Genomic DNA, 72089 nt, shown 5'->3' with positions numbered 1-72089 from the left:
TCTTGGCCGCTAAACTATGGAACGCACTCCCGGCCCACATTCGCTCCCTGGAGGACCTTTTTTGCCTTTAGGAAAGCTGTTAAAACTCACCTCTTTCCTCTGCCTTGTTAATCTTTTCCTACCTATTCTGTGTCATTAGTTGTGTTATCTGTTCTAGATATAGCGCCGGGACGCCCCTTGGCTGGGGCAGCTGTGCGCTCAAAAATCCGAATAACATAACATAACAGCACAAGTTCTGACCTGGTGTGTGTGAGTGGGCAGTACCAGCCAGGTTGCATTGCTACACATCATTTGTGAAGCGCTCTTGATCAATCTACTTTTCTAGTACTAAATGCACACTAAAAATTAAAACACGTTCCTAAAAGTATTTCTGTTTTTAGTGAGTGTCATACAATAAATGTCAGAGAATAAATGGCCCTGCAGCCCCATTTTTGTTAGTGCTGAAATGTGATAATTATTTGGAGTTGTTGCTGGTATGGAAGAACCCATATCATTTAGTTGCAACATGAAGGTCCAACTTGGAGAATTGATACACTTGCTGAGACCTCAATCTGATCCGGTCCCTCTTGCAACTTACTTCATCAAAGGAATTCATACATCTGCTAAGGCTCCTAGACTGTAGCTGGGCTAGGGCTTGAGTGAATGAATATTTGTGGTGCAGTTTTACACACAAGAGCTTGGATGTCGCATGGTAGGCCAGTGGAGAGGACTAGTGTCTTAAACTGTGGTTAATCTACTCAGCATCTGTCATGGGCAGGTGATGAACTTGAGCCTTCAAGAAGGAGACAGCAGGGAGAAGCAAAAAGTCGAAGCACTTCACGCTTTTATCAAAGACTAGCAGCCCGTCCCGACGTTGTCCGGGTATGAATTGCTGCCGGCCAGTAGTATATTGTTTTGTAGGATTTCGTTTTGATAGCATTTCTTATCTGTGACTGGCCTGTGAAACGCTCCGATTCACAGTGCACTGCTGATGCACTTAAGAGTGCACGTTCAGTAGTGTGTGAACTCGAGTTTCCCTACTTTATTTTTCCTTGCAATATTGAATAGCGCGAACTCGACAACATGGCATGAGCACAATTTACATTACAGAAGAACACATTCATTTGTGGTAGGCACGGGGAACAAAGCGATTTGCCTGGAATCACAGGATGTTGAGCTGATGCCGAGATTCGAACGTAGCTCCCCAGCTCTAAAGTTCGCAATTCTAGAACTTGTGGCTGGAGGTGTGTCTAAAAGTGTATGTCGGTGCTGGCCATCAATGAGATAGACCTGCGCATTTTTTAAATGGGTGGTGAAAAAATATGAGTATGTTCCTGGAGATGTGGGCCGCAATGCCACCAATGTACTTACCGGGGAAGGGTAAACACTCATTATTCCGCAACTTTCTTTCCGCATACCATCACTCCCCATACTTTCATTACGAAAGTACCATAACTCCGCAATGCCATTAGAACGCATGGCATTACATTTTATATGCATTTACCACGCATACATTTACAACGAAATTATTTGTAAATGCATGAATGGTAAAAGCATGTTATTTTTATGTTTGGATAAGGTAAGTATGGGTATAGGGGTATATGTTTTCGGGTACTGAGGTATATGTTTTGGGGTGTTTGGGTATTTTAAGGGTTCAGGTATAGTTTTGGGTTATTTTGGGCACAACGCTCGCTTTTTTTTTCTGCAATCCCGCGCCCCGCACATGCCCATGCCCCCAGCACACGCCCACAGCACACGATATGAGACATGGCATGAAGGGCGGAACGTACCACACGCCCCCAGCATTTGTCACGCCCCCAGCACATGCCCACAGCACAACGCAGACATGCCCACAAGGGACTACTTTGCTGGCATGGTTCTTTTACCTTTTAAATGTATATGGTGGGCGTCTGCATAGCCTATGTCCATCTGCTGCAACTGCCCTTTTCAACGCTGTATTGGGTGTTGTGATTGGTGCTGTGGTTCCTGAGATTACCCGCCTCAAAGGTTTGGGCTCTCTCTTTATTATATTAGTATAGATTACATGAGGTCAGATTAAGAGTGTAGAAGAAATTAAAACCAGCCCTGGCTGGGAAGCTCGCCCTGCAAAATATTCTTCACCTGGTCCCTTTTTATTAATGTGATAATTACAAGGCAGTAGAGGTTTGGCATCGCTTGTGGTTCCACAGGGACCGAAATCCAAAGTAAGACATGAATATTTCAGCAGAAATAAGCTATTGGAGACATATATTGCTAGTTAACCCGTGTTCCTGTACTGCGTTTCTGTCTTCAGTCACAAAGGTCCTGATTACGTGTTCGACACTCCCACCTCTGCCATTGCGTCAGAATCAATGTCCCGCAGTTAGCGGTCCAACCACCGTATTACGATGTTGTCAGTTTTCAAAAGGAAAGACCACTGAAGTATCACCAACAGAGACAACCATTCACAGACTGCCATGGCCTCAGTCGAGGGGAAATCAGCTGTCATATGGCGGTACAGTGAGGTTTCACAGCCGTCCGAATTATGAGTTGGCATTCCGATGAGCCCACTGGGGCAGTGGAAACACCTGCTTTGAGAAGGCATTATCTAAGGATTTGGGATGAATACTCAACCATTTACTTTAGTCTTCCAAGTGGGTCCCTTTCTCCATTGCCCTCTTCACAGCAGCATCATGACCTTGAAGAAAAAGACCCTGTTAGTGCCGAAATACAGGTAAGTCTATGTTGTACCATGTACCAGTTGACTGAACTAGGCACATATAATCCAGACACCAGCAATGGGTAATAGATATTTTTTCACGTGCCATGCATATGTTTGCATTCAACACATTCACCACCATCGGAAAGACCACTGCCGGTCGATCGGGAACATTACAATAAGGGGGACGGGAGATCGCCTCCACATTGGTCGTCTTGGGACCGCCACATCATTGATACGGTGGTAAAATTGCCAAACTTGTAATCAGGCCCCAAATTTTGAAGAGTTTCATCAGCTAAAGGTTTTACGAGGTAACTGAATGAATGTGGCATGACAAGACCAATCCATTAAGCGAAACTGGTTACTTTAGCTCATTAGATTGTTTTTAGAGCACACGATCGCCAGAGCTTTTTGGCGCTAGATAATCTTATCAACTGCAGATGAGCTTTCTAAAATAATTGCAGTAAACATGGGTAGTTCTAGAAGTGTCCATACCTATTTGTGCCATGGGAGAGGAAGGCAACATTTGGATGGCAAGCACCCTCCAAGCACACAACACTGGTCGTTCTACCACCTACCACCTTGCGTCATCGAAGAACAGCGAAAATCCATTCACCTGCCACAACTGCACCTTCTCCTGACTCTACACACCAGACTCACTGACCACAAGGCCCACAGCAACGCACGCGACCAACTCAGCTGCATCCTACTCAACACACTCTCTCTAAACAGACAGGCCATCTTGGTCTGAGACCTACTTGACTCCATCTATCCCTAAGTTGAGTTCTTCACGGAAACCTGGTTGAACCCCACCTCAGCCCCTGACATCTCAACCAAAATCCCAGATGGCTACAAAATCATCCGCAAGAACAGCACCAACCAGCTGGGAGGAGGCATCCCCATCATACCAAAAACATCATCTGCCACACAACTAGCTCTGACAACCACTCACCCAACATGGAGAATCTCCACTTCCAGATCCATACCAGCCCAAATGCCACTCTCTAGATACTTTCCTGACCCCATCTCCCCTTCAGCAAATCCATAGCCAACTTCATCGCTCACCACGCTCTGGCTTCAATGGACTGCATCCTACTTAGCAATCTTAATTTCCACATTGACAACTTTGATGACCACAACACCTCATCCGTACTGAAGAACATTTCCCCATCAGACTGAAACAACTAGTCTCCTCCCCAACCCACTCAGCAGGACACATGTTTGACTCCACCATCTCCATCATTCACACCTCTGAACAACATTGAACAGACCACCCTCATCCACTTTTTCTTTACCAAACCCATTGAACACCACCGTGCCCACCGTGACCCACACAGAAGCTGGAACTAGGTCTCCAAAGACCAACACGCCACCTCTCATAGCAAAACACCACCACCAACCACCATGAATCCAAAGACCTCAGCACACAACCTCTAATGATGAATCTCTACCTGCACCAACACACTGGCTCCCCTTAGGATACCCTCTGGCAAGCAGACCTACAGGAAAAACAGCTGGTTCTCCTCTATTCTCCAAAAAACCCAGCCACACCTGCAGATGGCTCAAAAAATTGATCCTTTAGCTCATCGAAGGGCCGTACCCCGGTCGGAGTCACTCATTCCCCCAATTTAGTTATTCCTGATCTATACCATTTCTGTAGGTATGACTGTCCAAAATTTATGGCAAATTTGGGTTGTTGTTTATGGGGGTATAATAATGTAAGTTACCCAGGCTGAACATTCTCTGAATATTGGTAAATACCCTATATGCACTTATTAAAGTCTTAAACTGGACACGTTTATAATATCCAAAATCAAGCTGTCTCCTTAGACATCCCATAGCACTTTCCCCCAGGAGTAATGTATATGGAAATGGTAGTCCTGTAGACTCCGGATACAAAACTTAATGAAATAAAAACATGCTATACTGTAGGACAGTTACCCAATAATATAGCTTAATATTAGGCAGCGCCCATCCCCCTTCTTTCCTTAGGTAGAGAGAGTAGTTTATACGCACTCCTAGGTTGTGAGTAGGCCCAAATAAATTGACAAACAATGTGTTCGAATAAGTGCAAGATTTTATTATTAAACTCAAGGGGATAGTTCTAAAGAAATAAAGTAACTTTGGGAAAAAAGTCATTTTTATGATGTTACATCTGCCAACTATTGTTAGATGCAAATTATCAATTTTCTTAAGGGATTTGTTAATCTCTGCAGCTAGTGGAATCAGATTTTCTTTTACCTCTGTATCCACATTGGCCATTCTCTCGACTCCAAGATACTTAGCTTTCAGAATCACCAGCCTATCAGCCCATTTAACTTCCTCATTCAAGATTATCTGAGTTTTTGTTCTATTAAGGGCGTACCCTGATAGCTTTCCAAACTCAAGGGCTTCGCGTTCTAGAGCCTTAATGGCCGATTTGGGGTCAGGGGTGACTACCGCAAGATCATCAGCATAGACCATGATCTTAGTGTCTATGCCGTGCCACCTAACAGTGGCTATTTCTGAATTAGATTCGATTTTGGTGATTAGATGATTGATAAAAAGAGCAAAATGAAGGGGTGAGCAGGAACACCCCTGCCTAGTCCCGCGTGAGATTTCAATCTGTTCTGTAAGCTGTCCGTTGATATTGATTCTGGCTACAGGAGTTTTATACAAGGCTTGAATTGCCTGCAGCATCTTCGGCCCAAAGCCAGTCCTCCTCAACACGTCCCAAAGGAACAGCCAGGAGACCCGATCGAAAGCTTTCTCAGCATCGAGTGGAATTAATGCGATCGGGTCCCCTGACATCCTGGCGGCATAGAACAATGTTATTTGTCCATCAGACATGTTCAGTGGTTCCTTTTTTTGGGATAAACCCATGTTGCCAACTGGATACCACACCCGATATTGATTGGAAATTCTGGTTGCTAACATTTTAGAAAATATTTTAGAATCTGTGTTTATTAAGGTTATTGGTCTGTAGGAAGCCATCTCGAGAGGAGACTTGTCTTTTTTGGGGAAGATCACTATTTTAGCTGAGGACCAAGAAGGAGGTGGCGATGTCCCATTGAAAACTGATATGAACACTAAAGAGAGGATTTCCTTAATTTGAGGTAGAAAGCGTTTATAAAATTCTACCAGAATACTATCCAAGCCTGTAGCTTTGCCATCCGATAAGCTCGCCAGAGCGGTTGTTATCTCTGCCCATGTGGGAGGATGTTCCATTTGTTCTCAGTCCTCTACATTAAGGGGTCGATTAGGATGGCGGACGGACTTGCGTCCGTCCGCCACCCCTGAGTAGGAGGGACCGTCCGCATGGGCAGCGGCGGTCCCTCCATGGCAATTAGGATGTGACCGCCAGGGTGGCGGTCACATCCTGTATTTTTTACATTGCGGCGGGTGCAGCTTCAAGCTGCACCCGCCGCAATGTTAAAAATGCATGTGTTGCATTTACATACACAAAGCGGCAGGCACCGCACGGTGCCTGCTGCTTTGTGTACGCAAATGCAGGGGGGTACCATAGGTACCCCCCATGTGCACCCCCCACCCCCCATTCACCCAGGGGGCCCGCAACGGGCCCCCAAAGTGAATGTCCGTATGCTTTTCCATGGCGGAAAAGCCGCCGTGGAAAAGCATATTTACACAAACATCATAATATGGCGACGGTGTCTCATAGACACCGCCTGCCATGTTATAGCTTTTCCGCCGCGGTCGGAAGCCGACCACGGCGGAAAAGCGGCGGACGGAATTCCAGACCCACCAGCCATCCTAATTTGGCGGTGGGTCTTTGGAGTCTCCGCCGCGGTTTTTCCGCATCCTCCAGGCCGGCGGACACTTCCGCCGGCCCGGAGGATGCGGAAAAACCGCCATCCTAATCGGCCCCTAAGTTTGGCCATAGGTATAGATTCTAAGTACCCTGCATTATCGATTTTCCTGATCTCAGGGGGTCTAGTATCCTCTTCTGAGTATAATACCCTGTAAAACTTTCTAAAAGCCTTATGAATCTTTTCAGGGTCATTCGTTATCCCATCTTCCCTCGTGCGTATGGAAGTTACTGAATTGGCGGATGACTGTTGCCTAATGGATAATGCCAACTGATGTCCAATGAGCTCCCCACATTCATAAAGTTTCCCTTGTGCCACAGCCCATCTTGCTGCTGTTCTTTCCACCAGAATCGATCCGATTCCAGCTTTTACTGCCGCTACGGCACCCTGTGCTACTTCTACCCCAACGTTTGTCACAACTGCTGAAGTTAACTTCCTTTCCTCGGCTGTCAGCTTGTCTAATAGCTGCTTCACTTGCTCTTTCTCTGCTTTATTCCTCCTAAATGAAAAATGAAAAGTCTCGCCCCTGATCCCTGCTTTAAAGCTGTCCCACACAATCATAATGGGGGACGAGCCAATATTTATCCTCATGAACTCTCGAATCCACCCCTGCATGTATTCCTGGTATTTACAATCATACAGAAGTGCCTTTTCAAAGCTCCAGTTCGAAGTCAGCCCTTCAGAGCCTGGAGGCTCTAGTGTTAGAGTCAGGGGACTATGATCTGACATAAACCTGAGTGAGATATCGATGTGACATGAACTGACTAAGAAGGAAGAGACCAGAAAGTAGTCTAGTTTAGCTAGCGACAGGTGGGGAGCTGAAAAGAAAGTAAAACCATCTTGTTCTGGTCTCTGATCTGCCCGCACATCTACTAAGCCATGCGTGTTGATTAGGTTTAACATGGCTTGGAACACCTTAGGCTTTCTGCCTCTATAATTCCAATTCGTCTCAGATTGCCAGTTGCTTGGTAGATTTAAATTTATGTCTCCACAGAGTATTATGGGAAGTTGCCAGTGCGCCAGCTCATCATTTACCCAATTGATTATGCCAGCATCATCTAGATTGCGCCCATAAATAGAGCAAATTGCAAATGCAAAGTTTGTCGCAAGTGAACATCCCACAATTACCCACCTCCCGAGTCTATCTGATTTGACTCCATTTACCTTTTAAGACAGACTTTGATTAGCTAAGAGTCCCACTCCTTTCACCCTTGCCTCCTGCTTTTTGTAGGGTCATTAAGACCACAGATATTTACAGAGACTATTTTAATTTTCTTTGAAGCACTCATTGTGGAGTTGTACAATCTTTTGACCTGTTTCTTTCTTTCATACCCTTATTTCCCCTCCCCCTGATTTTTTCGCCCTCTTTCTTCCCCTCACAAATTCACCTTGATTAACCATCCAATTCATTGTACAAAGCATTCCAATCAAAAACCTCTGTCCCCCCAATGCGGCCTTTAGGTGTCCCCCCCCCTTAATAGAGCAGCCAGATGACCCTGTATGATGGTTGGCATGTGTGAGTTCCAGCCACCAAGTCGCAGAGGAACTAAAAAGAAAAATAGTTTTTTCGCCCTCCTTCAGCTACCACAGTTTGCATTTCACAGGAACGATGACTTCATGGGCCTTTTCCCCTCAATGATTGTAACCTTATGTCCCAGGGCATTGGTTAATTCATTCTCTTCCGGCCTGTTATTTCTTTCAAGAATTCCCCCACCTTAATCTCTGAGAGGAAGACTTGAGTTCTACCGTCAAAAAGGACTTTCAATCTGGCAGGATTCATTAGACAGACTTGTGCCCCTTGTTGTTGAAATGGAGATATTAACTGACGAATTCTCCATCTCCGTTCTACAGTTGCGTGGCAGAAGTCCAGTTTCGAAAAGAATTTAACTCCATTCGCTTCTTTCTGGGAATTTGGTCTGGCTTTGTCATAGACCAACTGTCTTAAAAGAAAATTCCCAAAAAAGACTAGGAACACCCTGGGCTTCTCAGTTGTGCTGTTATCACCCCATCTCGATTTAATATTGAAGGGGAAACAATGGGCCCTTTGTATTTCTTGGTCCCAGTTCCAGTTGGTATCTGTGGGGAATGTGGCTTGTAGCAATTTCACTATGTACCTTCGGGGGTCTTCTCCTTCAATTCCCTCGGGGATCCCAAGCAGTCGCAGGTTATTCCGCCGTTGTCTATTTTCCTGCTCTTCAAGTTTAGTCATCAGATCTACCAGGCATGCCTCATGCGCCCCCCCTGCTCTTTAACATTGGCGGCCTCCACTTCTAGTACCTCTGTTCGAGCTTCCACCCTGGCTACCCGATCTCCAATGTCCGTACAGACCTTATTTAATTTCCTTATCCCGCCTTGTAGTTTCTTAGCGGCTGTCTTAGCGGACAGGCTATCTGCCCTGGCCTCTTCTTGGAACATTTTAATTGAGTTCAGGATTGATGTCAGAGAAGGCACCTCCGTGCCTTTCTCCTGAGACCTTGGAGCCACAAGCAGCGATGCGCTAGATTCATTTCCAGTAGAGAGCAAGCTAGGGGAATTCGAGTAATCCCATTTCAGTTGAGTACGTTTTTTCCGCGAATGCTTTCTCCGGAGCACATTGTCAGAGGCTTTGTTAGGATCAGCCTCTCCCCCACTATTATCCTCGTTGAGCAAAACATCCTCACTTGAGGAAGACTCCTCGTTAACACTGTCCGTAAGAGATCTGCCTGAAACAGAATAACAGTTCTCGTAAGTAGGATCAGGGGCTAGAGGGGGTAAGAGGTCATAATCTGCTGGTGTTTGCATTCTACTGCCTTCCCTGGTTTCCCTGGAAGATAGAGCCGCTTGTACTTTTATCCCATCTGTCTTACTGAGCGTAATGTTAGTCTCCGGGAGGTCCGGTAGGGGGACTGAGCTTACAACTGAGTTTGCGGGGGCCCCTATACTTGTAGTAGTAGAAATGAGTTTAAGAATGGTAAAGTGCTTACTTATAGAGGAAGACCCCCGGTGTTATCTGTGCCTGGTTCCTTCTTTAGGCCAGCTTTAGCAGTATTTTTCTTGATAGCCCCAGCGTCCCTTTTACCTTTAGGTAGCGGTGGTGGTTCTGTTTTCTCTCCTTCCCCCTGCGCTAAGATAAGCCTGGTTTTAAGGGTTTTCTGCCCCCAAGTGGTCATGTCCTTCTCTGCGCTCAGTCTCCTCACTGCAGTTCGCGTTCGTATACAGTGCCCGGCTTCTCTCCCGGCCTCAATCCTGATAAGGCGGAGCCGCCAGAAAACACCCGCGCAGTTCTCTCCAGCTCCTGGCAGCCGTGAGGTGAAAAATCAGGCCGCTGACATAGCGGAACTCCGCTCGGTTCCGCAAAATTCGCACAGTGCTTCTGTGCGTGGTCACCGCGGACATCAGAGGCGGCGGTCAGGCTCAGGTCTCAAGTCAGGTCGGCATGTTGATTGCCGAGTTTTCCGATTCCTCCCAGAATGCAACCGCAACGTGGTGGCTGGATTCGCGGCTCCTCACAACTGCACCATACTGCTCTGGTTCCTTTAGAGAATCTTCTAGACTGAAACCTTTCTTGCTTCTCTTACTTAAATAGGGATTCCCTGATCTGGAGTTAGAATAGAGCTTACTAGATTTACTTAGACAATCTCATGTAGAGGCCAAAGGATCAAAACTTTCATCTAATCACCAGACTTTTTTTCTCATTCTTTGTATTGCAGCTACAGATTTCCTCATTTGCTTCCTGTTATTGAGGATACATTTTGTCTGATGTTTCACATATTCATTAGTGATGCTGTATTTTTACACCATGTTTCTGAAACTGATTTATATCAGTTTGGCTTGAAATGTTTGATAAATCCAAACTTAGTCCCATCTTCCAACTGAGATGTATTTGTGTGATCAAATGGGTTGCACAATAATTATTAAGTTATAGTTGATCCTAACTCCTTTTGTTCCTCATGCACCTGCAGACTTCCATTGCAGGGCACAAGGAAGAAGGAGCTTAAGGGCTAGATGTAGGTAAATTAGATTTACTGATTCATAAATACCGAATTTTACCGATTCGGTATTCATGAATCGGTAAATCTAATGTTGGTAATTATTCGGTATCAAATACCGAATCGGTAGAATTCGGTATTTACCGATTCAGTAATTACCAAACCAGTATTTGCCATTGATTCCTATAGGCCTTGAAGCACATAGGAATCAAGGGCAAATACCGATTAGGTAATTACCGAATCGGTAAAAATACCGAATTGCCAAGAGGGACAGTGTGTCACTTTGACATCCTGTAGCACCCCTGTTTCTGGCTTTTGTGCCATGTGGCACACATACATGCCCTTAGGGCATGTATGTGCCCTTAGGGCATGTATGTGTGCCACATGGCACAGGTGTACATGCACAGATGTGCATGTACACAGGAATTTGTTATTTACTACCCAATAGTATTGGGTGGTAAATAACAAATTCTTAAGGGCCTGTGGCCACTATAGGTGTGGCAGGGTATACTCAGACATGAGTCCCTTTCTCACTGCTCCATCAGGATTCAAGCAAGCCGGGCCGAAGAGGCTGAAATGCCAGAAACCGGTCCCCGGTAGCTTGTCTCCTTTCTGGTGAAGAATTGGCTTGGTAGTTTGGTCTGCCCTGTTCCCATGATGCACTGGGCCAGGGACAGACTAATTTGCATATAGCCAGGTTCTGAGCTGGGATGGGGCAGTGAGATAAATAACGGTGATGGATCAAGCCCTGATCTTTGGACTGGGTAAGAGTGGTCTGCTTAATTCAGACACTCTGTTCATCACCACCCCCTTTTCTGTATCGTTTTTGGCCACTATAGGTGTGGCAGGGTATACTCAGACATGAGTCCCTTTCTCACTGCTCCATCAGGATTCAAGCAAGCCGGGCCGAAGAGGCTGAAATGCCAGAAACCGGTCCCCGGTAGCTTGTCTCCTTTCTGGTGAAGAATTGGCTTGGTAGTTTGGTCTGCCCTGTTCCCATGATGCACTGGGCCAGGGACAGACTAATTTGCATATAGCCAGGTTCTGAGCTGGGATGGGGCAGTGAGATAAATAACGGTGATGGATCAAGCCCTGATCTTTGGACTGGGTAAGAGTGGTCTGCTTAATTCAGACACTCTGTTCATCACCACCCCCTTTTCTGTATCGTTTTTGGCCACTATAGGTGTGGCAGGGTATACTCAGACATGAGTCCCTTTCTCACTGCTCCATCAGGATTCAAGCAAGCCGGGCCGAAGAGGCTGAAATGCCAGAAACCGGTCCCCGGTAGCTTGTCTCCTTTCTGGTGAAGAATTGGCTTGGTAGTTTGGTCTGCCCTGTTCCCATGATGCACTGGGCCAGGGACAGACTAATTTGCATATAGCCAGGTTCTGAGCTGGGATGGGGCAGTGAGATAAATAACGGTGATGGATCAAGCCCTGATCTTTGGACTGGGTAAGAGTGGTCTGCTTAATTCAGACACTCTGTTCATCACCACCCCCTTTTCTGTATCGTTTTTGGCCACTATAGGTGTGGCAGGGTATACTCAGACATGAGTCCCTTTCTCACTGCTCCATCAGGATTCAAGCAAGCCGGGCCGAAGAGGCTGAAATGCCAGAAACCGGTCCCCGGTAGCTTGTCTCCTTTCTGGTGAAGAATTGGCTTGGTAGTTTGGTCTGCCCTGTTCCCATGATGCACTGGGCCAGGAACAGACTAATTTGCATATAGCCAGGTTCTGAGCTGGGATGGGGCAGTGAGATAAATAACGGTGATGGATCAAGCCCTGATCTTTGGACTGGGTAAGAGTGGTCTGCTTAATTCAGACACTCTGTTCATCACCACCCCCTTTTCTGTATCGTTTTTGGCCACTATAAGTGTGGCAGGGTATACTCAGACATGAGTCCCTTTCTCACTGCTCCATCAGGATTCAAGCAAGCCGGGCCGAAGAGGCTGAAATGCCAGAAACCGGTCCCCGGTAGCTTGTCTCCTTTCTGGTGAAGAATTGGCTTGGTAGTTTGGTCTGCCCTGTTCCCATGATGCACTGGGCCAGGGACAGACTAATTTGCATATAGCCAGGTTCTGAGCTGGGATGGGGCAGTGAGATAAATAACGGTGATGGATCAAGCCCTGATCTTTGGACTGGGTAAGAGTGGTCTGCTTAATTCAGACACTCTGTTCATCACCACCCCCTTTTCTGTATCGTTTTTGGTCACTATAGGTGTGGCAGGGTATACTCAGACATGAGTCCCTTTCTCACTGCTCCATCAGGATTCAAGCAAGCCGGGCCGAAGAGGCTGAAATGCCAGAAACCAGTCCCCGGTAGCTTGTCTCCTTTCTGGTGAAGAATTGGCTTGGTAGTTTGGTCTGCCCTGTTCCCATGATGCACTGGGCCAGGGACAGACTAATTTGCATATAGCCAGGTTCTGAGCTGGGATGGGGCAGTGAGATAAATAACGGTGATGGATCAAGCCATGATCTTTGGACTGGGTAAGAGTGGTCTGCTTAATTCAGACACTCTGTTCATCACCACCCCCTTTTCTGTATCGTTTTTGGCCACTATAGGTGTGGCAGGGTATACTCAGACATGAGTCCCTTTCTCACTGCTCCATCAGGATTCAAGCAAGCCGGGCCGAAGAGGCTGAAATGCCAGAAACCGGTCCCCGGTAGCTTGTCTCCTTTCTGGTGAAGAATTGGCTTGGTAGTTTGGTCTGCCCTGTTCCCATGATGCACTGGGCCAGGAACAGACTAATTTGCATATAGCCAGGTTCTGAGCTGGGATGGGGCAGTGAGATAAATAACGGTGATGGATCAAGCCCTGATCTTTGGACTGGGTAAGAGTGGTCTGCTTAATTCAGACACTCTGTTCATCACCACCCCCTTTTCTGTATCGTTTTTGGCCACTATAGGTGTGGCAGGGTATACTCAGACATGAGTCCCTTTCTCACTGCTCCATCAGGATTCAAGCAAGCCGGGCCGAAGAGGCTGAAATGCCAGAAACCGGTCCCCGGTAGCTTGTCTCCTTTCTGGTGAAGAATTGGCTTGGTAGTTTGGTCTGCCCTGTTCCCATGATGCACTGGGCCAGGGACAGACTAATTTGCATATAGCCAGGTTCTGAGCTGGGATGGGGCAGTGAGATAAATAACGGTGATGGATCAAGCCCTGATCTTTGGACTGGGTAAGAGTGGTCTGCTTAATTCAGACACTCTGTTCATCACCACCCCCTTTTCTGTATCGTTTTTGGCCACTATAGGTGTGGCAGGGTATACTCAGACATGAGTCCCTTTCTCACTGCTCCATCAGGATTCAAGCAAGCCGGGCCGAAGAGGCTGAAATGCCAGAAACCGGTCCCCGGTAGCTTGTCTCCTTTCTGGTGAAGAATTGGCTTGGTAGTTTGGTCTGCCCTGTTCCCATGATGCAGTGGGCCAGGGACAGACTAATTTGCATATAGCCAGGTTCTGAGCTGGGATGGGGCAGTGAGATAAATAACGGTGATGGATCAAGCCCTGATCTTTGGACTGGGTAAGAGTGGTCTGCTTAATTCAGACACTCTGTTCATCACCACCCCCTTTTCTGTATCGTTTTTGGCCACTATAGGTGTGGCAGGGTATACTCAGACATGAGTCCCTTTCTCACTGCTCCATCAGGATTCAAGCAAGCCGGGCCGAAGAGGCTGAAATGCCAGAAACCGGTCCCCGGTAGCTTGTCTCCTTTCTGGTGAAGAATTGGCTTGGTAGTTTGGTCTGCCCTGTTCCCATGATGCACTGGGCCAGGGACAGACCAATTTGCATATAGCCAGGTTCTGAGCTGGGATGGGGCAGTGAGATAAATAACGGTGATGGATCAAGCCCTGATCTTTGGACTGGGTAAGAGTGGTCTGCTTAATTCAGACACTCTGTTCATCACCACCCCCTTTTCTGTATCGTTTTTGGCCACTATAGGTGTGGCAGGGTATACTCAGACATGAGTCCCTTTCTCACTGCTCCATCAGGATTCAAGCAAGCCGGGCCGAAGAGGCTGAAATGCCAGAAACCGGTCCCCGGTAGCTTGTCTCCTTTCTGGTGAAGAATTGGCTTGGTAGTTTGGTCTGCCCTGTTCCCATGATGCACTGGGCCAGGGACAGACTAATTTGCATATAGCCAGGTTCTGAGCTGGGATGGGGCAGTGAGATAAATAACGGTGATGGATCAAGCCATGATCTTTGGACTGGGTAAGAGTGGTCTGCTTAATTCAGACACTCTGTTCATCACCACCCCCTTTTCTGTATCGTTTTTGGCCACTATAGGTGTGGCAGGGTATACTCAGACATGAGTCCCTTTCTCACTGCTCCATCAGGATTCAAGCAAGCCGGGCCGAAGAGGCTGAAATGCCAGAAACCGGTCCCCGGTAGCCTGTCTCCTTTCTGGTGAAGAATTGGCTTGGTAGTTTGGTCTGCCCTGTTCCCATGATGCACTGGGCCAGGGACAGACTAATTTGCATATAGCCAGGTTCTGAGCTGGGATGGGGCAGTGAGATAAATAACGGTGATGGATCAAGCCCTGATCTTTGGACTGGGTAAGAGTGGTCTGCTTAATTCAGACACTCTGTTCATCACCACCCCCTTTTCTGTATCGTTTTTGGCCACTATAGGTGTGGCAGGGTATACTCAGACATGAGTCCCTTTCTCACTGCTCCATCAGGATTCAAGCAAGCCGGGCCGAAGAGGCTGAAATGCCAGAAACCGGTCCCCGGTTGCTTGTCTCCTTTCTGGTGAAGAATTGGCTTGGTAGTTTGGTCTGCCCTGTTCCCATGATGCACTGGGCCAGGGACAGACTAATTTGCATATAGCCAGGTTCTGAGCTGGGATGGGGCAGTGAGATAAATAACGGTGATGGATCAAGCCCTGATCTTTGGACTGGGTAAGAGTGGTCTGCTTAATTCAGACACTCTGTTCATCACCACCCCCTTTTCTGTATCGTTTTTGGCCACTATAGGTGTGGCAGGGTATACTCAGACATGAGTCCCTTTCTCTCTGCTCCATCAGGATTCAAGCAAGCCGGGCCGAAGAGGCTGAAATGCCAGAAACCGGTCCCCGGTAGCTTGTCTCCTTTCTGGTGAAGAATTGGCTTGGTAGTTTGGTCTGCCCTGTTCCCATGATGCACTGGGCCAGGGACAGACTAATTTGCATATAGCCAGGTTCTGAGCTGGGATGGGGCAGTGAGATAAATAACGGTGATGGATCAAGCCCTGATCTTTGGACTGGGTAAGAGTGGTCTGCTTAATTCAGACACTCTGTTCATCACCACCCCCTTTTCTGTACAGTTTACTGTGCCACCTACATCTGGATTTACAGAATCAGTAAATTTACCGATTCAGTATTTTACCGATTCGGTAAATGTACCGAATCGGTAAATCTACCGATACTGTAAATCTCAAGCCCCCTACATGTCAAACACCAAATACCGGTCGGTAACGGCCGAAATCGGCCGTAACCGACCAGTATTTGGTCTCCTACATCTGGCCCTAAATTCGGTGTGTCAGCAGATGCAATGACCTACATCATTGAAGTGCAAACATATATACAACCATCCATCAAAGCACTTTAGGGCAGATTTACGTTTCCTGGTGCATCCCTGCAAAACAGCAGGGATGCGCCAGAAAAGATGTGTAATTCAAGTTTACCCTTGCTCCACCACAGATGCACTGCATTTACGATGGGGCGCATCATGGCGCAAAGATAAACAGATGTGTGTCGCATCTGCCGGCGTAAGTTTGGCGCAGTGTTAGAGTTGTTGTGAGCGCAATACAACTCCAGCACTGTTCCAACTTGGCCTATCCTCAACATGGTGTGTCACGCCTTACGCCGGCTTCAATCAGGTGCAAGGTTTTGACGCAGTGGTGTCGGAAAAATGACTGAGTGAAATCTTGTAGATTCACTCAGGCACTTTTCCGAGGCGTTCCTGTGAAGGAACGCCCACCCTGTGCCAGAACGCCCACATGAAACCTGACGCAGGTTTCATGTGGCGCAGGGCTTTACAACGTGACGCATCTCCCTAGATGCGTCACGTTGTGAATGGGGCGCAACGTGGTGCATGATTTAGGCTGCCACTGCATCACAAAAGTGACGCAACAGCGGTGCAAATGTGGAGCACGGGGCTTGTAAATCTGCCCCGGAATGTGTAAAGTAGACAAGCCTCTCCTTTAGTTGGCCCCCAGCATTGGGTGACACAATAGCAGTTTAAAAAGGGAGGAGAGTGTCAAACAGTCCTTGGTTACAACCAGCAACATTTCTGTTTATCTTGTTGGTCAGAGGGGACTGTTAGCCATCAGGTCACTCTCCCAGCCAAAGCTGCCACACATATTACATGTATTCTTACTGCGTTATCAGTTTTAAATGTATTAAACATGACTACACTTACTCTAGACGGAGAGCTGTAGTGGATAGGCCCATGATGTCAGCTGCATCCTTCTGCTGGAACTACTGGACAGTCACTGCATTTTAGCAACCAGAAGGAGTCAAGGCACTTTGAGAGACCTGACAGTTCGACACCGTCAGTACTTCAGACCTTAGGCCACACCTTTCTGGAATATAACCTACTATTGTCTGCTTTCGAGGTGCACCCACATTCTGCTGTGTAACCTGCGGCAGTTGCTGAATGAAGCAGGGTACCAGCTGGGCATATAGTGCTGTGCACTTTTTTTATCGCTGCATGGGCCTGAGAGAGACCCATTGTCTAGCACCCATGTCCACGTGACATCCAAATCCCCCAGGCTGGTTATGCTCCCAGCTCAGATGAGGAGCATTAGAGGATGGCCTTCTCCTGTGTGCCAATAATGTGAGCACTGGTAGGAATGGCTACTAGGTATATGAGAACTGGCAGTATTTGTTGACTGGCATGTGGCACTGCCACGACCTTTAATAGCGTTATTCTAATATTGGGCCTGTGGACGCTTCAATGTTTGCATACAGATAATTTGCAAAGTGGAAATCTATTTTAAGGGGACTGCTAAAGCCAGATTACCTTGTTTGTAGGAACTGCCAAATCTACCACTGTTGCTGAAGAGCAGAGGTGTAGCTTGGTCAATAAGATTGAGGGGGTGAGCTTTAGATTTCCCAACTAAGAGGCTGGCATATAATGTTAAAACATTTTATACGACAAGCAGGGCCACGGAGGGAGCAGAGGGCCATTGCCCATGAACAGTGTGCCCCTGTGAAGTGTGTCATTTAAAACCAAAGATACTTACTGCAAGAGCGGAGGAGCGCCATGGAGGTCTGTGACTAGCGTTGGCCACAACAGACTATTGCTTATGAACTTCAAAAGCCACAGGTGACTGCGAACCAGGGCCGCTGAAAGATCTCTTTCTGTCTGGCTCATCTCCAGTGGTTTAGATAAGACTAAACATCAAGTCACACACACTTTGGAGGGATATGCTCTGACTGAAGTCCTGATGGGCAAGGACCCTCTGGACTTTGAGTAGCCAGTTTGGGACTTCTAAGACTCTCTAGTGGGACCACACATAGATGCTGCCTTATGTAAATGAAGAATATCCCCAGTCCATAGCTGGAAGAGCAGGACACGGGAGTCTGTGCACACAGACCTAGAATATAGACCGTTAGAGAAGGTCATTATAATCTAGTGTGTACAGTATTGCTCTTTGTAGAAAACCAAAGCACACAGCAGCAGACCAAGGTTTAGCACGTCAACTTCTTCTGTTTCCAAATTTCTATTGGTGCAACCACTCTCACCATCCGCCGCCAAGGATGTCCATTAGAACCAGTTTTACAAGAATGTTGAGAGGTGCACTCAGTGAAGTCAATGATACAAAAAGTCCATCGATTTTGTCAATCTTCAATTCTTTCTTTAATGGGTTCTTTGTTTTCACTTATTTTAAAATACACAGGCACAGCCAACGCGTTTCATTCCCATTAGTGCCTTGGGAATTTCGTCAGGGCATGAAAAAGGATCATTCAAATCCGATGATCCAAGATGTAGAAGCACCTTCAAAATTGATGCAGTAAAAGTATAGTCTGTAGATTGGTCCAGATATTCCTGGAAAGTATGGATGTAACGTTCCAGAAGTCGTTTTCTGATCGTAATTCCACAGGCGGCCCACCACAATATGTGGAGAAAAAAGCGGAAATCTGTTCCGACCCCCCTTCAAGAGTCAAAACCACCGCAATGGAGCGCACACCGCTAGCCGCTCCTCCGGATCGCCCCTCGGGATTCTGGTACTTGTAGTTCAGTAGTGGATCACCCAGGTGGGTGCAAGTCGGTACTTGTTGGACTGATGAATCTCTAGACCCGATACATGTCCCGGGTTTTTGGGTATCGCCCGAGACATGGCTCGGGTTTCGGGATAACTTCCCTCATCAGTAGAGAAAATGGTTTAGGGGTGGAGGAGAAGGCCGCCAAACAACAGTCAATGGCCTCGATGCCCGAACCGGCACGCAGGGCAGCATCCAGGAGCCCGTCGGCTCAAAGCTCAAGGGAGCCAATTAGTAAAAACCACCGCAATGGAGGGCACACCGCTAGCCCCTCCTCCGGATCGCCCCTCGGGATTCTGGTACTTGTAGTTCAGTAGTGGATCACCCAGGTGGATGCAAGTCGGTACTTGTTGGACTGATGAATCTCTAGACCCGATACATGTCCCGGGTTTTTGGGTATCGCCCGAGACATGGCTCGGGTTTCGGGATAACTTCCCTCATCAGTAGAGAAAATGGTTTAGGGGTGGAGGAGAGGGCCGCCAAACAACAGTCAATGGCCTCGATGCCCGAACCGGCACGCAGGGCAGCATCCAGGAGCCCGTCGGCTCAAAGCTCAAGGGAGCCAATTAGTAAAAACCACCGCAATGGAGCGCACACCGCTAGCCCCTCCTCCGGATCGCCCCTCGGGATTCTGGTACTTGTAGTTCAGTAGTGGATCACCCAGGTGGGTGCAAGTCGGTACTTGTTGGACTGATGAATCTCTAGACCCGATACATGTCCCGGGTTTTTGGGTATCGCCCGAGACATGGCTCGGGTTTCGGGATAACTTCCCTCATCAGTAGAGAAAATGGTTTAGGGGTGGAGGAGAAGGCCGCCAAACAACAGTCAATGGCCTCGATGCCCGAACCGGCACGCAGGGCAGCATCCAGGAGCCCGTCGGCTCAAAGCTCAAGGGAGCCAATTAGTAAAAACCACCGCAATGGAGCGCACACCGCTAGCCCCTCCTCCGGATCGCCCCTCGGGATTCTGGTACTTGTAGTTCAGTAGTGGATCACCCAGGTGGGTGCAAGTCGGTACTTGTTGGACTGATGAATCTCTAGACCCGATACATGTCCCGGGTTTTTGGGTATCGCCCGAGACATGGCTCGGGTTTCGGGATAACTTCCCTCATCAGTAGAGAAAATGGTTTAGGGGTGGAGGAGAAGGCCGCCAAACAACAGTCAATGGCCTCGATGCCCGAACCGGCACGCAGGGCAGCATCCAGGAGCCCGTCGGCTCAAAGCTCAAGGGAGCCAATTAGTAAAAACCACCGCAATGGAGCGCACACCGCTAGCCCCTCCTCCGGATCGCCCCTCGGGATTCTGGTACTTGTAGTTCAGTAGTGGATCACCCAGGTGGGTGCAAGTCGGTACTTGTTGGACTGATGAATCTCTAGACCCGATACATGTCCCGGGTTTTTGGGTATCGCCCGAGACATGGCTCGGGTTTCGGGATAACTTCCCTCATCAGTAGAGAAAATGGTTTAGGGGTGGAGGAGAAGGCCGCCAAACAACAGTCAATGGCCTCGATGCCCGAACCGGCACGCAGGGCAGCATCCAGGAGCCCGTCGGCTCAAAGCTCAAGGGAGCCAATTAGTAAAAACCACCGCAATGGAGTGCACACCGCTAGCCCCTCCTCCGGATCGCCCCTCGGGATTCTGGTACTTGTAGTTCAGTAGTGGATCACCCAGGTGGGTGCAAGTCGGTACTTGTTGGACTGATGAATCTCTAGACCCGATACATGTCCCGGGTTTTTGGGTATCGCCCGAGACATGGCTCGGGTTTCGGGATAACTTCCCTCATCAGTAGAGAAAATGGTTTAGGGGTGGAGGAGAAGGCCGCCAAACAACAGTCAATGGCCTCGATGCCCGAACCGGCACGCAGGGCAGCATCCAGGAGCCCGTCGGCTCAAAGCTCAAGGGAGCCAATTAGTAAAAACCACCGCAATGGAGCGCACACCGCTAGCCCCTCCTCCGGATCGCCCCTCGGGATTCTGGTACTTGTAGTTCAGTAGTGGATCACCCAGGTGGGTGCAAGTCGGTACTTGTTGGATTGATGAATCTCTAGACCCGATACATGTCCCGGGTTTTTGGGTATCGCCCGAGACATGGCTCGGGTTTCGGGATAACTTCCCTCATCAGTAGAGAAAATGGTTTAGGGGTGGAGGAGAAGGCCGCCAAACAACAGCGGCCTTCTCATCCACCCCATACTTGTTCTCTACTGATGAGGGAAACTATCCCGAAACCCGAGCCATGTCTTGGGTCTAGAGATTTTGGGAACAACGAGTACCTACTCGCACCAACTTTGGTGAACCACTTATGAACTTATGAACTTGATTTCTATTCTTCGAACTACACGCACTTCAAATACCAGAGTGCTTAGGGGCGACCCGGAGGAGGGGCTAGCGGAGTGCGATCCATTGCAGAATTCTACTTATCGCTCCCTTGAGCGCCAAGCTGACGAGCTTCTGGAGACGCCCTGCGAGCCAGAGAGGCATCGAGGCCTGTGACGGTTACTTGGCGGCCTTCTCATCCACCCCATACTTGTTCTCTACTGATGAGGGAAACTATCCCGAAACCCGAGCCATGTCTTGGGTCTAGAGATTTTGGGAACAACGAGTACCTACTCGCACCAACTTTGGTGAACCACTTATGAACTTATGAACTTGATTTCTATTCTTCGAACTACACGCACTTCAAATACCAGAGTGCTTAGGGGCGACCCGGAGGAGGGGCTAGCGGAGTGCGATCCATTGCAGAATTCTACTTATCGCTCCCTTGAGCGCCAAGCTGACGAGCTTCTGGAGACGCCCTGCGAGCCAGAGAGGCATCGAGGCCTGTGACGGTTACTTGGCGGCCTTCTCATCCACCCCATACTTGTTCTCTACTGATGAGGGAAACTATCCCGAAACCCGAGCCATGTCTTGGGTCTAGAGATTTTGGGAACAACGAGTACCTACTCGCACCAACTTTGGTGAACCACTTATGAACTTATGAACTTGATTTCTATTCTTCGAACTACACGCACTTCAAATACCAGAGTGCTTAGGGGCGACCCGGAGGAGGGGCTAGCGGAGTGCGATCCATTGCAGAATTCTACTTATCGCTCCCTTGAGCGCCAAGCTGACGAGCTTCTGGAGACGCCCTGCGAGCCAGAGAGGCATCGAGGCCTGTGACGGTTACTTGGCGGCCTTCTCATCCACCCCATACTTGTTCTCTACTGATGAGGGAAACTATCCCGAAACCCGAGCCATGTCTTGGGTCTAGAGATTTTGGGAACAACGAGTACCTACTCGCACCAACTTTGGTGAACCACTTATGAACTTATGAACTTGATTTCTATTCTTCGAACTACACGCACTTCAAATACCAGAGTGCTTAGGGGCGACCCGGAGGAGGGGCTAGCGGAGTGCGATCCATTGCAGAATTCTACTTATCGCTCCCTTGAGCGCCAAGCTGACGAGCTTCTGGAGACGCCCTGCGAGCCAGAGAGGCATCGAGGCCTGTGACGGTTACTTGGCGGCCTTCTCATCCACCCCATACTTGTTCTCTACTGATGAGGGAAACTATCCCGAAACCCGAGCCATGTCTTGGGTCTAGAGATTTTGGGAACAACGAGTACCTACTCGCACCAACTTTGGTGAACCACTTATGAACTTATGAACTTGATTTCTATTCTTCGAACTACACGCACTTCAAATACCAGAGTGCTTAGGGGCGACCCGGAGGAGGGGCTAGCGGAGTGCGATCCATTGCAGAATTCTACTTATCGCTCCCTTGAGCGCCAAGCTGACGAGCTTCTGGAGACGCCCTGCGAGCCAGAGAGGCATCGAGGCCTGTGACGGTTACTTGGCGGCCTTCTCATCCACCCCATACTTGTTCTCTACTGATGAGGGAAACTATCCCGAAACCCGAGCCATGTCTTGGGTCTAGAGATTTTGGGAACAACGAGTACCTACTCGCACCAACTTTGGTGAACCACTTATGAACTTATGAACTTGATTTCTATTCTTCGAACTACACGCACTTCAAATACCAGAGTGCTTAGGGGCGACCCGGAGGAGGGGCTAGCGGAGTGCGATCCATTGCAGAATTCTACTTATCGCTCCCTTGAGCGCCAAGCTGACGAGCTTCTGGAGACGCCCTGTGAGCCAGAGAGGCATCGAGGCCTGTGACGGTTACTTGGCGGCCTTCTCATCCACCCCATACTTGTTCTCTACTGATGAGGGAAACTATCCCGAAACCCGAGCCATGTCTTGGGTCTAGAGATTTTGGGAACAACGAGTACCTACTCGCACCAACTTTGGTGAACCACTTATGAACTTATGAACTTGATTTCTATTCTTCGAACTACACGCACTTCAAATACCAGAGTGCTTAGGGGCGACCCGGAGGAGGGGCTAGCGGAGTGCGATCCATTGCAGAATTCTACTTATCGCTCCCTTGAGCGCCAAGCTGACGAGCTTCTGGAGACGCCCTGCGAGCCAGAGAGGCATCGAGGCCTGTGACGGTTACTTGGCGGCCTTCTCATCCACCCCATACTTGTTCTCTACTGATGAGGGAAACTATCCCGAAACCCGAGCCATGTCTTGGGTCTAGAGATTTTGGGAACAACGAGTACCTACTCGCACCAACTTTGGTGAACCACTTATGAACTTATGAACTTGATTTCTATTCTTCGAACTACACGCACTTCAAATACCAGAGTGCTTAGGGGCGACCCGGAGGAGGGGCTAGCGGAGTGCGATCCATTGCAGAATTCTACTTATCGCTCCCTTGAGCGCCAAGCTGACGAGCTTCTGGAGACGCCCTGCGAGCCAGAGAGGCATCGAGGCCTGTGACGGTTACTTGGCGGCCTTCTCATCCACCCCATACTTGTTCTCTACTGATGAGGGAAACTATCCCGAAACCCGAGCCATGTCTTGGGTCTAGAGATTTTGGGAACAACGAGTACCTACTCGCACCAACTTTGGTGAACCACTTATGAACTTATGAACTTGATTTCTATTCTTCGAACTACACGCACTTCAAATACCAGAGTGCTTAGGGGCGACCCGGAGGAGGGGCTAGCGGAGTGCGATCCATTGCAGAATTCTACTTATCGCTCCCTTGAGCGCCAAGCTGACGAGCTTCTGGAGACGCCCTGCGAGCCAGAGAGGCATCGAGGCCTGTGACGGTTACTTGGCGGCCTTCTCATCCACCCCATACTTGTTCTCTACTGATGAGGGAAACTATCCCGAAACCCGAGCCATGTCTTGGGTCTAGAGATTTTGGGAACAACGAGTACCTACTCGCACCAACTTTGGTGAACCACTTATGAACTTATGAACTTGATTTCTATTCTTCGAACTACACGCACTTCAAATACCAGAGTGCTTAGGGGCGACCCGGAGGAGGGGCTAGCGGAGTGCGATCCATTGCAGAATTCTACTTATCGCTCCCTTGAGCGCCAAGCTGACGAGCTTCTGGAGACGCCCTGCGAGCCAGAGAGGCATCGAGGCCTGTGACGGTTACTTGGCGGCCTTCTCATCCACCCCATACTTGTTCTCTACTGATGAGGGAAACTATCCCGAAACCCGAGCCATGTCTTGGGTCTAGAGATTTTGGGAACAACGAGTACCTACTCGCACCAACTTTGGTGAACCACTTATGAACTTATGAACTTGATTTCTATTCTTCGAACTACACGCACTTCAAATACCAGAGTGCTTAGGGGCGACCCGGAGGAGGGGCTAGCGGAGTGCGATCCATTGCAGAATTCTACTTATCGCTCCCTTGAGCGCCAAGCTGACGAGCTTCTGGAGACGCCCTGCGAGCCAGAGAGGCATCGAGGCCTGTGACGGTTACTTGGCGGCCTTCTCATCCACCCCATACTTGTTCTCTACTGATGAGGGAAACTATCCCGAAACCCGAGCCATGTCTTGGGTCTAGAGATTTTGGGAACAACGAGTACCTACTCGCACCAACTTTGGTGAACCACTTATGAACTTATGAACTTGATTTCTATTCTTCGAACTACACGCACTTCAAATACCAGAGTGCTTAGGGGCGACCCGGAGGAGGGGCTAGCGGAGTGCGATCCATTGCAGAATTCTACTTATCGCTCCCTTGAGCGCCAAGCTGACGAGCTTCTGGAGACGCCCTGCGAGCCAGAGAGGCATCGAGGCCTGTGACGGTTACTTGGCGGCCTTCTCATCCACCCCATACTTGTTCTCTACTGATGAGGGAAACTATCCCGAAACCCGAGCCATGTCTTGGGTCTAGAGATTTTGGGAACAACGAGTACCTACTCGCACCAACTTTGGTGAACCACTTATGAACTTATGAACTTGATTTCTATTCTTCGAACTACACGCACTTCAAATACCAGAGTGCTTAGGGGCGACCCGGAGGAGGGGCTAGCGGAGTGCGATCCATTGCAGAATTCTACTTATCGCTCCCTTGAGCGCCAAGCTGACGAGCTTCTGGAGACGCCCTGCGAGCCAGAGAGGCATCGAGGCCTGTGACGGTTACTTGGCGGCCTTCTCATCCACCCCATACTTGTTCTCTACTGATGAGGGAAACTATCCCGAAACCCGAGCCATGTCTTGGGTCTAGAGATTTTGGGAACAACGAGTACCTACTCGCACCAACTTTGGTGAACCACTTATGAACTTATGAACTTGATTTCTATTCTTCGAACTACACGCACTTCAAATACCAGAGTGCTTAGGGGCGACCCGGAGGAGGGGCTAGCGGAGTGCGATCCATTGCAGAATTCCCCTTCAAGAGTCAGTGTAGCGAGGGGGACAGTAGCGCGAGCTAGTAGTCGGGTGATGTTCAAACCGGTAGTTGAACTTAAATCTTGCAACGCGGGACCTATGATAGGGTGTCCGCGATCTCCTGCTCCTCCCAGTGCAGGAGAACCCATTAAAGAAAGAATTGAAGATTGACAAAATCAATGGACTTTTTGTATCAGTATTGCTCTTTGTGTGTGCATATAAATGCTACTTTTTATAAAAGCAAGTATTTGGCTGGACATTCAATTTTTTGAGGTTGCCAAATGTGCATTGAGTTGTGAGCCTGTGCACTGTGCTTAACACCCAAAAAGCCTTTGAATGCGCTTCTCGTTCTACCACTGAGAGTCAAGTACTTGGCCCCGGTGTTCAAGGTCCACAGTAGGTCTGGCACTGGAAATCGGTAATAATGACACCAATTTTTCAGAGACTAGAATTACCAAAATGTGTCAGCCGGCTTCGAAGCGTTTCAAATTATAGAAACATGTTGATAGTTTGTAGACAGATTGTGAATCCATGTTTGTGTATTGCGCAGGAATTAAAGAAAGAAAACTGCTTCAATCAGACAAAGGGAGTTTTTATCTTTTCATCCATATTAGATGTACCTTATGGGCTCTCAGAAAAGGTTGCAAGTTAAGGTGATTGCGTAATCAAATATCAACGTCAGGAATAACATGGTACAAGGTTATGAAGGACAGAATGTAGGAGGACAAAATATGGAAAAGTGAATGCATATCTGGAAGAAAATATTTACTGTTACTTACTCCATATCTAAGTACCTTAAAGATATATCTACAGTCTACTTACTTATATGTGCAGTTAGGTATAGAAAATCTAGACATACTTAGCAGTCAGTATTTTCTTTTCGATATGTTATATTTGACATCGTATTTCATCAATATTCTTGGGTAGATATTCATGGTGCAAACCAGTTAAAAAAACAATGCACGGTTTTGATGAAGCAAGGTAAAGAACAATTTTTTGTTCAAACTTGTGAAGTTAACTTCTCATAATAGTAACGAATTTAATAAGCTTGTGGTGAAATTACTAATCAACTTAGTTTAAGAATACATTCATCAATACACGCGGGATTAACTAATGTGCTTTATGTTGCAAACGCAAAGAGAAAAATAATAAACTAACCTTGTCTATTGTCTTTTTCAGTATTAAATGCGGCTGTTTAACTAATGGCATGTGCTTATTTGTGTGCTTATGTTATGTCTTTTCCTTGAAAAAAGCTCATGGAGTTCGTGCAGTTCCTAAAGGAAAGGTAATTATAATGCTGCTTGATTGTGCTTTTGCTAGGTAACATAATTAACAGGATTAATTAGTGAAGGGGGTGGGTAACAGAATGAGTCTCAATTCTTTAATTAATTGATGTCTTGTGTGTGTTTAATAATAGTTTCCAAAGTGAGGCCTAAAGATGGTTCAGAAAACATGGCTGACAAGAGCTGCAGAGGTGAAAGCTTGTCCAGAGTGAAGTCTTTACACACACTATGGGGCTCATTAGGATGGCGGACGGAAGAGCCACCGCGGCCCTGGAGTACGCGGAAAATGCCTTTTCCGGGTCCGCCTGCCGCGGACACTCCGTCCGCCATATCAGGATAGGAAAACGTGTCAAATTTCCGTCCGCGACGGAAAAGCACGCACCGCCGCCGAACTACACACGACCACGCGGCAGACGGAACACATCCGGAGGCTCCGCCGTACGTACTGATGTCTAAGACCATCCCCCAAATCAAGATGGCGGAAAATACACATAAAACCGCTGCGGAAAAACAACCTGTCTGAACACGGCGGATTCCCCACAGCGAAGAAAAGAAATATAGCAGAGAGACCCACCACAAGCTGCTCGCCACCATGGACCCAGCGCTACACGCTTTCCCGATGCTCTTCGCGATCCACCACGTCCTAGTCTTGGCCCACCATCGACGCCGGCGCAGGTAAGGCACAAACCATTGGCTGCATGGAGGGGAATACCTGCAAGGGTCGTGACTTAGGGAGGGGGAGTGTCATGTTACCGAAACCACTGATGAGAAGCAAATAGAAATACACATTTGTTGTACGCTAACATGAATGACAACGACAAACCACGAGACATGACAGACTACCTTTATTCCACATAATAGGGGTATAATCACAGTGTATGCGTGAGCATGGGCAAAGTGGGCACCAGAGCATGAACATCAGAGGCAGCACATCAGAGGGCAGAATGCAGTATCAGAACATCAACAGGGCATTGTGGAGTACAGAGCAGGTACATCAGAGGCAGCACATCAGAGGGCAGAATGCAGTATCAGAACATCAACAGGGCATTGTGGAGTACAGAGCAGGTACATCAGAGGCAGCACATCAGAGGGCAGAATGCAGTATCAGAACAGCAACAGGGCATTGTGGACAACAGAGCAGGTACATCATTGGCAGCACGTGAGAGGGCAGAATGCAGTATCAGAACAGCAACAGGGCATTGTGGAGTACAGAGCAGGTACATCATTGGCTTTAAACGAGAGGGCAGAATGCAGTATCAGAACAGCAACAGGGCATTGTGGACAACAGAGCAGGTACATCATTGGCAGCACGTGAGAGGGGCCAAGTGCATCACAGTCCATAGCACTGAACATGTCCATCAGAGGCAGCACGTGAGAGGGGCCAAGTGCATCAACAGTCCATAGCACTGAACATGTCCATCAGAGGCAGCACGTGAGAGGGCAGAATGCAGTATCAGAACATCAACAGGGCATTGTGGAGTACAGAGCAGGTACATCAGAGGCAGCACATCAGAGGGCAGAATGCAGTATCAGAACATCAACAGGGCTTTGTGGAGTACAGAGCAGCTACATCAGAGGCAGCACGTGAGAGTGCAGAATGCAGTATCAGAACATCAACAGGGCATTGTGGAGTACAGAGCAGGTACATCAGAGGCAGCAAATCAGAGGGCAGAATGCAGTATCAGAACAGCAACAGGGCATTGTGGACAACAGAGCAGGTACATCATTGGCAGCATGTGAGAGGGCAGAATGCAGTATCAGAACAGCAACAGGGCATTGTGGAGTACAGAGTAGGTACATCATTGACAGTAAACGAGAGGGCAGAATGCAGTATCAGAACAGCAACAGGGCATTGTGGACAACAGAGCAGGTACATCATTGGCAGCACGTGAGAGGGGCCAAGTGCATCAACAGTCCATAGCACTGAACATGTCCATCAGAGGCAGCACGTGAGAGGGGCCAAGTGCATCAACAGTCCATAGCACTGAACATGTCCATCAGAGGCAGCACGTGAGAGGGGCCAAGTGCATCAACAGTCCATAGCACTGAACATGTCCATCAGAGGCAGCACGTGAGAGTGCAGAATGCAGTATCAGAACATCAACAGGGCATTGTGGAGTACAGAGCAGGTACATCAGAGGCAGCACATCAGAGGGCAGAATGCAGTATCAGAACAGCAACAGGGTATTGTGGACAACAGAGCAGGTACATCATTGGCAGCACGTGAGAGGGCAGAATGCAGTATCAGGACAGCAACAGGGCATTGTGGAGTACAGAGCAGGTACATCATTGGCAGTAAACGAGAGGGCAGAATGCAGTATCAGAACAGCAACAGGGCATTGTGGACAACAGAGCAGGTACATCATTGGCAGCACGTGAGAGGGGCTAAGTGCATCAACAGTCCATAGCACTGAACATGTCCATCAGAGGCAGCACGTGAGAGGGGCCAAGTGCATCAACAGTCCATAGCACTGAACATGTCCATCAGAGGCAGCACGTGGGAGGGCAGAATGCAGTATCAGAACATCAACAGGGCATTGTGGAGTACAGAGCAGGTACATCAGAGGCAGCACATCAGAGGGCAGAATGCAGTATCAGAACATCAACAGGGCATTGTGGAGTACAGAGCAGCTACATCAGAGGCAGCACGTGAGAGTTCAGAATGCAGTATCAGAACATCAACAGGGCATTGTGGAGTACAGAGCAGCGACATCAGAGGCAGCACGTGAGAGTGCAAAATGCAGTATCAGAACATCAACAGGGCATTGTGGAGTACAGAGCAGGTACATCAGAGGCAGCACATCAGAGGGCAGAATGCAGTATCAGAACATCAACAGGGCATTGTGGAGTACAGAGCAGGTACATCAAAGGCAGCACGTGAGAGGGGCCAAGTGCATCAACAGTCCATAGCACTGAACATGTCCATCAGAGGCAGCACATGAGAGGGGCCAAGTGCATCAACAGTCCATAGCACTGAACATGTCCATCAGAGGCAGCACGTGAGAGGGGCCAAGTGCATCAACAGTCCATAACACTGAACATGTCCATCAGAGGCAGCACGTGAGAGGGCAGAATGCAGTATCAGAACATCAACAGGGCATTGTGGAGTACAGAGCAGGTACATCAGAGGCAGCACATCAGAGGGCAGAATGCAGTATCAGAACATCAACAGGGCATTGTGGAGTACAGAGCAGGTACATCATTGGCAGTAAACGAGAGGGCAGAATGCAGTATCAGAACAGCAACAGGGCATTGTGGACAACAGAGCAGGTACATCATTGGCAGCACGTGAGAGGGGCCAAGTGCATCAACAGTCCATAGCACTGAACATGTCCATCAGAGGCAGCACATGAGAGGGCAGAATGCAGTATCAGAACATCAACAGGGCATTGTGGAGTACAGAGCAGGTACATCAGAGGCAGCACGTCAGAGGGCAGAATGCAGTATCAGAACATCAACAGGGCATTGTGGAGTACAGAGCAGGTACATCAGAGGCAGCACGTCAGAGGGCAGAATGCAGTATCAGAACAGCAACAGGGCATTGTGGAGTACAGAGCAGGTACATCATTGGCAGTAAACGTGAGGGCAGAATGCAGTATCAGAACAGCAACAGGGCATTGTGGACAACAGAGCAGGTACATCATTGGCAGCACGTGAGAGGGGCCAAGTGCATCAACAGTCCATAGCACTGAACATGTCCATCAGAGGCAGCACGTGAGAGGGGCCAAGTGCATCAACAGTCCATAGCACTGAACATGTCCATCAGAGGCAGAACGTGAGAGGGGCCAAGTGCATCAACAGTCCATAGCACTGAACATGTCCATCAGAGGCAGCACGTGAGAGTGCAGAATGCAGTATCAGAACATCAACAGGGCATTGTGGAGTACAGAGCAGGTACATCAGAGGCAGCACATCAGAGGGCAGAATGCAGTATCAGAACAGCAACAGGGCATTGTGGACAACAGAGCAGGTACATCATTGGCAGCACGTGAGAGGGCAGAATGCAGTATCAGAACAGCAACAGGGCATTGTGGAGTACAGAGCAGGTACATCATTGGCTTTAAACGAGAGGGCAGAATGCTGTATCAGAACATCAACAGGGCATTGTGCCCAACAGAGCAGGTACATCAGAGGCAGCACGTGAGCGGGCAGAATGCTGTATCAGAACAGCAACAGGGCATTGTGGACAACAGAGCAGGTACATCATTGGCAGCACGTGAGAGGGGCCAAGTGCATCAACAGTCCATAGCACTGAACATGTCCATCAGAGGCAGCACGTGAGAGGGGCCAAGTGCATCAACAGTCCATAGCACTGAACATGTCCATCAGAGGCAGCACGTGAGAGGGCAGAATGCAGTATCAGAACATCATCAGGGCATTGTGGAGTACAGAGCAGGTACATCAGAGGCAGCACATCAGAGGGCAGAATGCAGTATCAGAACATCAACAGGGCATTGTGGAGTACAGAGCAGCTACATCAGAGGCAGCACGTGAGAGTGCAGAATGCAGTATCAGAACATCAACAGGGCATTGTGGAGTACAGAGCAGCGACATCAGAGGCAGCACGTGAGAGTGCAGAATGCAGTATCAGAACATCAACAGGGCAATGTGCATAACAGAGCAGGTACATCAGAGGCAGCACATCAGAGGGCAGAATGCAGTATCAGAACAGCAGCAGGGCATTGTGGAGTACAGAGCAGGTACATCAGAGGCAGCACATCAGAGGGCAGAATGCAGTATCAGAACATCAACAGGGCATTGTGGAGTACAGAGCAGGTACATCAGAGGCAGCACGTGAGAGGGGCCAGGTGCATCAACAGTCCATAGCACTGAACATGTCCATCAGAGGCAGCACGTGAGAGGGGCCAAGTGCATCCACAGTCAATAGCACTGAACATGTCCATCAGAGGCAGCACTTGAGAGGGCAGAATGCAGTATCAGAACATCAACAGGGCATTGTGGAGTACAGAGCAGGTACATCAGAGGCAGCACATCAGAGGGCAGAATGCAGTATCATAACATCAACAGGGCATTGTGGAGTACAGAGCAGCTACATCAGAGGCAGCACATGAGAGTGCAGAATGCAGTATCAGAACATCAACAGGGCATTGTGGAGTACAGAGCAGCGACATCAGAGGCAGCACGTGAGAGTGCAGAATGCAGTATCAGAACATCAACAGGGCATTGTGGAGTACAGAGCAGGTACATCAGAGGCAGCACGTGAGAGGGGCCAAGTGCATCAACAGTCCATAGCACTGAACATGTCCATCAGAGGCAGCACATGAGAGGGGCCAAGTGCATCAACAGTCCATAGCACTGAACATGTCCATCAGAGGCAGCATGTGAGAGGGGCCAAGTGCATCAACAGTCCATAGCACTGAACATGTCCATCAGAGGCAGCACGTCAGAGGGCAGAATGCAGTATCAGAACATCAACAGGGCATTGTGGAGTACAGAGCAGGTACATCAGAGGCAGCACATCAGAGGGCAGAATGCAGTATCAGAACATCAACAGGGCATTGTGGAGTACAGAGCAGGTACATCATTGGCAGTAAACGAGAGGGCAGAATGCAGTATCAGAACATTAGGTGGTGCCTTTGTCTTTTGACTGTCCTTGTCCGTGTCCTTGGGAGGGTCCCTTTCCTCTGTTGTGGGCCTGCCCTTGGGAGTCTCCCTGCTCTTAGGAGGTGCCTTTGTCTTTTGACTGTCCTTGTCCGTGTCCTTGGGAGTGGCCCTTTCCTCTGTTGTGGGCCTGCCCTTGGGAGTCTCCCTGCTCTTAGGAGGTGGCTTTGTGTTTTGACTGTCCTTGTCCTTTGGAGGGTCCCTTTCCTCTGTTGTGGGGCTGCCCTTGGGAGTCTCCCTGCTCTTAGGAGGTGCCTTTGTCTTTTGAGTGGCCTTGTCCAAGGGACTGTCCATGGACTTGTGAGTATCCCTTGCCTTGGGAGTACCTTTTGTGTTGAATGCCTGTGTAGCTCCTGAAGGCATGTCCCCAAACAACACTTGTGGATCCTGTGTGTGTACTCCAGTGTATCTGACGTTGTCTTCGTGAACAGATTTTGCTGACCTAGGGGATGGGGTCTGTGCCCTGCGTGCCCTGACGTGCTGTCTGACGCTGCTTCTAGTGCAATAACCTGTATTTGAGTCCTGCTCAGAATAATCACTACCCCCTGAGACATCCAGTGGTGTAGATGGGGAAACAGAAGTAGCACCCTGTCCATGCGACTGTACTATTGCAGACGACACACTGCTTGCCAATGACTGCACTGTCCTGTGTAGACCAGCAAGATCGCCATGCATCCCTTCCATGAATGCCACCACCTGCCCCAACTTCCTATCATGGTCTTGGAAAGCATTTGTCATATTGGTCTGCCCCACACACAGCTGTCGCAGCAGATCAACGGCCTCAGCACACAGTGCATTTTGGTTCACCGTGGCAGGGGCAGCGGTGCCTGCACCGAACGCCACTCTGCTCCCCCTACTCCTGCGGGCACGAACAGTACATGGTGCAGGTCGCGGAAGTGTGGGCCCTGTGTGCTGTGTTCCGACAGAAGGTGATGATTGCCCACTCCCAGTCTGTGACAACAGTGCAGGCTCACCAAGATTTTCCGAAGATGAGGACGATGGTGTCTCCACATGCGAGTCCTCAGGAACGGTCCTGTCCCCCTCTCCGGCGCTGCCCTTCTCTGTGTCAGTCTGCGTGTGTGCGAAGTCTGACTCACATTGCATCATCCACCGTACACCGGCCGGAGCGGCCGGGCCTAGGACGGCCGTGCCGGCCATGTACACAACCGCCTTGCCAAGCCGGGCCTAGGACGGCCGTGCCGGCCATGTCCACAACCGCCGTGCCGGCCATGTCCACAACCGCCGTGCCAGGCCATGTACACAACCGCCGTGCCGGCCATGTACACAACCGCCGTGCCAGGCCGGGCCTAGGACGGCCGTGCGGGCCATGTCCACAACCGCCGTGCTGGCCATGTCCACAACCGCCGTACCAGGCCATGTCCACAACCGCCGTCCTAGGCCCGGCCTGGCACGGCGGTTGTGTACATGGCCGGCACGGCGGTTGTGGACATGGCCGGCACGGCCGTCCTAGGCCCGGCCGCTCCGACCGGTGTACGGTGGATGATGCAATGTGACTGTAAGAGGGGACATGAACTGGCATGTCCATTGAGTACATCTAAAGGGTGTATAGGCCTGCACCTCCCCCGCTGAGTACGTGCAGCGCCATGGTGGCGCCAGTGATAGAACATTGTTGCAACTGAAGCATCCGTGCCTGAAGCTTGCACGTGCGGTTGCCGATGTGTGCCCGTGACAGTCCGTGCACATGCAGCCAATGGGAAGAGGGACGCTGGCCGCGTATGGCCATTGGGAAATAGCGGAAGCTGTGCACCACCATGGCGGCGCCAATTATGTTATCTTGTCAGACGCTGCACCGTGATGTGTTGTCTGCAGTTGCGTCATGAGGGTTGTGAGCGTGATAGGGAAAGTTCATATGTCATACACTATTACATGTGTGTCCATACTATGCCCATCGGTGGGCACACAATGGGCAACAGATGTGCATTTGGACGTGTTGACGTCGGGTGTGACCCTACAGACGTTATTACATCTTCACAACTACACAGTACATCACGGCTGTATGGCCAAATTATGAATCTGTTGTCAGTGTGTGGTTCTGGTGGTGGTACACATGCATTCAGTGTATGTGTTTTGGACGTTGTGTCACCATGCATGTAATTACCGTATGCACAACATTATTGGTGTTGGCATTGGTGCATGATGACATGGTGTGTGTGTATCATTATCGTTTGTGTGCATGCACTTGCATGTGTGTCTGTGATGTGGCTACTAAACATTAGGGTAAAGACACACGTATTGTCAGTAAGGTTCACATGTGACTACGTTGCGTTGTACGTGTTGACACACTTCCTGTTGCAAGTGGCTGCACTTTGTTAAAGGGCCACTCCGTATTGTATAAACTGTCAGACATGTCACACATATGACCATTCTCCCTAGAAAATTTGTTGTTGCAAATGTTGGCTAACATGTGATGGAGTTGCACACGTATGCGTCGTTTGTAAGTTGACTCAAGTTACATTTCTCTCCCACACAGGAGGGCTCCAAATGTGCATCGGCCATACACTGTGCTGGAGGATATGGTTGACGAGGAGGTGATTAGGAAATTCCGGCTGGATCGACGTCGGTTGATGGAGCTTGTTGCCCAATTGTCTCCTCATCTGCAGCCACGTAGGACGTATCCTGGTTCTATTACACCCACTGCAAAGGTTATGGCGGCACTACATTTCTTTGCTACTGGCACCTTTCAGTACACAGTTGGACATGCCGGGGGGATGTCCCAGGCCATGTTCAGCACGGTACTTCGGGATGTTTTAACAGCTATGATGCTGTACAAGAATGACTACATCCATTTCCCACGGCCGGAAAGTCAGCAGTCAAAGCAGACTTCTATGCACTGGTACAGAAAAGGGGGTGGTGATGAACAGAGTGTCTGAATTAAGCAGACCACTCTTACCCAGTCCAAAGATCAGGGCTTGATCCATCACCGTTATTTATCTCACTGCCCCATCCCAGCTCAGAACCTGGCTATATGCAAATTAGTCTGTCCCTGGCCCAGTGCATCATGGGAACAGGGCAGACCAAACTACCAAGCCAATTCTTCACCAGAAAGGAGACAAGCTACCGGGGACCGGTTTCTGGCATTTCAGCCTCTTCGGCCCGGCTTGCTTGAATCCTGATGGAGCAGTGAGAAAGGGACTCATGTCTGAGTATACCCTGCCACACCTATAGTGGCCACAGGCCCTTAAGATGGGAGTCCCTTGCTCACTGCACCATCAGGATTCAAGCAAGCCGGGCCGAAGACGGCTGTAATGCCAGAAACCGGTCCCCGGAAGCTTGTTTCCTTACCAGTAAAGAATTGGCTTGGTAGTTTGGTCTGCCCTGTTCCTATGATGCACTGGGCCAGGGACAGACTAATTTGCATATAGCCAGGTTCTGAACTGGGATGGTGTAGTGAGCTAAAAAACGGTGATGGATCAAGCCCTGATCTTTTGACTGGGTATGAGTGTTCTGTTTAATTCAGATACTCTGTCCATCACCACCCCCTTTTCGAATCGTTTTGGCCACCACAAGCGTGGTAGGGTATGCTCAGATGTGAGTCCCTTGCTCACTGCACCATCAGGATTCAAGCAAGCCGGGCCGAAGACGGCTGTAATGCCAGAAACCGGTCCCTGGAAGCTTGTTTCCTTACCAGTAAAGAATTGGCTTGGTAGTTTGGTCTGCCCTGTTCCTATGATGCACTGGGACAGGGACAGACTAATTTGCATATAGCCAGGTTCTGAACTGGGATGGTGTAGTGAGCTAAAAAACGGTGATGGATCAAGCCCTGATCTTTTGACTGGGTATGAGTGTTCTGTTTAATTCAGATACTCTGTCCATCACCACCCCCTTTTAGAATCGTTTTGGCCACCACAAGCGTGGTAGGGTATGCTCAGATGTGAGTCCCTTGCTCACTGCACCATCAGGATTCAAGCAAGCCGGGCCGAAGACGGCTGTAATGCCAGAAACCGGTCCCCGGAAGCTTGTTTCCTTACCAGTAAAGAATTGGCTTGGTAGTTTGGTCTGCCCTGTTCCTATGATGCACTGGGCCAGGGACAGACTAATTTGCATATAGCCAGGTTCTGAACTGGGATGGTGTAGTGAGCTAAAAAACGGTGATGGATCAAGCCCTGATCTTTTGACTGGGTATGAGTGTTCTGTTTAATTCAGATACTCTGTCCATCACCACCCCCTTTTCGAATCGTTCTATGCACTGGGCCACATACCACATGTTGTGTGTTCAATTGATGGCACACATATCGCTATCATTCCACCACGGGCACGTGAGCAGGTTTTTAGGAATCGCAAACACTTCTATTCGCTGAACGTGCAGGTGGTGTGCCTGGCAAACAACATCATCTCCCATGTGTGTGCAAGATTTCCTGGCTCCGCACATGACGCCCACATCATGCGGAGCAGCATTGTCCCCCAACTGATGGCAAATCTGCGACCCGGTCAAGCGTGGCTTGTTGGTGAGTGTGCAGTGGGGACTCTTGTGATCTCTGTGTGGCATGGGGTACCCACCATATCTTGTTGTGATGTTTGTGTCTGTCATCCCCCTACATAGGCGACTCGGCATACCCAAACCGGCCCTGGCTCCTCAGTCCCATACGTAATCCTACTACAGCGGGTGAAATGCGCTACAATGATGCACATGGAAGGACACAGAGAGTGATTGAACGTACATTTGGTCTGCTAAAGTCTAGGTTTCGGTGCCTGGATAAGACCGGAGGGGCCCTGCCTTACTCACCAGGAAAAGTATGCAGGATCGTGATTGCCTGCTGCATGCTCCACAACCTGGCCGTGCGCAATGACATTGAACTGCTCTTGGACCCTGAAGACGAAGAAGTTCCTCGGCCTCCCATCCCACCCATGTCGACTGATGAGGATAGTGGTGAGGAGGAAGGTGTGGACCAGAGGCGCCAGTTCATTGATCGCTACTTCCCTTGAATGTGAGTAACTACCTCTTGTGCCAGTTGACAATGCCTTATGTATGTTTGCTGGTGTTGTGTGGATGTGGGGTGCATCAGCTGTGTGTTCTTGTTTGTGATGGTTGCATATGTGTGTCTTCATTTCTTTGGACATACAAGTCTCCATGATGTGTGTCCTCTCATCCCATGCTTTTGTGATGAGTGTAGTTTGTGTAATGTTGCTGTGCAGTGTGTTGTGATGTGTGTGAATCTGTTTCCTGACGTGTGTTTGCTGTCTCTGATTTTCCCTAGGTCACTCCCGCAGCGCCATGATCATGTACGACTAGGATCCCTGAACCTGTTTACGTCTGTTTCTGAAGGCAATCATGTGAATAAACATGGAGGCAAAACATCATTGAGTGTGTAAGTGAAATTTATTTACAGGATGAAATGTCCGTGCTGACACCACATTGGGGGGTGTCAGGCTAGTCCAGCAGACCAGTGGCAATGATTGTCTATGTGGGACAGGATACTTTGCAGGGTGAATGTCTGGCACAGGCAGTGACAAAGTCATTGGCGGCCCCTCTTGGAGCGTGTGGATGGCGCTCCAACACTGCTCTCACCCACTTCCAGCCTCGGGCGGCCCCTCCGTCTCTGAGGTGGAACAGAGTCAGCTGGGGGTGCAGGTTGTTCATGGGCCACATCCGTCGCCAGAGGCACAGGTGGTGGTGGTGGTGGCGGCGGCGGTGGAGGCGGAGGTGACGGTGGCGGTGGAGGTGGAGGTGACGGGGGCGGTGGCGCTACGACAATTGGTGGAGGGGGGGGTTGTTCCGGCCAATCCATTCCCTCCACATTGTTGTCTGCTGGCCCATGATGTGCACTATCTGGCCAAGGTACCCCGAGATTTCGCGCAACATGTTCGTGTTGTCCACTGAGTCCTGGTGTGCACGATCTGCATGTTCTTGGGAACGGTCGTATGACGCCTGGCACCTGGCTAGGGCTTGTAGGGACTCTGCCACAGGATGGGGTAGCTGTCCTTCCTCTGTACGGTGGAGTGTGGGTCGCCTGATTGCCTGATGTCCCGTCACCTCTCTCCTTTGTGGCCCACTCACCCTGCTTGGGTGTGAGGCCGATGGACCTGCGTCGTGCGCTGGGTTAGGCTGAGTGGCACAGGCAGGAGTCGTGGTACTGGTGGTACTGGTGGTATTGGTGGTACTGGTTGTGGTGCTGGTGGTGGTGGTGGGGACTCTGCAGATCACAGAGGCAGGTGTCGCTGGAGTCACACATGCGACGGTTGTCGGGCCCGGGAGTCCCTGTGAGCCAGATGGCCCTGGCTGTCTGCTTGGGCCCGCTCTATCCTCCGCACCGGAGCTGCCTGTGTCATCGTCACCAGAGAGTCCGGTATGTGTTGGAGGCGAGGCTTGCGGCCGGGTGCTGGTTTCCCCAGTCAGTTCACGATCACCTGAGGGACAAGATAGAGCTGGTCAGTAATGTGGACATTACATGTTCATATAGATTTGTACACATTTCTGTGTCCTGTCGCACACACCTCACACACCCCACCCTCCACCACCACCACCCTCCCCGTGAACATGGGGGCCTGTTGGGAGTTGTAGTTGTGAGCTCTCACACACCCCACACACCCTACCCTCCACCACCCTCCACCCACCACCACCACCCTCCCCGTGAACATGGGGGCCTGTTGGGAGTTGTAGTTTGGTCCTCTCACATACCCCACCCTCCACCACCACCACCCTCCCCGTGAACATGGGGGCCTGTTGGGAGTTGTAGTTGTGAGCTCTCACACACCCCACACACCCTACCCTCCACCACCCTCCACCCACCACCACCACCCTCCCCGTGAACATGGGGGCCTGTTGGGAGTTGTAGTTGTGAGCTCTCACACACCCCACACACCCTACCCTCCATCACCCTCCACCCACCACCCCCACCCTCCCCGTGAACATGGGGGCCTATTGGGAGTTGTAGTTTGGTCCTCTCACACACCCCACCCTCCACCACCACCACCCTCCTCGTGAACATGGGGGCCTGTTGGGAGTTGTAGTTGTGAGCTCTCACACACCCCACCCACCCTACCCTCCACCACCCTCCACCCACCACCACCACCCTCCCTGTGAACATGGGGGCCTGTTGGGAGTTGTAGTTTGGTCCTCTCACACACCCCACCCTCCACCACCACCACCCTCCCCGTGAACATGGGGGCCTGTTGGGAGTTGTAGTTGTGAGCTCTCACACACCCCACGCACCCTACACTCCACCACCCTCCACCCACCACCACCACCCTCCCCATGAACATGGGGGCCTGTTGGGAGTTGTAGTTTGGACCTCTCACACACCCCACCCTCCACCACCACCACCCTCCCCGTGAACATGGGGGCCTGTTGGGAGTTGTAGTTGTGAGCTCTCACACACCCCACACACCCTACCCTCCACCAACCTCCACCCACCACCACCACCCTCCCCGTGAACATGGGGGCCTGTTGGGAGTTGTAGTTTGGTCCTCTTACACACCCCACCCTCCACCACCACCACCCTCCCCGTGAACATGGGGGCCTGTTGGGAGTTGTAGTTTGGTCCTCTCACACACCCCACCCTCCACCACCACCCCCCCCGTGAAGATGGGGGCCTGTTGGGAGTTGTAGTTTGGTCCTCTCACACACCCCACCCTCCACCACCACCACCCTCCCCGTGAACATGGGGGCCTGTTGGGAGTTGTAGTTTGGACCTCTCACACACCCCACCCTCCACCACCACCACCCTCCCCGTGAACATGGGGGCCTGTTGGGAGTTGTAGTTGTGAGCTCTCACACACCCCACACACCCCACCCTCCACCACCCTCCACCCACCACCACCACCCTCCCCGTGAACATGGGGGCCTGTTGGGAGTTGTAGTTTGGACCTCTCACACACCCCACCCTCCACCACCACCACCCTCCCCGTGAACATGGGGGCTTGTTGGTAGCCATGTACATGTTGGTGAGTAGGTGTCCGACGTGCATGGGTTGGGGCGTAGGAGATGTGTCTTCTCAGTTGTGTGAGCCTGACCATGTCGTACTGATCGTGGTGCTTGGTTTGTACTTACCAGCCTCTTCTCCTTCATCAAGTCCGTCTAGGCTCTCTGGGTGAAGTATCACCAGCACCTTCTCCTCCCAATCGGTGTAGGGTATGGGCTCCGGGGGTGTTCCCCGCCAGTATGATTGGCTCTTGCACAGTTTTTGGCGCGGATGCCTTTCACCCGGGTCTTCAGGTCATGCCACCGCCTCTGAATTTCATGCTTCGTCCTCGGCACGGTCCCTGACGCATTCACCCGACTGGCGATCCTGTCCCACATGTGGTTCTTTTGCGCCACGGACGTCTGCTGTACTTGGGCCCCGAAGATGTGGGGCTCAACACGGATGATTTCATCTACCATTACCTTCAACTCGGTCTCCGTGAATTTAGGTTTTTTTTTGGGTGCCATGGTGTGTGGTGCTCAGTGTGTGGGTTGAGTGAGTTGGGGGGTGCAGGTGTGTGGTGTATGATGTGTAGGAATGGTGTGGTGGGTGTTTGTGTGGTGGGTGTGGTAGGGTGGTGGTTGTGTGTCTTCTATTTGAGTAAGCTATATATCGATTAGGGCCTCTTGCTAGCAGAAATGCTGTGATGCAAAGGATTGTGGTAGTGTGTGGGTGTCATTTTATAGTCGTGTCTCAATGGTTGTTGGCAGTCAGGTGGTAGGTGGGCGTGTTGACTAGTGTGCATTATTGGGTACTTGGGGCGTGTCATGGTGGCTTGTGCTTGGTGTTGGTGTATCGGGGGGGGCGTTGTCAATGTTCGTATGTTTGCTTTGTACTTGCGGTACACTTTCTGACATTTGTTTGACGTTAGGGATGTTGTGCGTGTTGGCCTTCCGCAGTGATGCACTGTTTATCATTGCATTCTTTCCGCCGCGGACGTGGATGGCTGTGCGTTCCGTGGTACAGGCGGATTTATCCTAATTGCGGACACAGAGTATTCACAGGTATGGCGGTAAATGTGTCTTTTTCCGCGGTCATTCCCGTCCGCGGCGGTGGCTGTTCATTAGGCTCCGTCCGCCGCGGACGGAGTTAGATGTGTTCCGTCCACCGCGGACGGTGTTTGTTATGATCCGTCCGCCGCGGTCGGAGTTTCGTGACATGAATATCCTAATCGCAACTGCGGAATCTCCGCGGCGCAGCCGGGAGTAAAATTTCCCCGACCATGGCGGACAGTACCCATTTCCGTCCGCCATCCTAATCGACCCCATAGTGTGAAGATTTTTTGCTGCATTAACATCGTGAACTGAAAAAGCAGTTCTTTGATCGAACGTGCTCCTGGAGAAAAGACTCAAGGACAGGAACTCAATGTGTCTGCCAAGGCGAGGAAGTAAACTTTCAAAACTCGAGGAAAGTAACTTTTTTGAGGAAGCTGAAAGTTGTGGAAATGAAAGACAATAGGGCTTATGTAAATCCTGGACTTGGTCTAAGAAACGGAGATGAGGTAATAATTTTATCATGGACTGACACAGGACAGCCAATGAAAAGCTGGGAAATCCATGAAAGAATGTAAAATGTAGAAAGTTTAGTTAGAAAGAAAGGTATAAAACCTGACACTATGAGCAGGAGTCAATCTCGCTCTTTCCGATTCCTGAGTGACCTGACATGCTGTTGGACTTCTGGCGCATGTAAGGACAGCAGACTCTTTCCTTTCTAGGTGATGAGAGAAATAGACAGGGAAATAGATTTAGGGAATGGAAACTGTTATTTTGCTAAAATTTCATGTTTCTGAGTTTGCTTTAAAAATGTCAGTTTATTAATACATTTCCTTATTAAAATGCTGCTTTCTCAATTGCTTATAAAATAAAGATTTTTTTAAACGTAAATGCTTTTTCCTTATGAAAAATAAAGATAATAAAATTAGATTTGAAAAGACAAGCTGGTCTTGTTTATTCATGGTCTAGTTTCCATCAGTTGATCCATTCGCCTTAAGTGGTCTGATTAAATGTTTAAAACCATGGTGAAAAAAAATAAACTGCAGTTGTATATAATATTGTAAATATTATGTAGATAGATTTGATTAATCATACCACTAGATTCAGTTGCTCAAAAATTGTCTAATTGGTATTATGTGCTCTGTGAGTATTTTATGATTAATGGTTAGTATTGAGGTAATGGGTAGTGTTATTGAGACAGTTTTTCAATCTGAGCGCTTGATCAGTTTAAAGTACTGTAAAATATGCGTTGCTCCTAAAACTTTGTTGTGTAATGCCTGAAGTCAATTTAATGTTTACACTGTGCAAATATGTTAAAGTTCTTATTTTAATGTTGTCAGTTTATGGGCCCAAAAATAAAATCTGTGAGTGAAAAAACAGAAACTCTGCCCTACATCACGAGCATAGTCTGAATATTTTTTGTTGGCTGTGAGCAGATTTGCATTTTAGGGCCTGCGAGTTATGTCATAGAAAAGAAAATGTAAGTCAACTACCTGTATTTTGATGATTCCCAGTTCAGGATGTGTAAAACCCTGTGTAAATATGGTAGACTGAAGTCTCAATATAATTAAAGAGTTCATGGGTTCCAAGTGGAATCCAGAGGTTTTGAAAACAAGATGTCTCGCCTCAAGCATCACTGTGTAGGCTTGCAATCATATTGTTCCAAACTCATGAATTTGTAATTGACAAAAAAGCAGTGATCTGACTGGATAATGCATTATTATTAATATTGATATTAATGATGTTGTTAATATTATTATTATTATAATTATTATCCACCACCTCTTAACCCTTTCCATGCTCGCATCGGCCAACGGCCGACGAAAGCACTACCATCTGGGTGCTGCGCACGACCGTTGGCCGACGCAGCCCCTCCCACTCTGTAGAACACCCACACCGCCGCAGAATGTCCGCATCGGTAATCGGGTTAACTTGCAAGGGAAGCCATGATCCCCTAGCACAGGCCTAAAATGCTGCAGTTGTTTCTCAAGAAGGAGAAAGAAATTAGGGGCAAACTGGTAATTTAAGCAGGTGACGAAGAATTTATGGATTTTGGGAAGAATAAAATACAATAAATGATTTACAAATGGTAGCTAAAACACAAAAACAAATACTTCATCTATCATTATTATTAAAATTGGTAGGAACAAATTGAACAGTTCACTGATAGTTCATGAAATAACCAAGGATCAGCCACCACCATCCCTTACATAGAGACAACCAAAAGTTGTCCAATGACTAATAAACTTGCGGCTCAATTTGTATCCATCAAGTCCATTGCGACACATTTAAAAATAAACCACAAATCGTATATAAAAAGATCAATTTCTTCAGTTGAACAGGCTGCAAAATGATCTGATATAAAGATAAAAACAATTATGTATCAATAATTCAGCTATATTTGAAATTGGCTGTAACCTGTATAATTAATCTTTATATTGTACCTGACATGTTTTGTTCTTTTGAACTTCTTTAGGGTTTTGAAACAAAAGTGTTCTCAATTAGCCCTTCCAATTTTTTTTGTCTCTGGCCCCATTTTCAATATCGAGCACCTTTAGCCATAAGCATCCTTCTCTGATTTGGAGTGAGATGGGGTAATGCATTGGGTTGTGTACACATAGTACAGTCTCAGGTTCTTCAATGCCCATACCACTGCAAACTGGGAACAAAAGCAGGAGCTCAAAGGGTCTTAAGGCCATTTGCTTCTATGGCACCTCCCTGTAGGCAAAGAGAAAGGCATGGCAACAGGACATCCCATTTTCATCTCAGGGGCTCTGACAGACCTGTAACCATGTCCTTCAGGGTCTTATTTAATTTCATTACAAGTCCATTTGTTCATGGTTGGTAAAGTGTGGAAAATATTTGGGCTACTTCACAATAATCCCAAAAGGCCTTCATGTATGCAGACAAAACGTTGGTGCCCCAATCAGACACAACCTACTTGGAGAAACACACACATGTAAAGACCCCTATTAGTGCCTTGAATACTACAGGTGCAGTCACTGTCTTTAGAGAAATGGCTTAGGGTACCCTACTACATGGTCAACCAAGCTTGTTGCTTATGGCTGTCTTGTTGTCCAGAGTCCCAACAATATCAACACCCTCAAAGGGGGATCCTATCATGGGAAAAGATTGCAAGGGAGTGTTACGCTTTACCCCTGACATATCACAGAGCTGGAAGGACACTTGGGGTATACAGAATGCATACGATCTAGTCCTTCTCTGGAGCCAAAAAAAGTGGGTGACCAGGAGGTCAATGGTTTTGGCCTGTCCCAAATGTTATGCCAAGGGTATCTCATGAGCCAACTCCAGAAGGAAGGTTTTATAGTACTTGGAGACATCAACTCTGGTTGACCCAGGTGCAGGCAAAGGTCACTATAGAGGAGACCATTCTTCTAAGAGATGTGGTGATGACCAGAGATGTTGCCATTGGTGTAGGCCTTGGCCTGCCATCATAATCCCTCAAGAGAGTAAGATACTCCTTCTGCACCATTCAGAACTGTGACTGGGACGATCGCCATCCGCTTAACTCAGACAAGTCTCCCAGGGCAGCAATGTCTTCCCTTTTAGGCCCTGGTCACTCACTAATATGTTCAGCCTTATCTCAGACTAAAAACTACCAGGGTGGGCTTCCCATGCCCCCTGCCCCTTCTCTTCTTGGAATGTACCTGGGACACTCTTTCATTTCTCCAGGTCAATCTGACTACACTGAGAGGCTGCCATTGACTGGTTGGTCATAAGTACCCACCCAGGCAATCCCAAGATCTCAAGAGCATACCAGAGCATCTTCTCCTACCAGATAGTGTGCTTTTGAACATTCACCAGAAGAGAGTTGACAGGTATTGCTAGACTCACTGATAATGCTAGAACCAGTGATCCTACCCTAATCTACGGGAACCAAGGTTAAAGGATAGTGGCTTACCTAGTTGTTTGCTATCACAACCTGGTGGACAACATTAGGGAAAACTACTCTAAGAACACCTGATGACACCTCACAGTAGTAATGCTGGCTCCTCTGTCTCTCAGACTGCTACCCTATGACCATTGATGGTCAGCTCCTGCCTGTACTTCATTGTTTGTCCTACCCAGAGAAGACAAACCAGTAGGGGCTTGTACTTCATAGGACAGATCCTGTTTCGTCTATTGTGCCTTGACTGGTAGCATTCAAAGTGCTTGGACTGGTAAGCCCCTGGGCTTTTGTCCTAAAGAAACCCACCTTTGTGTGGTCAGAGGATGACTGGAGCTCCCCACCTCCCACAAATACTCTTTTGGGGGGGCTTTAGAGAGCTCATTTTTCCTCTTGTTTCCCCGTCCTTCTGGTGAGAGGGGCCTGCCTCACCTTTTTTGTGATCATCCCAGGTACCTTACTAGACACTCTAGTACTGATCCAGAGATCTGTCGCATTTCCAAGCTCTCTGGGTGCAGTTAACTTGGAATCAATTAGGTGCCGTGCAACTCTGCTAAATTATTACTCTGTATGTACTCCTTCATCATCAGCTTAGAAAGCTCATCATAATCATTCATAGACTAGCCCCCAGTCCTCCTCTGTGACTCTATGCATGTGTAGGTGCATCTCATATGCTGCAAACCATTTGTCTATGTCATCATCCAGCGCATAATTAGGAACCAGCGCTTTGGCGATGTGGACTTTTTTACCTCTCTTAGTCATTTCACTATCACTGCAACCATCCTTACCTGAAACTGAGACTCTCTTTGCTTTCAAGTCGAGTGCTTTATTTTTCATCTTATTGACCCGTATGGCCTTCTTCATCTCCAAGGCAAGGTTATCATTTTTCCCTCTAGTGACAGTTCTGCCTCTGCCTTCTTTCCTCAAAGAATTTGGCATAGCACGTTCCATACTAAACTCACTGTCAGCCTGACAGTCCTCCAACTCTGAATGGGTCAAGCAGCAAGATGACACACTCTGCTCTGGACAAGGCAGGTGACCTGTATCCCATTGGCACCTCCTGTTGCACTGTCACTGGGTCCATTTCAGGGACAACTATCTCCTCCTGCTCTCCTTCTTCCTCTGACGCATCATCTTCTTGCCTTGTTGGGCGGTCTCTAGAAGGCGGACATCCTCCCAAGCTCTTAGGGCTATCTGGTACTCTTAAACCCTCTTTAAAATTTATCAGCTCTGCATTGCTGAGGTTCTCAATGTTGCTTAGAGTTTCATTCAAAATTACGAGGTACAAAATTGAATAGGAATGCAATATGAAAAAAAGTGAAAAGAAAATGCCAACTAAAAATCCATTTTTAAAAATGAAAGTCAATGCTGATGTCAGACAACAAAAGGGATTTTAAATGTTAACTTAAACCACAGAATAGTATTCAAAAACACATTTCCTGGAGCCTACCACTGAACATCATTGTAAGAAATTGGGATATTAATTGAGGGTTGTGATCAGCAGCCTCAGGAAATACCCACAAACCTTGTCAGGGTGAACCAAAAATATCACATAATTAACCTGACCTAAACTCCCTGTTAGCTATGGCACGTAGAAGAGAGATTTAACTTAGAGGCAAACGGTAAAGTAGTTATGCAGTTTTCAAACAGCAATAAAGGGAGAACACAATGCAAGGAAAAATAGAGTAAACATTTTAATAAATAACATGCCACTCAAACACTTTGCACTGTATACTAGAGCCGTATAGGTAAGTTAGAGGGGCCAGTCAGAGGTAACCCTTCTTCATCATATTGAAAGTGAGAGCACTGTCACTTTTCCGCTGGTTAGCAGGGTTATAGTGCACAACTAAAATGACTTAGGCAAAAATCAGGGGTGATACCATGCAAATCATGATCATTTCCAAGACACATATTTTAATCTTGCAGCAGATCAGGCCTAGGATGAAAACTGTCTAGCATGAACACATTATAATAAAATAAAACAATTAGGGCCCGATGTAGGTCGCCAATTACCGGTCGGTAACTGCCGATTTCGGCCGTTATCGACCGGTATTTTGAAATTGACATGTAGGTGGCATTTAATTTACAGAATCGATATATTTTCCGATTCGGTAAATTTACCGATTCTGTAAAATACCGAATCGGTAAATTTACCGAATCGGTAAATACCGATGTAGATGGCACTGAAAACAGTGCCACAGGCCATTACCGATTCGTTATTTACCATGTAATACTATTAATACTATTAATAACGAATTCCAGTGTACATGCATATCTGTGCATGTACACCTGTGCCATGTGGCACACAGACATGCCCTAAGGGCATGTCTGTGTGTCACATGGCACACAAGCCAGAAACAGGGGTGCAACAGGGTGTCAAAGTGATACCCTGTTCCCCTTGCAAATTCGGTATTTTTACCGATTCGGTAATTACCGAATCAGTATTTGCCATTGATTCCTATGGGCTTCAAGGCCCATAGGAATTAATGGCAAATACCGATTCTGTAATTGCAGAATCGGTAAATACCGAATCATACCGATTCGGTATTTTTTACCCAATTTCTACCTACATTTGATTTACCGATTCATGAATACCGAATCGGTAAAATTCGGTATTTATGAATCGGTAAATCACATTTACCTACATCTAGGCCTTAGAGCCAGATGTAGGTGTCCAAATACCGGACGGAAACGGCCGAAAATACCGATTTTCGGCCGTTTATGACCGGTATTTGGACATTGGTATGTAGGGGCATGTAAAATTACAGAATCTGTAATTTTACCGATTCTGTAATTGTACCGATTCGGTAAAATACCGAATTGGTAAAATTACCGATTCTGTAATTTCAGATGTAGGTAGCACTGTTTTCAGTGCTACAAGGGTTTAAGAATTCATAATTTACAACCAACTAGTAGTTGGTGGTAAATTAAGAAAACCCTTTAAAAAGCATTTTTTTTGCTTTTTAAACAGTGCCGTGTTGCAGACATACATGCCCTAAGGGCATGTATGTCAGCAACATGTGCACCCATGCACAATTGAGGGGTGCAACAGGGTGTCAAAGTGACACCCTGCCACCCTTCAATATTTCCCCCAATTACTGAATCGGTATTTACCGATTCGGTAATTGACATTGATTCCTATGGGCCTCAAGGCCCATAGGAAACAATGGCAGTTACAGACTTGGTAAATACCGATTCATTAATTACCGAATCATACTGATTCGGTAATTAATTCGGTAAATATACATACATCCCGATTGCCAGTTCTTAAATACCGAATCGGTATGATTCGGTATTTAAGAATCGGTAATCGGGGATTACCTACATCTGGCCCATAATGAGAAAACACAAAAAAGGTTTCTCTCAAATGAATCCTTTAATTCAGTTAACCTGGGAATTCTGAAAACACTATTGCTTTTCTGAGCACTCATTGGGGAACATTGAAAGGGTGCTACATTCTGAAATAAGCTATTACTAAGTAGCATTTACTAGCATGCTACATGTATTCGGACAATAGAAATAAAGATGACTGATATAATATTGGAAACAAAAATGATTGTGTGGACAGAATATCATGCCAAAAATATTGGGTACCAAAATATCAAGAGGAAGGCGGCGTGGTCTCTGAAGACCTCTTATCAATCCCGCTGTTTGAGACTTATTGGAGAGGTCCTTGTGGGGCAACAACATCTCCTGTTACCTCCAGTAAGTCCCGTACGGCAGGATTGCTGAGACCTGGTAGGAACCACGACCCCTTTTTCCACCACTCTCCAAAAGCACCTCCTGGCACACTACTACTACAGGGGTGAAATCCCCTTAGCTATTATGGCTCCTTGGGGGGCTACTACCACTGCAGGTATCTCCAGCACGTCTTGTACAGTGAGTTGGCTGAGATGATTTTGGTGGTCACACCCCCTTCCTCCACTACTCTGCAAAGGCACCTCCTGGTGCACTACTAGTTGGAGAATGAAGTCCCCTTTGACTCTTCTTTAGCCCATTGGGGCCAACTAGCCCTGATGTTACTTCTAGTAAGTCCCACACAACTGGATTGCTGAGAGGTTCTCAGAAGTCATGCCCCCTTTCTCCACCACTCTGTAAATGTGCACTTCTACTTAGGGCAGTGTGCTGACAGTTGTGTTTGCAGCATGATGGAGAAAGGGGGCTTGGCCTCTGATCACCTCTCAGCAACTCCACTGTGTGGGGTTTACTGGAGGCAGCTGGAGGTCTTGTTGGCCCCTAAGGATCCTCAGCATCCAATGGCACTTCATCCCTCAACTAGCGGCTTGCTAGGAGGCATGTTTGCGGAGTGGTGGAGAAAGAGTGTGGGGCCTCTGGGGGAGTTGCCGGGCTTTTGATTTTTCAAAGGGAAAGGGAGGTTGATTTTAGCCCATCTCCTGGGGCCAGGCATGTTGAGAATGGGGAGAGGGGCTGCATGCCCCCCCTCCCTTGGATGAATTTTTGGCCCAGGGAGCCCAATTTTTTTATTTTGTATTTTTTTCTTTTCTTTTTTAAAAGGAAGGTGGGCACATGTGGCCCGCTTCTCCTGGGATATAATTAGCCCTGTGGATCCCATACCCAGGGCCCTAAACCTTGTTTTATATATTTTTATTTTCAAGAGAGAGGAGTGCCTCATAGGCCCTCCAGGCTGATTTTAGCACCAGGGACCCATCTCCCAAGCCTGGCCTATTCTTTTTTTAATTATTAGAAGGAGGGTTGAGTGGTCCCATTCCACGGGTCCTGGCCTTTAGTGTGGGTGCCCTGGTCCCGACCTATGGCACCCAAAGCCAATGTTGGGGACTGCGGGGGAGCGTCAAGGCCACACACAGTCCCTGCTTGTTCCCCACCTCCGGTGGGTACCGGCATTGCTTTGAGACCCGGGGAGCTGCTGAAGATGCAGCTTCCTGGATCCCAAAACAAAGTGTCTGTTCCCCTGCTCGCTTCACAGCTGGCAGGGAAACAGAAACATGCTCTGCTTTCTGCAAGCAAGAGCATTTTGTGCTCTCATTTGCTGATTATCCACGAGGGCCCCCCTCCTTTGTGCTAATTTGCCCCGGGAAGGTGGTGGTCCCCAGGGCTGGAGGTATGGAACGGACCCCCTTAATTATAGTATTTGTGCCTCGGGGATGGGAAACAGCCTTTACAGCGAGGTTTTTACCATGTGTGACTTTACCACGCATTTTTATGTGCACATGTTTTGACAACTTGTAGATTTTTACAACAGATGTGTTTACCACGCATTTAAGGTAAGTTGGTGGTGTGGGGTTTACCCCCCACAAATACATTGTTTTTAAATGAATAAACAATGTGTGGCAATGGCATCCATTGTAAAAACATACACGTAAATAATTAACGCTAAAAATGTATGCTTAAGGTTTGTGACCTATTTACCTGTGTTGTTCTATATAGTCCCTGGGAAAGTCCTGGGGAGGCATAGGCCTCCCCGTATTACTTAAAAATAAAATAGCGTGCCCCAGGATATTGGTGGTCCCTGGGGCAGCGGGGTGCCTGAGATCCCCCCGCTATAATGTTATAGATAGTCCATGGAAGATGGCGGTCCCGGGACACCGGGGGCCGCAGGGGTCCCCTGCATCATTATTTAAGTTTTCCCCTGGGACCTGGCCCACCTGGGGGCCTATATTAAAAAAAGCATGGCAACCTGTGCTTCATTTATTTTTTAAATTCTGTCGGAGTCAGGGATCCAGTGCAACTCCCGACAAAATATTTTATACAAAATGCTTTTTTGGCCTTGGGGTCCCCATGGGTCTTTCTACCCTGCACCCTTTCCATTTCTGTACATTTTGTCTTGTGACTCAGTTCTACTGAGTCACAAGATGACTGCCAACATTTACCGGTTTGAAGTGCTGACAACCAATCCGATCTCAGCACAAGATTGAGAGGGGTTGCAGATCCACAACGTCCCTATTTATATATTAGTGGATATTTCTTTAAATTTCGCAAAAATTACTGAAGGGATTTGCACCAAATGACAATAAAGCACATCCCTGGACCAACATCAACATTCCAGCCAAATCTGGTCCTCTAGGAATTAACTTTTAGGCCCCCTCTGGTTGTGAAAATTTTGGGAAGATTCAATAAACAGCACAAAAGTTATTGGCAAAATAAAAAAAAATGATTTTCCAATGGAAACCAGGTCCTTACAATAACTGGTGACCGTCATTAGGTAATGTATACACGTGTACATTAAAGCTCGTAAAGAGAGAAAGCTTGATCGTGATTACAATGATTACGACACAGGGAGAATACTGACCTTTAGTCGTAAATACGATCATCTTTATAATAGTGACTCTGTGACACAAGTGGCAGTAGCACAAGGTGGAGATGAGATTTCAACTGGATTGAGTGAGACTGAATCTGACATCTCCATTGTTTCAATGGAAGAGACCAACCAAGCGTCCAAAACTCCACGCAAGGCGAATTTTTTAGAGGAGTATCGTCACCTGCGCCGGAGCAGGCGAAGGATCAAGGAGACTCCGGCACCACAGGCAGCAACTCCAAGAGGTCGAGGACGAGCGAGAGGACGAGGAAACGGAGGAACAGGGGGAAGAGGCTCTTTCAGAGGTGGCAACAGAGGCAATGCAAGGGGCAACGTGGGAAACATGAACACACGCTCCAGAGGAAAACAATAATGGACCCTGATCTGGTAAATAAAACGATCATTAACTTATCCAACAGAACTATGAGTGATATTGAAAAAACTAGTCTTTGTTTGGGACTTTCGTTTTGCCCGTCGATGCCCTTAAACTACAGCGAATCTAGAATTGATCTTTTTAGATTTGTTCGTAAGCTGAAACTGAAGAAATGGCATAAGCTTAGAGCCCTGGGTGATAACACCACTTTGAAATCCCAACCGCGCATTCACGATACTTTCAGGATTGGTGATGTTGACGCGCTGATTAACAACGTAGAACTTGAACAAAAATGCGAGAGAGAACATTCCCGAGGGGATTCTAGCTTTGAAGAAAGGGAAGATGCTTCCCATAGTAATACACAGCTCCTTCAGTAGGCAGACTTTACCATTGACAGTAGTGCGGCTTTAGGATTCAAACCCAAATCCACCTTCATTCCTACCATGGCACATGATGCCATAGATACCTTTCACGAGTGTGTTAATAAACAGCTGAACACGTACCGTCACACCAAGAGAAAACAGGGACTTATGCCTAACAATCTGTCCTTGAGTCAGAGGAATGCCCTCAAGTCCCTGATTGATGACAAGAATGTTGTGATTTGCCCAGCTGATAAGGGGGGCAATATTGTTATCCTAGACAGAGAGCATTACGTAGCGGAGGCACAAAGACAACTATCTGATCCTAAATACTATACCACCAGTACCCTCGATCTGTATAGCAACAGCATTACTGAGTTGTGGGAAAAACTTAGCACATGGAAGGATAGGGGCATTTTGGAATGGGAAGAATACAAGTTCCTGAAAAACGATAATCCCATTCTCCCCGTTCTATACCTCTTACCCAAATTCCATAAGAGTAAGGACAATCCCCCTGGGAGACCCATTGTGTCCTCGAGGGGTAGTGTGGCCGAACACGTATCCAAGTACGTGGACCATTATCTACATGAATGGGTACATACTCTCCCTAGTTATAGCAGGGATACTAAAGATTTTTTGACAAAATTGCAGGACGTGACATGGGATGAGGATTGTCTTCTCATCACCATGGATGTACAGGCCCTATATACTATTATCAACCATCAACAGGGCCTGGCAGCATGTAAACATTTCCTTGACTCACGTCCACTGCGTTTCCGTGAGCACAGTAAGATGCTGTGGGAAATGATGGAATTTTGTCTCCTGAATAATTTTTTCCTTTTCGATGGCGTCCTGTACAAACAAGTGACTGGGACCGCGATGGGTTCTTGCTTTGCTCCCAGTTTCACAAACTTGTTTATGGGGTACTGGGAGCAGAGCATTTTTGCGAACCCAACTTTGGTAGAATACATCAGTCATGTGGCAACCTGGTGGTGCTACATTGACGACCTGTTTATGGTGTGGAGGGGATCGTCAGAAGGAGCTCAGAGTTTTATTGATTGTCTTAACATCAATGACATGAATATAATTCTGACCAGCAGCATTAGCAAAGTGACAGCTGAATATCTTGATGTCAAGATCAACATCATTGACAACAAGATACACACTTCCCTTTTTCGAAAAACCACGGCCGGTAACAGCGTGTTACACGCCCTCAGCAGTCATCCTGAACCACTCAAATGGAGTATTCCGTTTGGTGAGCTGCTGAGGGCGAAAAGAAATTGTAACACAGAGGCCGGATACCAGCAAGTTGCATCTGAAATGTTAGATCGCTTTACTCAGAGAGGGTATCCGTCATGGGTTTTAAAAAAAGCTAAGGCCAGGGCAGATACCACACTGAGAAGCACAACCCTTCAAGTTACCACAACTGAAGAAACTGATAAGGATGACAACAACACACGACTTATCTTGACTTACAACAGAGAGTCAAGGCAGGTACGAAAGATTCTAGCCAAAAACTGGAATATCCTTAAAAGTGATGGTACCATAGGTGACTTGATCTCTGATAGGCCGAGCATCACGTATAGGAAGGGCAGAAACATCAGGGATCTCTGTGTCCACAGTGACATTACCATCTATCTCAAATTTCAAGGCCTTGGCCTACAAGGGTTCTTTCCTTGCAGTCACTGCAAGGCGTGTAAAAACAGTTCCCTTGTCAAGAGAGTAGAGTACAATGGCATTAAGAGAGGGATTACCCAATTTCTTAATTGCAATACCATGTTTGTAGTCTACGTGATTGTTTGCCCTTGCGGTCTTTGGTACATTGGGAGTACTACTGCCCAGGCCAAAAAGCGCATATTGGAACACTATTGTGCCATAGTCCACTGTGATGTCAAGTATCCCGTGGCTAGACACTTTAGTGAGTACCATTTCTCCAATCCTGCACTTATGAAATTCTTCATCTTAGAACAGATCAACAAGAATCCCAGGGGTGGAAACAGAGTTCTCAAGCTGAGACAGGAGGAATCTAAACACATCATCAATTTCCAGACCAAGACCCCGGGGGGGCTTAACTTTGATGAGGAACTTTCTGTTCATCTCAAAGATAACTAACCCCATGAGTGATCTGATCATCTTGTAGATATCTGTACATTTTCCTGTTTTTATACATACTTATTTTCTTTCGTCTTCTGTGCATCTCCATGGCTGTTTGTTTATTTTAGTGCATACATACTTGTTATCATGTTATCTTACATCTTGTTCCTTTTCCCTATAGGTGTAAAGGTGGGGACTGGGTCACGTCACAGCACCACTGTTCTAGCCCCTTGAATGTCATTTCTTCGTCATCACTTAAGAGCACGCCCATTTTGGGCTTTCATCTAGAAGGTTTTGGACTGTACTGTGGGCCTTGGGGCTCTATACGCAAGTAAGAACAGTTTTTTAGCGCGTCTGTACTGAGGCTCTCTTTCAGTGTGTTTTCACTGTAGATGTCTCAACACGTTGTGGCCTTGGTGGTATTTTACCTGGTTACTGTGTCACTATCTCCCCCGCTGGGTACTCCCCTTGGATTGAAGAGGTTTGTGTCTCCTGGTAGTTTACTCGCCCACCCCTCCTCCCCCTTTGCCTGTGAGGCTTATTTTGGAATGTGGGTTTGAGTTCGGCCAATTATTGCTGGGGATGTTTTCTCATGTTAATTGCACGTGTAAACCTTGTGTGACATCATTACTGATTACTTCATTTTGCTGATTTGCTTCTTTACACGTTTCATATTCTTGATTGACACGGTTTTGACATTTCTTTGTTTTAATCGTGTATTATGATTAGTGTCTGATGTGCAGCGCGTCTTTGCATTTATACTTTTGCACATTCTTTTGAATTTATTGCGATGTGCCTGTCTGTTTACTGTTCCAACATGTCTGCCGTTATTTTGGTCCCAGTCCACTTTTGATGTCCATACCTTCTTGTTGCAACTTTATTTATTTTGTATGCACAATCTTTTGCACGAATGTGAGCAAGGCCTTTGTCAGGCCGAAACATGTAGTTTGTGTGAATAAACACCCTTGGACTCGGCATTTGGTGTTCTTTGTTGGATTCTGAGAGCGTGTTGGACGTCTTTGAACTTTGAAGTACGTGTATATATATATATATATATATATATATATATATATATATATATTTGATATTTGATATTTTGATATTTATTAAAATTTGTATAGCGCAACTATCGCTCCGGAAGGAGCATCTTGGCGCTGAGCACAACAGAGAAACCCGCATGGCGAGGTGAGGATCAGATGGCTGCGAGGACCGATGAATTAGGCTGAGAGAAAATCCAGGTCTTCAGGAGTTTCCTGAAAAGGCTTTCAGTAGGAGCGTGTCGAAGGTCGAGGGGGAGACCGTTCCATGCCCTAGCCGCCAAGAACGAGAAGGTTTTACCCCCTCTCGTTTTTAGCTTTATTCGAGGGACAGAAACTAGGTTGGCTCCTGATGACCTCAAGCAGCGCGATGGAATGTAGCGCGAAAAGCGCTTGGTCAGATAGGAAGGGCCAGAGTTCCTGGTGGCTTTAAAGACCGTGACAAGAAGCTTGAAAAGAATTCTTTTGTGGAGGGGCAGCCAGTGGAGGGTGTTGAGGGCTGCAGAGGCCGAGGACCTTCTTGGAAGTTTAAGTACAAGCCTGGCCGCTGCGTGTTGGACACTCTGCAGTTTCTTAAGGGAAGACTTTTTTATTCCTGCCAAAAGGCCATTACAATAATCCAGCCGGGATAGAATCAATGCCACCGCGACTGATTTCCTGGCTGAAATAGGAAGGAAGTCAAAAAATTTCTTCAGTTGTCTAATGAGACTGAAGCAGCACCCCGCAGTGATGCGTACATGGTCGTCAAAACTGAGGGACGAATCAAATTGAACACCGAGATTGCGGGCCGAGGAGACCGCACTAGGCGGTGCTTCAGAGTTTTGGGGCCACCAATCTTTTGGGGAAAAAAGAATGTCTTTGCCCAAAGGTATTATTTCAGTTTTGGCGCTATTGCACTTAAGGTGGTTATGGTTAAGCCAAGAAAAGACTTGGGAGAGGCAATTCTGGAATCTAAGGGCAGCGTCTGGTTGCTTTTTATCTATGGTGACGACAAGCTGAGTGTCGTCAGCATAGGAAGTTACAAGGGTTCCGTGGGATTCAATCAGAGAAGGGGGGCCATGTATATATTAAAAAAAAGAGGGCTGAGGATGGACCCCTGGGGCACTCCAGATGTTGTAGGTCTCTCGTCGGAGAGGAATGGACCTAGAGAGACAGTTTGTGATCTATTGGATAGGAATGATGTAATCCATATTAAGGCAGTACCCTACACTCCAATCTCACTCATTCTGTTGATGAGGATGGCATGGGAGATGGTGTCGAATGCTGCCGTTAAGTCGAGTAGGATGAGTACAGCTTGTTTTCCCTCATCCTGCAAGAACTTAATGGTATCCGATAGCTCAATTAAGGCGGTTTCAGTGGAGTGGCCCGGGCGGAAGCCTGATTGCTGTGGGTGTAGAATGTGATTGCTTTCCACATAGACTTTTAATTCCTCGTGAACTAGCTGCTCAGTATATATATATATGTATATATATATATATTACCTACTGGCGATAGCCAGTAGGTATATATAGTTAGGATTTTTTTCCTATGGGATTTTTGAAAATTCTATGTCGAATAACTTTGGCGTTTGAGGACAGAATTGGCTGAAATTTTCAGGAAAATGGAACATTTTGTTTCTGAGCAGCCCCTGAAAATTTGGGGGGGTTTCGTCAAGGGGGGGGCCGAGAAAAAAGGGGGGTCCCAAAACGTGTTTTTCCCATGCAATTTTCCATAGGGCGGTTGGCCTCACTTTTAGCCTGAACGGCTGAATGGATTTACACCAAACTTGGCAAAATTGTAGGGACTGTTAGCCCGATGTGCCTTTGCTATGTCTCAAGATATAGGCTCCAGTGGTTTTTACGAAAATTTACTTTGAAAAATATATATTGGGCTACATTGGGCTATATATATGTTGGAGCCCAAATGTAGCCCAATGTAGCCCAATGTAGCCCAAAGATGGCCACCAGAGACAAAAAAAACAAATGTAGCCCAAATATCAGCCAGATGTAGCCCAACTATAGGCCAATGACAGAATGTCCCAGAGTGTTCTAAAGAACAACTAGAGTGCTAACAGTCCGACTTATTACAAAGGTATGGCACACCTGAAGCCATCTTGATTGGAATAAAGTGGTAACTCTTAAAACATTTAATTTAAAAAGGAACAAAATGAGGGGGTTCATTTTGCCATAGAAAGTATGATTAGCGAATATATGACGAAATCCCGCATACCATCAGTCCGCAAAAAAAATCCTGCATGTACTATTAAGCCGCAAATTAAAATAACTAAAACTTTTAAAACGAATATGCCTTTAGCATACACTAAACAACTAAACTACCCTAAACCCTAAAACACTACCCCCAGCATGACCCTACACTACACAAACAGTACAACACTACCCTAAACCCTAAAACACTACCCCCAGCATGACCCTACACTACACAAACACTACAACACTACCCTAAACCCTAAAACACTACCCCCAGCATGACCCTACACTACGCAAACACTACAACACTACCCAAAACCCTAAAACACTACACCCCAGCATGACCCTACACTACGCAAACACTACAACACTACCCTAAACCCTAAAACACTACCCCCAGCATGACCCTACACTACGCAAACACTACAACACAACCCTAAACCCTAAAACACTACCCCCAGCATGACCCTACACTACGCAAACACTACAACACTACCCTAAACCCTAAAACACTACCCCCAGCATGACCCTACACTACGCAAACACTACAACACTACCCTAAACCCTAAAACACTACCCCCAGCATGACCCTACACTATGCAAACACTACAACACTACCCTAAACCCTAAAACACTACCCCCCAGCATGACCCTACACTACGCAAACACTACAACACTACCCTAAACCCTAAAACACTACCCCCAGCATGACCCTACACTACGCAAACACTACAACACTACTCAAAACCCTAAAACACTACACCCCAGCATGACCCTACACTACGCAAACACTACAACACTACCCTAAACCCTAAAACACTACCCCCAGCATGACCCTACACTACGCAAACACTACAACACTACCCCAAACCCTAAAACACTACCCCCAGCATGACCCTACACTACGCAAACACTACAACACTACCCTAAACCCTAAAACACTACCCCCAGCATGACCCTACACTACGCAAACACTACAACACTACCCAAAACCCTAAAACACTACCCCCAGCATGACCCTACACTACGCAAACACTACAACACTACCCAAAACCCTAAAACACTACCCCCAGCATGACCCTACACTACGCAAACACTACAACACTACCCAAAACCCTAAAACACTACCCCCCAGCATGACCCTACACTACGCAAACACTACAACACTACCCAAAACCCTAAAACACTACCCCCAGCATGACCCTACACTACGCAAACACTACAACACTACCCAAAACCCTAAAATACTACACCACAGCATGACCCTAGCCTACGCAAACACTACAACACTACCCAAAACCCTAAAACACTACCCCCAGCATGACCCTACACTACGCAAACACTACAACACTATCCTAAACCCTAAAACACTACGCCCAGCATGACCCTACACTACGCAAACACTACAACACTACCCTAAACCCTAAAACACTACCCCCAGCATGACCCTACACTACGCAAACACTACAACACTATCCTAAACCCTAAAACACTACGCCCAGCATGACCCTACACTACGCAAACACTACAACACTACCCTAAACCCTAAAACACTAGCCCCAGCATGACCCTACACTACGCAAACACTACAACACTACCCTAAACCCTAAGACACTAGCCCCAGCATGACCCTACACTACGCAAACACTACAACACTACCCTAAACCCTAAAACACTACCCCCAGCATGACCCTACACTACGCAAACACTACAACACAACCCTAAACCCTAAAACACTACCCCCAGCATGACCCTACACTAAACAACCACCACAACTCTACACTACATTAACACAACACTACACTACACAACACTACACTACACTACACAATCACTAACCCACGAAAAAATGAACACAAACCCACTTACCTCTCTCGTCATTGTGGTTTTCACAACGCAAATGCATTTACCATACATGCCTTTAAAACGTAATTCTTTGTAAAGGCATGCGCGATAAATGCACATGCGTTTTGAAAAAATGCGGGATAATGGTATGCGAGGTCAATGACCATGCGGGATAATGGTATGCGGACTGAAAGTCTGCGGGATAAAAAATGCGGGAAAATGGCTGCAAACCATGATTAGCAGCAGACTTCCCTGGTGAGCACTAGCTTTACTACAGTGATCTAATGAGCAACTAGAGTGCTAACATTCAGAATTTATGGCAAATGTGTGACACATCTGAATGCCTTCTTGATAGAACCAAAGTAAACAAGCATTGAAAATGCAATAGATCTCGCCCTCGTTTAAGTTAAAGCCATTCTGTTTGTAATGAGGTGGCTTTTTAGCTTTGCTTTTATTAGTGTTTTTAAAACTTTCATGTAAATAACATGCATATGTATGCATATATGTATATGTATGCATGCATTTATATTTATATAGATATGCAGATTATATATGTTTATATATGTATATTACCTACTGGCGATAGCCAGTGGGTATATATAGTTAGGATTTTTTCTCTATGGGATTTCTGAAAATTCTATGTCTAATAACTTTGGCGTTTGTGGACGGAATTGGCTGAAGTTTTCAGGAAAATGGCACATTTTGTTTCTGAGCAGCCCCTGAAAAATTGGGGGGGTTACGTCAAGGGGGGGCCGAGAAAAAAGGGGGGTCCCAAAACGCGTTTTTCCCATTCATTTTTCCATAGGGCGGTTGGACTCACTTTTAGCTCGAACGGCTGAATAGATTTACATGACACTTGGCAAAATTGTAGATATGGTTTGCCCGACGTGCCTTTGCTATGTCTCAATATATGTGCTCCAGTGGATTTTGAGAAATTAACGTTTAAAAAAATATATATATCTGTGACAGCGCTCCGGTTAGCGCCCCGGTTTGCGTACCTGACGCGTAACGGAACTTCGCGAAGCGAAGCTGATTGGCTCTCCGGTGTCTGTCAACATTCTAAACAGTCCGGAGCGGCCGCCATCTTGTCTCTCGGTACGATCGAGAGACAAGATGTGGTGAAAAACGAAGGGGGAAATGAAGGAAAGGGGGCAAGGTAGACCACTCCTGACCCCCTAGGATTGATGAGGGGGATATTAAAGTGCCCCGCGGGGCAAAAAAAAAATAAAAAAATTTTGGGCGATTTTACGCCGTAGAGGCGCGTCCCGGTACGCGAACCGGGCAGCTCACCGGGCAGCTCACCGGGCAGCTCACCGGGCAGCTAACCGGGCAGCTAACCGGCAGCGTAGCTGTCAACATTGTAAACAGTCCGGAGCGGCCGCCATCTTGTCTCTCGGTAGGTTCGAGAGACAAGATGTGGTGAAAAAAGAAGGGGAAATGAAGGAAAGGGGGCAAGGTAAACCCCTCCTGACCCCCTAGGATTGATGAGGGGGATATTAAAGTCCCCCGCGATTTTTCGCGGTAGAGGCGCTTTCCGGTACGCGAACCGGGCAGCTAACCGGCAGCGTAACGGGAGTCCGCCATCTTGTGTTTTTGGAGCGTCCGGTTCGCGTACCGGGTAGCGTCCCGGTAAGCGTAACAAGGGGAAAACCAAGAGAAACAGTAAAAAAAAAATTAATGGAATAGATTTCCAGCAAACTTGGCAAAATTGTAGGGACTGTTTGTTTGATGTGCCTTTGCAAGGCCTCAAGATATGTGCACGTGTGGATTTTGTCTAATTAAGGTTAAAAAAAATATATATATCTGTAAGCGTGCTCCGGCACGCTTACGTTACGGGTTTTGTTTGCGCTGCAGAGCCGATACGTCACGGTTATGCGACGCGTCATGAGGCGTCTCACGTGGCTACGTGATACGTCACGTAATAAAGAATATATTTTACAGCTATAGATATTAGCTTTTAAAAAACCAATGAAATTCACTGAAAAAACCATAGGTTATAGACCATATATAGTTAGGAATTTGCATTTACAAAACCTTGAAAATTCACTGAAAAAAACATAGGTTAGAGACCATATATAGTTAGCTGGACATTTTATTGACATAAAACCAATGAAATTCCATATATAGTTAGTTGCACTAACTATATATCGCGCACCCGCAATCCACTGCTGATGATGTCACATATTACATCATTCATGACATGGTCAGTGACATCACTGATGACATCACTGATGACATCTCAAATGACATCACTGATGACATCATGACACACCAATACCAGTTACTACATACGCACTCACTGATTCCTACGTCTACACACACATTCACTCATTCCCCCATACAATCACTCATACATACAGTCACTCATTATTACAACACTATCATATGCACTCATACACCTATGCAGACACTCACACACTGCCACTAGTAACTGCAGTAACTATATATCACGCACCCGCAATCCACTGCTGATGATGTCACATATTACATCATTCATGACATGGTCAGTGACATCACTGATGACATCACTGATGACATCTCAAATGACATCACTGATGACAACATCCAGTGACTGTATGTTTCTGTAAAGTTAAAATATGTCTTACATATTGAAGAATGAGTGGATGTATAAGTGTCTGGATGAAGGATTTAGTAGGTGCATGACTGACTGTATGAGTGAGTGATTAAATGTGTCTCACTGAGTGCATGGGTTAGTGACTTCACGTATGTCTGTTGTTCTGTAAACTGCTGCATGTGTTGATCAGTAGCTATATGAGTAACTATATGGGTTATTGATTGGTTGCCCAAGTATTTGTATGGGAGACTGAGTGTGTGTGTGGGTGGCTGGGAGGTGTATGACTCTGTGCATAGATGTGTGAGCAGTTGATTCACTAGATGTATGGGTTCAAAAGTGCATGTGGAAACAGCTGTATGGGCGGTTGACTGTGTGCATGAGTGTATTGGTGAGTGAATGGATATCTCAGTGCTACATGTCAAAGTAAGTACATATGTAAAACACAGTACATGTGAGAGTTGACATATATAAATAACTGTGCATAAGAGCCAATGAATGTGTGAGTGGCTGTATGGATCATTGTGAACTTGTATCAGGGATTGTATAAGAGAGTAAATATGTGTTAGTATATGTTTGAATAAGTAAGGTGTGTATAACTGTATAGTTGAGGAAATGGAGGTGTGATTGATTCTTTGCATGACTGACTAGGTGTGTGAGTAACTCCATGGATGAGTGACAGTCTGTGAGTGTCTGTATAGGTGTATGAGTGCATATGATAGTGTTGTAAAGATGAGTGATTGTATGTATGAATGATTGTATGGGTGAATGACAGTCTGTGAGTGTCTGTTTACACTGAGTGTATCTAAGGTTATATTAGAGTCTGAAGAGGTTCATCGTATTATCACATGAATGATGTCATCAGTGATGTGATCAGTAATGTCAACTGAGATGTCATCAGTGATGTCATCAGTGATGTCATTTGAGATGTCATCAGTGATGTCATCAGTGATGCAATTTGAGATGTCATCAGTGATGTCATCAGTGATGTCATTTGAGATGTCATCAGTGATGTCATCAGTGATGTCACTGACCATGTCATGAATGATGTAATATGTGACATCATCAGCAGTGGATTGCGGGTGCGCGATATATTGTTAGTGCAACTAACTATATATGGAATTTCATTGGTTTTATGTCAATAAAATGTCCAGCTAACTATATATGGTCTCTAACCTATGGTTTTTTTCAGTGATATATATATATATATATATATATATATATATATATATATTCACTGAAAAAACCATGGGTTATAGACCATATATAGTTAGGAATTAGCATTTACAAAACCTTATTTTACTCACACAAAACCATTGAAATTCCATGTATAGTTAGTTGCACTAACTATATATCGCGCACCCGTAATCCACTGCTGATGATGTCACATATTACATCATTCATGACATTGTCAGTGACATCACTGATGACATCACTGATGACATCTCAAATGACATCACTGATGACATCACTGATGACATCATCCAGTGACTGTGTTTCTGTAAAGTTTAAATATGTTTTACATATTGAAGAATGAGTAGATGTAGAAGTGTCTGGATGAAGTATTTAGTAGGTGCGTGACTGACTGTATGAGTGAGTGATTAAATGTGTCTCACTGAGTGCATGGGTTAGTGACTAAACTGTCTTAATTTGTGCATCATTATGTCTGTTGTTCTGTAAACTGCTGCATGTGTTGATCAGTAGCTATATGAGTAACTATATGGGTTATTGATTGATTGTCCAAGTAATTGTATGGGAGACTGAGTGTGTGTGTGGCTGGCTGGGAGATGTGTGACTCTGTGCAGATCAATGTGTTCTTGTATCAATAATTGTATAATAGAGTAAGAATGTGTTAGTATATGTTTGAAAATGTAAGGTACTCTATGTTTAACTGTATAGATTAGAAAATGGAAGTGTGATTGATTCTTTACAGGACTGACTAGGTGTGTGAGTAACTCCATGGATGAGTGGCAGAGTGTGAGTGTCTGTATAGGTGTATGAGTGCATATGATAGTGTTGTAAAGATGAGTGATTGTATGTATGAATGATTGTATGGGTGAATGAGTGAATGTGTGTGTAGACGTAGGAATCAGTGAGTGCGTATGTAGTAACTAGTATTGGTGTGTCAATGGTTTAAAAAATGATATTCTGTATTTAACACTGGGTGTAACAGAGGTTATATTAAAGTGTGAGGAGATGCATTGTATTGTCACATGAATGATATCATCAGTGATGTGACCATTAATGTCAAATGAGATGTCATCAGTGATGTCATCAGTGATGTCATTTGAGATGTCATCAGTGATGACATCAGTTATGTCATTTGAGATGTTATCAGTGATGTCATTTGAGATGTCATCAGTGATGTCATCAGTGATGTCATTTGAGATGTCATCAGTGATGTCATCAGTGATGTCATTTGAGATGTCATCAGTGATGTCATCAGTGATGTCACTGACCATGTCATGAATGATGTAATATGTGACATCATCAGCAGTGGATTGCGGGTGCTCGATATATAGTTAGTGCAACTAACTATATATGGAATTTCAATGGTTTTGTGTGAGTAAAATAAGGTTTTGTAAATGCTAATTCCTAACTATATATGGTCTATAACCCATGGTTTTCTCAGTGAATTTTCAAGGTTTTGTAAATGCTAATTCCTAACTATATATGGTCTATAACCTATGGTTTTTTCAGTGAATTTCAATGGTTTTTTATTAGCAATTATCAAAAGCTTTAAAATGTCAAGTACGTGGTAGGTAAAAACATTTTCGTGTTTATGCACGCTGATGTGCTTTGAACGCTACCCCCCACCCTCTTTTCTTTTAGGAGTATTCTCTCTTTGCAGATAGTGAAGGGTAGGTAACGCAGGCCTTTGCCCCCGTTGTAATCCGTCGTGCCTGCTTCCCTCTCCATTTGATTGATTGTTATCCAAGCATTTACTGTTTTGGAATTGGTTCTCTTTGGTTCATTCTCTATTTACAAACAAGCACAGAGTCGCAATACTCTGTTTAGTCTTTGCAGATAGTGAAAAATCGTTAGAAAAAACAAAAGGAATCAAGCAAAATCAGTAGGCCACTAATGGGATCTCTTTTTGACCTCACTAAAATAGAAACATTAGGAACAACCCCTCATGAGAATTATGAAACTAGTGAGAGGAACCGAGCTCGACGCCACGATGGCTGCAAGACAGTTCGGCTCCGCCGCCCACCCCGCCCAAAATAACGACAAACCCTATGCAAATATTATAAATATATACAACACACCAGCAAAGTAACAGGGTAAAACGTTTTATTAAATAACTATTTACATGGCAGCCTGCTGCAACATGGATCCAAATGCATGCCGCCGTTCCCCGGGATTTCTCCCCGACTACTCTGCGGCCTACGAGATGGAGAGGCCGGGGCGTTGACTAGGCGGGGCCTCCGGCCGCAACCACAGCGCCAACGATCGCTGCTGACGGAGGGGAGCCTTGCCGGTGAGACCACTGATCTGAAGAACCGCTGCCTGCGGTGCCTCCCTGAGCCGCTTGACGGAGGCCCCCGAGGGGCGGTGTGGTGGCGCGGACTCGGAGGGGGTGCTTGGCTCCTGCCCCCTCCCCAAGTCTTGTTGCCCTGGTGTGGCCTGAGATGGCCCCCGACATAGGCGACTTGCAACTCCTTATGACGTTCTAGTTACTTAGCCTTGACGTTATGGGGGATGTATGCGGTCTTTGTGCACATGGCGGGCGGGGAAGGGTACTGACTAGGAATATGGACAACCCTATTGATGTCGATTTTTCATTATTGATTATTGTATTAATAAAGCTTCGAAGTAATGTTACCCATGATACTCGCCCATGGTGTGCGTATGGACGATTTTATCGTAACTGATCCTGTTATACTTTCAATTAAAAAATCAACCTTCACTGATCCTGCAACCGTTTGTCACGTTTAGTTTTTTCAAGTAAATGGCTCGCTTGTTACATACTCCTATACCCCTGGCTTTTGAAAGACACTATCTTGTAGAATAAAGGGCTGCGTCAAGGGTGGTATTGCCCAGAATGTCTTGTTTTCTAGTGCTCGTAATGACGAAGCCAGAACTGCCGAAAGGGATTCTGGTCCTGCCGCTACTTATTGGAGACATTGAACTATACTCTGGACCTGCCTGGCCTCGACCAAAATGGCGCCAGTATGGGAGCGACTTGCAACTCCTTATGACGTTCTAGTTACTTAGCCTTGACGTTATGGGGGATGTATGCGGTCTTTGTGCACATGGCGGGCGGGGAAGGGTACTGACTAGGAATACGGACAACCCTATTGATGTCGATTTTTCATTATTGATTATTGTATTAATAAAGCTTCGAAATAATGTTACCCATGATACTCGCCCATGGTGTGCGTATGGACGATTTTATTGTAACTGATCCTGTTATACTTTCAATTATAAAATCAACCTTCACTGATCCTGCAACCGTTTGTCACGTTTAGTTTTTTCAATTAAATAGCTCGCTTGTTACATACTCTTATACCCCTGGCTTTTGACCCTTTCCTACGCGCGGTCTGTACTACCGCCCTCGGGCGATCTATGTAATGAACAGACTACCATTGCCGAAACACAAGGGAATGCATCTCAGAGAGATAAGTCAAGTAGGTGGTAGATAAAAACATTTTCGTGTTTATGCAAGCTGATGTGCTTTGAATGCTGCCCCCCCCCCCTCATCATTTAGATTACCACCGCCCATTGCACAAAAGCGTACCGGGCGCTCCCCACGCAAAAACAACTATTATTTTTTTTTAATTTTTTTTTTTTGCCCCGCGGGGCCCTTTTAAAGCCTCCACATCAAACCTAGGGGGTCAGGGAGGATCTACTATGCCCCCTTGTGGTCATTTCCCCCTTTGTTTTGGCCTCCTCTTGTCTCTCGATCCTACCGAGAGACAAGATGGCCGCCGCTCCGGACTGTTTAGAATGTTGACAGACACCGGAGAGCCAATCAGCTTCGCTTTGCGAAGTTCCGTTACGCGTCAAGTACGCGAACCGGAGCGCTACCCGGAGCGCTGTTACAGATATATATATTTTTTTGAACGTTAATTTATCAAAATCCACTGGAGCACATATATTGAGACCTAGCAAAGGCACATCGGGCTACCAGTCCCTACAATTTTGCCAAGTTTCGTGCAAATCCATTCAGCCGTTCGAGCTAAAAGTGAGGCCAACCGCCCTATGGAAATTAACATGGGAAAAATGCGTTTTGGGACCCCCCTTTTTTCTCGGCCCCCCCTTGACGAAACCCCCCCAAATTTTCAGGGGCTGCTCAGAAACAAAATGTTCCATTATCCTGAAAATTTCAGCCAATTCCGTCCACAAACGCCAAAGTTATTAGACATAGAATTTTCAAAAATCCCATAGAGAAAAAATCCTAACTATATATACCTACTGGCGACCGCCAGTAGGTTATATATATATATATATCTTCAAGGCACCTTGGTATACATAGTAAAACTTTGCTTCCCAATAGCGACTTACCTTCACACCATTTTTGTCCTCAATATTATTGACACAATATTTTGTCCCACAATATTTTTGATTCCCCTATTCTCTCTAAATACCATAAAGACACATGTTCATTCTTAATTTCTTATCAGCCATGCTGTGTTCTTAGTCTTCTTCATGGTATTTTTAAACTGTTTGTTTTTTAGACGGTATATAATGGGGTTACACAGAGGAGTTACTTCCACATATGACTGGGACACCAGTTTGTTATCTTTCGTTGTTAATGTTGGTCTTGGACAAATGTTTGTAGAAATGATAATACCTAAGAATAAAATGACAACAGTGAGGAGAGAAGCACATGTTGAAAAGGCTTTGCCCCTCCCTTCCGTGGACCTGAATTTCAGAATTGTTGAAATTATGTTGATGTAAGATGTCATCGTGAAAACAAAAGGCACGAGTCTGAAAACAACTGCTGTGAAGTAGGTCATTCTCGCAATTGCACCAGTCCCGATACAAGAAAGTGCCTTTACAGCTATTTATTCACAGAAGAAGTGGTTGATTGTGTTAGACCCACAGAAGGAGAGTCCGAACACTAGTGCAGTATGTGGTATTGGGTCTATGAGCCCAACTATCCAGGTTCCTACCACCAGTTTGATACACATTACATTATTCATGACCGTTGTGTACTGTAGGGGATTGCAAATGGCCACGTAATGATCGGAGGCCATAACTGCAAGAATGAGGAATTCCATAGACACCATGACCATGGAAAAATACATCTGCATCAGGCATCCAGTGAAAGAAATAAGTTGTCTGGGTAGAAAGAAAGAAACAGCATATTTGGGAAAATTATAGTTGTGTAAGTCATGTCAAGAAAAGCTAAATTTGAAAGGAAAAAATACATTGGTGTGTGCAAATGTTTGTTGGAATAAACTACTGCCAGTATAAAAAGGTTCCCCAACAGTGTTGCCATATAAATTCAAATCAAATAAGCTTTATTCGGTTTTTGTTTGAAACCATAAAAGCAGCAAAGAAATACAAAACATGTATAAATGAATCGACAAATCATTAGTAAGATAAAAAGAAGAACCAACTATTAAAAACAAAGTAAAATTAGTTTGTCCATTCAGCTATATAAAAAGGTGCATGCAAACATCAGGAAAAGGGGTAGTGTGTTGGTAGCACTGGGTACATGACATCCCCTTTTACCAAGAATTGTGGTTCCATGTCGTTTGCCTTAGGGACGGATGGGGCCGGGGGCCGGGGTAAAAATCGTACAAGTCCCAGATGCGAATGGGGCCATCTCCCTCTTTAGGTTGGGAGGATCGCAAATAGGGGACAGTGTTCGAAGTCTTAAATTTAATTAGAACAAGGTCGCCCGGGATGTCTTTGGGTGACGTACCAAGCCACCCCACCCTCCTAACTCTCAAGATGCCGCCATCTAGAGCAGGTGGCAATGGTCTGTGTTGTTGAAGCCAGGAGATGGTTTTGTTTAACAAGTCCTGGTGAGTTTCGAATTTACCCTGATTAGGTGCAGGGACCCCAGAAAGAACAGACACGTAAGGGGCAGCTTCTGGCGGTAAATTGATCCAATTCTTGCTTTTATGTACAAGCCTAGGAGCTCTGTGGGGTACAGGTATGGGGTTAGAAATGATGTTCCGTCCTCTTGAATTAGGTAGAGAGATAAGGGGTTCAGGAGTTCGAGCTGTCGTAAGTGTCGTAGATTTGAAATTGTCAATGTTACTGGGAAGAGTTGGGTCAATGGGTGTGACTGTTGTTCCAGTTGAGATAAGGGGTATATTATCAAGGGGTTTATCTCCGCTTTTTTGGCTTTAAAAGCCAAGAAAGCGGAGATAAAATTATCTCCCTATTACCAAGCTGTCGCTAACACCAGTTAGTGACAGCTAATAGGAGATAGCGACCATCTTGGGCCCCGCTTTGCATGTCAGTGATATTTATCACTAATGACATGCAAAGTGGGCGTGCCAAGATGTTAGCGACTGGAAACAGTCACTAACATCGCTATCTCCTATTACCAACTTTTGGAGATATTCGCGCTAAGCGTGAATATCTCCAAAAGCTAACACCTGCCCTGAGCAGTTCTTCACCATGTTATCCAATGGGAGGTGGATAACATGGCTAAGAGCATTTGCTCGATAATGCATGAATATCGCTGACTTTTCAGCGATATTCATGCATTGCGGCCGTTTTTTATCGCATTTGCGATAAACCTTGCTAATAGCAAGGTTTATCTGCGATAAAAATCGCCGATGTGCGGCGATAATTTTTGTCTCTAAACAAGTTAGAGACAAAAATTATCGCTAGTTGTTGGTAATATACCCCATGGTTCCTTAATAATTTATTTTCGATGCTGGTCAGCCTATCTCCCAAATCATTGATTTTAGTGATCAGGGGTGATAGTGCAGTTGTTAACAGTTGCTCAATCTGTGCCAGTAGAGTCAATTGAAGTGGTGATACTGGGACAGGTGTTTTGTTCGCCTCCTCAGTTGGCGGTATTATTGATGGGTAGGAGGGTTTTGGTGAGGGACTAGTGCCCATTTTGTCAGTATTCTCATTGTCTTCGTTGTTTAAGTCATCAGCATGTCTACCCACTGTAGGGGGGGTAGATACAATCTGGGAGTATTTCGTACCACACAGGGCGTTCAGCTCCTCCCATATGGACATGATGGTAACACAGTACAATGTCAGAGTTTATAGAAAAATTAATAAAATACCTCCAACCTCGTAGCAGCCAAGTGGGGTGGCCCGACCCGACCTATTCGTGCCTCTGAGGGCCACAGAGGGCCCGCCCTTTGCCCGGGCTTAGCCCGCGCGCGGTCCCGCGACGCGGGGGCTCGCGCTGTCCTTAAGCGCACCTCCGGGGGCGGGGCAGGATGCTGGATGCGCGCCTTCCTGGGCGCTAAGGGTGCTGGGTAGTGTAGTTTCCGATCTACCGCCTCGCCGCGGTGATCGGAAGGCAGGCTGGCAACAAGGTCCGGTTTCTCAGAGGAGCAGCGCTCGGTCTGCAGCTGTCCTCTACCCCCAAAAGTGACCTCCCAGGTCAGTGCAAGGCTCAGGTTCCCCGCTCCCCCGGGGCTCGCGCTGTCCTTAAGCGCACCTCCGGGGGCGGGGCAGGATGCTGGATGCGTGCCTTCCTGGGCGCTAAGGGTGCTGGGTAGTGTAGTTTCCGATCTACCGCCTCGCCGCGGTGATCGGAATGCAGGCTGGCAACAAGGTCCGGTTTCTCAGAGGAGCAGCGCTCGGTCTGCAGCTGTCCTCTACCCCCAAAAGTGACCTCCCAGGTCAGTGCAAGGCTCAGGTTCCCCGCTCCCCCGGGACTCGCGCTGTCCTTAAGCGCACCTCCGGGGGCGGGGCAGGATGCTGGATGCGCGCCTTCCTGGGCGCTAAGGGTGCTGGGTAGTGTAGTTTCCGATCTACCGCCTCGCCGCGGTGATCGGAATGCAGGCTGGCAACAAGGTCCGGTTTCTCAGAGGAGCAGCGCTCGGTCTGCAGCTGTCCTCTACCCCCAAAAGTGACCTCCCAGGTCAGTGCAAGGCTCAGGTTCCCCCAGCCATATAAATTAACAACAAGCTAAAAAACAATGGAAGCATTGTTCATTTGCCTAGTGGTGCAGCTTCTCTGTATTGGGATCTCAGGACTGTCTACAATTAAAGAGACAAGATTTGTCAATATGTAGTATGCATGGTTATTGATGTACAATGGGATATAGGCACTTGGCTGTCATATTATTTTGTATTTGCAATTAGGGGAATTCTGTCAAATTGTTGACATGCACATATACATGAGTACGATTCAGAAAAGGGGGTGGTGATGGACAGAGCATCTGAATTAAACAGAACACTCATACCCAGTCAAAAGATCAGGGCTTAAACCATCACCGTTTTTTAGCTCACTACACCATCCCAGTTCAGAACCTGGCTACATGCAAATTAGTCTGTCCCTGGCCCAGTGCATCTTGGGAACAGGGCAGACCAAACTACCAAGCCAATTCTTTCCTGGAAAGGAAACAAGCTTCCGGGGACCGGTTTCTGGCATTGCAGCCGTCTTTGGCCAGGCTTGCTGTAATCCTGATGGTGCAGTGAGCAAGGGACTCACATCTGAGCATACCCTGCCACTCCTATAGTGGCCAAAACGATTCAGAAAAGGGGGTGGTGATGGACAGAGCATCTGAATTAAACAGAACACTCATACCCAGTCAAAAGATCAGGGCTTGATCCATCACCGTTTTTTAGCTCACTACACCATCCCAGTTCAGAACCTGGCTACATGCAAATTAGTCTGTCCCTGGCCCAGTGCATCTTGGGAACAGGACAGACCAAACTACCAAGCCAATTCTTTCCTGGAAAGGAAACAAGCTTCCGGGGACCGGTTTCTGGCATTGCAGCCGTCTTCGGCCCGGCTTGCTTGAATCCTGATGGTGCAGTGAGCAAGGGACTCACATCTGAGCATACCCTGCCACTCCTATAGTGGCCAAAACGATTCAGAAAAGGGGGTGGTGATGGACAGAGCATCTGAATTAAACAGAACACTCATACCCAGTCAAAAGATCAGGGCTTGATCCATCACCGTTTTTTAGCTCACTACACCATCCCAGTTCAGAACCTGGCTACATGCAAATTAGTCTGTCCCTGGCCCAGTGCATCTTGGGAACAGGGCAGACCAAACTACCAAGCCAATTCTTTCCTGGAAAGGAAACAAGCTT

This window comes from Lissotriton helveticus, chromosome 7 (genome assembly GCF_964261635.1).
Source record: "Lissotriton helveticus chromosome 7, aLisHel1.1, whole genome shotgun sequence".
NCBI classification, from domain to species: domain Eukaryota; kingdom Metazoa; phylum Chordata; class Amphibia; order Caudata; family Salamandridae; genus Lissotriton; species Lissotriton helveticus.
The sequence above is the reverse complement of the archived record's forward strand: the minus strand, read 5'-3'. Positions refer to the sequence as shown.